Genomic DNA, 72,089 nt, shown 5'->3' with positions numbered 1-72,089 from the left:
AAGGAACATGAATACTGACTGAAGAAAATGCAGCGTACTCTAGGTGGGAGGGTGTTGAGTGCGAGGATCTCTCGATTGTTTTCTGTAAGGAAAAATCAAATAGTTCTCCAACTTTTATTATGCTAGGGAGGCTCTGCCCTTATTTTCAGTGCTCAAGGTTAGTGCCTCAACTTCTCTGGAGAAAGAAGGCAGACTGAAACATAACTAGTCAATAGTAATCACGGTAATACTTAGAATTTATTGTGTAACCACCATGTGCATGGGCCCTTTATGTCTATGCATATAGTGAGTACTCATTTCAGGCTTTGCAAATAATACAGCTTGTTATGACTGGACTTCACTTCTATTTCAGTTTCTGTTTAGTGCTCCCATTCCGAAGAATTGTAGAAACTTAATCTTAGTCACTTTGGCGGCGAGGGGGCTGGTGGCGGGGGTGTGGTGGTTATCACCTGTCAGCACTGGCGTGCTTTTGTGCATCCTCATTCCACCTGGCCTCCAGTCAATGATTTGTGTAACACCGCCGCTTCATCTTCCTCCTTCTGATGAGGCCCTTTAGGTCTGGCTCCCCCCCAGCCACCCATTTGCCTTTCTTGGGAGCACTGAAGATGTCCACGTGTGCTGGCACAGCTCCTGTCCTCCTTGATATGCCACCTAGCAATTTCTGCCCTACTGCCTACCATGCTCAAGGGACTGTGAGGTCGTACGGACTTCAAAGGTTTAACACGTGTCCTTGGGTCTTTAAAGCTAGTGGGGTTTCTATGGCTCATCTTGGTTCAGGGAGGTTGGTGATTGCCTCTCCTTAACATAACAAAAGGAAAAAAACCAATTAGGTAAAACAGTTGAATGCTTCCAAACTCACCCCTGAGTTTCTTGGGGCAACTAGTCGGTGACAGAACCACACTGCAATGACAACCTCTCTTGATTTGTATCAGTTTCTCTCTCCTCTCTACCTTTGGGCTTTTGTCTAGGTTCAGATGGGCTGAACTGACTTCAGAGAATCTTCCCAAATGTATTGTTTGGGGCATAATTTTATGCTCTGATTCCTTTACTTCACTGCAGGTAGAGAAGTTGCTTTTGAGGCAGATGGAGGCTCTTCCCAAAGTTGACCAAGTTAGCAAGTGAGGAAAGGAGGATTGGGTGGGTTCAAAAGTTGCCACTCCCTCCACTTGCTAAACTGGCTCTACAGAGAAAAGAAAAATTTAAGCAAAAAAGGCAAAATGGGGATTGCAGGGGATTGGAATTTGCCACCCCAAGATATGTCTCTTTGGCATGAGGATTATTTTGGGCTGGTTACTTTTAAAAACTGCAGACAGGAGAGAAACTCTGAGAAGTAGAAGATACTCTTTGTAAGAGATATTTACATTTATAAAGGAAATCTCCATCTGCAAAGGTGTCTCCCTCTCCGTACCAGGAAGAAGTAGGGATGACCTTATCTTTAGAAACTCTTAATCAATGCCAAAGGTAAGGACATAAGTCTGCATAATAATCTCACTCTTGTTTACTGTGCTTTTCTGTTGATCTCCCATAACTGACTCTCCTGACCCCCAAAATCCTCCTGTGTCTTTGGCTAAGGATGGTATTTAAGGTGAGAGCTTCGCCATTTTGAAGAGTCGTTCACTTTTCCTAAGCCTCTTCCATGTATACATGTTATAAAGCTTTGTTTAATTTTCCCCTGTTATTCTGTCTCATGTGAATTTAATTTGTTTTCTGGCCAGAAGGACCCAGAGTGGGTAGAGGAAATGTCTTCCTCTCCTGCAGGATCTTCTGGCATCTCAGCTCCAGTATGAAGATTGCAATGACTTGTGTGGGACCAAATCAAACAGCATTTCTAACTCTGGATCTTCTTTTGAGTGGTGGGAGACGGCCTCAGTTTTGGGGGCAGAATGGGGATGAGCATTTTCACCTCTTGCTTTTAAGTCTACAGAACACAATCCAGATGGAGAGGGTCTGGGGCAAGACTTCCCCCCTCCTAGAACGGGATCCACAGGGTCTAAGACAGGTGTAAGTCACACCGAACTCAACGACTGCTGAGGTTTGGGGTTTGGAAAACAGGCGTTAGTCTGTGTGCCAAGAGAATGTGCTTATGCAGGCACGACTCCTCTCACTTTGGGAGAAGACCTAGGAACTGTAGACAGCCATTCCATCTTCACTGATGTCTCCTGCAATGGTGCTTCTTCCACCTCTAGACTTTTTACTCCATTGCTGAGCACTGGGAAATAAACTTTTGTGACTTGTAATGTTCACACACACACATATACACACGCACACACTGATTGTCTACACAAATGATTGACTTGGTCAAGACATCCAATTCTATTTATTCTCTGTTAGAACCACATACTTTCCTTCTCTCTCACTCTTGGTTTCTTTCTCACATGTCATGCATTGTGTTATGTCCAAAATATTATTCTTGCAAGATATTATCACCGGCGCTGGCCCCGTGGATGAGTGGTTAAGTTCGTGTGCTCCGCTTCAGCAGCCCAGGGTTTCACCCATTTGGATCCTGGGTGCGGACATGGTGCCTCTTGTCACACTAAGGCGGTGCCCCACATGGCACAACCAGAGGCACTCACAACTAGAACATACAACTATGTACTGGGGGCTTTGGAGAGAAGAAGGAAAAAAAAAAAAAAAAAGACTGGCAATAGATGAAAAAAAAGATATTATCACCAAGGAACAGGGAAAAGGAAATGAGACAAATTTTCTTCTTTGTGTAACTCTTTGCCTTTTCCAGCCTCTACACGTTTTGAAAGAAGTTGGAAGTTAGAGCACTCCCTGAGCATGACTGATAGCTTGCTACCTAGCTTCTCCGAACCTCATAAAATGGGAATAAGAGGAACACTGACTGCGGTTGCCAAGGGGGACCCAAGGTGCATATGTGGCATATCACACTTGCGTTAAAATATATACATAAAAAACTTGCTGGAAGAAAATATACCAGTTGTTGCCGGTGATTATCTCTGGGTTGTGAGATTTTAGGCAAATTTGAATTTCTTCTTTAGATCACCTAGCTTGATCTCTCCTCTTTCTCACTAAAGTTGCTTCCAAATGACTTTTTCAGTTTCAAAAATCACATTCATTCTTGGAAAACAGAGATTTGCCATCTTTAATAATATTTTTTAAATGTACGGTAGGCTTTGATGGAAATCATTAAAAAGACTTTCAGTGCAGCTTTGAGCAGGGGCAATTCCTTGGAATAAGTGGATTTGGCCACTGATTTGAAGGAAGAGCCTTCATTTTGTTATATAATTTCTGGCATATCACAAAATCAGTCATGGTGCTTTAGTAGTTATGACCACAGACGAGAAGAAAAGCTAGCTTATTCTATTGTTCAATTTTTTTTTTCAACTCCAGATCAATGTACCATGTGAATGTAGTAACTCGACTAGTCATCTGGAAAGTTCCCGTATATGAAAAGGAAATATGTACCTTAAAAGAAACCAGTTCATTGAATGCTTTAATATAAAACAAGTCTTTCTGCTTACAGAAATAAAAAGAGGAACTATGCTGTGTTTGAAACTGAATTGTGAAAAGAAAATGTGATTCTGAAGAATTGTCTCTGTTCTCAAATATAGAATATGAAAATCAAAGATTATTGTCTCTCATACACAAAAGTATGTTTTATTAATACAAATGAAACACATAGAGCTGTCAAACTGGGAGTGAATATTTACTTTTCACAAGATTTTACTTCATAGGTATTTTAAATAGGTGACTTTGGTAGCTCACTTATTTTTATTAATATATTTTGGGTGGGAAAGGGAAATTTTTATATTCAATATCTTGTGGAATTGATAATTATCTTTATTAAAAGAAAGCATAGCACATGAAATTGAATGTGAATAGATGAGAAATATCTGATTGACAGCTTGGTTATATTTGCCTTTCCAATGGACGTTTCATAAATATTTGAATGCCTCCTATGGCCACTGTGTTCATAGCCTTATGCTGGCCCCCACGAATACAATGATGATGTGTTTCCAGCCCAAAATCGGAAGTCTTATTCTGACAAGTATAGGGGATAGTGGTACAGAGTCTCTGTAATTAAGAGAGTTTTATTTCCCATACTATACTCATATGGTCCCTGTTCTCAATGACTTCACAGTCTTATTGATAAGGTCTTAAATATGCAATTATTAAATAATATATCAGCTGAGTTCAAGAAAGTGTTACACTAAATATAAATAAGTGCTAAAATATAGGACACATGCACAAAAGGTTTGAGTGGGCAAGTTGTAGAGGGACTGAAACAACCAGGGGAGTATTTATGAAAGAGGTGGCCTCGAACGGTATACCACACAAGGATCAGGCAGTAAGGAACCTGGCTACAGTTTGGAGTAGATCTTACTTTGGTGATAATGTTGTACAGCAAATAACCTCCCGAATCTCAGTGGCTTATGTCAGAGACATTTATTTTTCTTGTTCACAGGCTTGTGGGTTAGCTGAGATGCAGCTGGTGTCCCTACCACCTGGGCCTAGACACTGTCAGTGGGCCAACTGTGGAGGATGGAGCCCTGAGCAGAGGAAGGCAGGCGCACCCTCCCACCTCCCCGACCTCTCCCATAGGTCCTACTGTCTCTCACCTCTCTGGGAGCCCTGCACCCTTGGGTTCGACCCGTCGGTCCAACTGCACATGGCCCACACTGGGTGGCTCCAAATTACAGATCCACTTACAGCCTGCTTCCTGTGTGTCATTCTGGGTCTGGCACTATCTGGGGCGTGGTCTTCTCGTGGTGATGGCGGAACCACAGGAAGCCAATTCAAATCATGCAAGTGCATTTAAAGCCTCTTTTACGTTATTTTCACTAACATTCTGTTGTCCAAAGCAAGTCACATGGCCAAGCCAAATATCCATGGGATGAGGAGACATGCTGCACTAATACTAATAAGGGATACGACCAAGTCACAGCGCAAAGGTCACGGATATATAATTCTATCACAGGGAAAGAATGCAGAAAGGGAAACTGGAATTCAATCTAGCACAGTCACATATTTGAAAAAACAGTGGAAAAATTGCCAACAGTCCAGATGAGAACCCCTCACAGTACAGTGAGGAACACAGTATATACAGATCATGGTGCTCGGTGGGCCCGAGATGAAAAGACTCATAGTCACACTCTCTAAGATTTTGAAAGTGTGTGATAGGACTAATGCTGACCTGTTCATCTTCCTGGATGAGAAAATAATACTAGACTGAAATTAAATAAGAAGTTGAGTTGGAAGAAAATCTTCTCTATTTGGGAGCTAAAATGCCGCAGAACGTGCTCAAGCAGGTGGAAGATCCATTTCAGGCGCTTCCGGGAGAGAGAGCTGCATCTGTCTGATTGAGGGGCCTGGACGTGATGCACACTCAAGTCTTTTTCAGTTCTGTGTTTCTGTGATGTCAGTGTGACTTCCCCTCCTAAAACCCCCAGCGGTGACCGAGTGTCAGACCGCCCCATGACAAGACCCATGACGGCTTCTGCGAGTTCTTCTTTTGGTTTCTCGGACGAGAGGCTGATGGGGCAGGAGTGAAAAGCTGGAGGTCGGCTTTGGGGTTGTGGTCTCGGGACCACCCCTGGAAGCCTGGCTGCCAACCACCGGCAGCATCCCCAAAGAGTGCTGTGTGGGGAACTACAGACACACGAATTGTGTGGACGGGACTTCAAATAAAGGCTCCATCCTACTTTCAAAGTTTTCCTACAAATCACAGGACCCTCAGAAGGAATCCAGGTGTAACTGAAGTGTCATTGAACCTCCCTCAGAATCAGGATCCTTGATGTGCACTGGGGGTGATACCAGCTACCCCTTGGGGTTGTTGTGCAGATTAAACAGAAAATACACGTAAAGGTTGCAGCAGTGTCCAGAACCTAGTAAGTTTTTCATAATGGAAGATTTTTAATTTTTTTAAACACAACACTAAAAGTATCCTATGATTTGGAAGCAATCAGAAGATTTTTTTTTTTTCTCCTTTCTAAAATTCAGTTTGGTGTTATATAGACACTGCTAGCCTCAGGCAGTGCTGTCAATCGCAGGCTGAGGCCCGGGTAAAGAATTCCTAAGATGCTTCCTGCTAGGGAAGTCTGGTTAAAAAATCCTTACAAAGAAATGTCTATGAGTAGGCCACATTAGCTGGCCTTGAGCCCGGCTGCAGAAGTGTAGCTGGGAATTTTGGCAGACCCCTCCTTGTCCCCACCGGCTTCCTGACCCCACCAGACACACATTTGACTCGACTGGCCTGTAACTTACTCCTGGGCGAAGGCAGTGTCTTATCCATCGTCGTGGGCTCTATAGTGTTAAGCATAATGTGCTGTAAACTCTATGTGCTTAGTCAATGAATGTTTGTTGAATGAATAAATGAATGAACACATCCAAAGTTAGCCTATATCCTCAGCACATATCTACCATCCACATCAGCTCAGGTGCTTCATTAATTTTCAAATCATGGGCTAAAAATTAACATAGGTGTATGATTCTCCCTTATAGTATGGGAGGTGTTCCATCTTGTCAGACTTTCACATCAGCTGAGTTTGAGAACCAGGACTTCGTACTGACTGAGTTGCGTCACGAACAACATTGGCTGGCTCACCTGCGGAGGGAGTCTGGTTGAAACTTAATTGAGCTTTGATAGACCTCTTGCCAAACTTACTGAGAACTTTTATTTCCTCTGTCAAAGCATAAAACTAGATTCAGACAAACTTCCTCATAAGTCCGTTAAGACCAAACTTGGCCTTTTGTGGGTTCCACATGGGAACTCACCAGAATGTCACCCAGCTTTCGTAAACTTCCACCTGGTTTCCTGTTGCTCAGCCAACTGTACCTGTTCACATCACCAGGAGACCAGGCTCCGGCCTGGACTTGGACCATCAGTGTCACTAGCTTCCCTCCCCTGCACTCAGAAGCTGGGTTTTTGCCTCTGACCTTGTTTCGCTCTGTCCTTGATCCTGTTCCTGCCTTGACCTGCCTCCTCCCCACCCCCGTGCCCAGTCCTTCTTCAAAGCTCACCACTGGTCCACCTGCCAATCACTTGGTTATCAGGGTAAATATCCCAGGTTTGATATCTCAACCAACAGAATTTGAGTCGTAATTCTCATTTCCTCTCTTTCATCTATGAACTTTATGCGGCAATTTGCATTCATTGTTGTGTCTGTCGGCTCAGATGCGCCCTGGAGCCAAGCAGATCCTGTCATGAGGGAAGCTGGTGGGCAGCATAGGAAGTGGGGGCGGGAAGGACAGGAGCTGCTCAGCTAATCCTTTGCTTGCCCACTTTGGAGACACACGGTGCAGAGCAATAGTCCTCTGCTGTGTGACAACGGCAGTGTGAGATGCCACATGATCGCCGGCTCAGCTGCGGTGGGGGTGGTGGGTGATGGGGACTGGAAGGCACATTAGCCTCTTATGCCTGGACAAAGGGAGCATATATGTTGCAGTCCTAGCTGGCATGCCCGAGGCTGCTTTGTTTATTTTCAAGAGAAGGCAGACATCTGGATTTTTATGTGAAATATCCAATCTTTAAACACTGGCTGGCTTATTTAAAAAACTCTGTGCTGGCCAGTTAAAACAGCCTGTGTGTGGCGTTCAGGCCTGTGGGCTACTAGTTGGAGGACTGTGACTCTCAGAGGCCTCTCAGAAGCCTCAGTTCTTTGATTCCTCGAGGCGATATGATCTCCTCCTTTCACGTCCACAGGAGGGAGTGGAAGAGCCAGGATCCGAACCCATGTCTTCCAGCTCCAAGCCCACAGGTCTTGCTGCCACAGTGACTGATTTCCCAGTTGCTGAGTTTTCTCAGCGCTATCCTGATGTGCCTGGGATCCCAGAATCTTCTTTCCACTCTCATGAACACACATTCTACTAGATCCCAAATGTCTGTCTCGGCTGGGAAGTCTTAGCACTCTCCAGTGAAGTTCATCCCACCAGAGCTGGAGCCTTAGTGGCCACATATGATGGCCTTGGAGCATTTCCTGTTTCCACCCAAAAGTGTGCGGTGGTCTCTGATCAAATCTACTGCCTGTGAGCAGCCGGGGGCAGGGTGACCTGCACTGCAAAGGCGTCTGGGACACATTAGGCCGTGCGTGGGAGGAGGAAGCCGAGCTTTCTTCCTTTCACCTTCTCGTCCACCTTGGATGTACCCTCTTCACCAGTTTCTCCCTTAGGTGAGCTTGGGGTGAAGGCCATCTACCACACTGACTCAGTAATCTGAACTTGGAGCCAGAGGGTCTCAGTGTTGGTGCCACCTTTGCTATCACCTTCCAGCATGATTTTGGAGCTCTCTCTTCACCTCATAGTCTTAGATTCCACTTCTATGAAATGAGACACTTGAACTAACGTATCAGGTGAGACTCTAAATGCATGGGACAGAAAGCCCGACTCAAGAAGTGGGAAAAGGCAATGGCTTGAAATAATTGGTTCATGTAATTAAATAAAAATAGCAGGGACTTGAACAAATTTCCGTAAGTTGGTCTCTTAGATCTCTCAGCTCTGCTCTCCACCATTTTGACTTCATTTCAAGTCTCCACGTGGTGGCAAGAGGGCTGCTGGTTACTCTAGGTCTGCAGCTTTCCAGATTCAGGCCCAGTGAAAAGGAAGAAGGTGGCAGCTAAAGGCTTGTAGCATGTCTCTGGCTCAGTTTGTATTTGGTGTCCAGACCTGGGCCAGTCCCTACGGCCAGAGAAATGCGGTAGGCAGAACTGTGTCACATGCCCACCTCACTGGAAACACCCATAGGTGAGCATGTGGCAGGAGTGGTTCCCCAAGGAAAATCGGGGTGTGGCCACCCCAAGAAGGGTGAAGGGGTACTGGGTGTTAAACTTCATTATCAATTTAATATTAGTTTTTGATATGTGGAACATTGAAATGCTACCAAAAGTCAAAACTATACAGAAAGGTAGGCTCAGAGAAGCCTCACTCTTTGCCATATTTCCTTCACCCCATTCCCCACACTCCTTGTAGGAAACTAACTACAGTATTTTTTGGTTTGTTCTTCCTGTGCTTCTTTCTGTAAAGAGAAGCAGAGATATGCAAGTCTCATTATTTGCCTTCTTTCTACACAAAAGATAGCAGAGTACATATGCTCTTTTATATTTTGCCTTTCCACTTAACAGTACCTCCTGGAAATCGTTCCATGTCAATTCACAGAGCACTTCCTCGCACTTTTTTATATCTCGGTACCTCATTGCTTGTGTGTACTGTATTTTATTCAACCAATCTCCTACGCTTGGGTATTTAGGTAGTTTCCAATATTTTGCAGTTATTTGCAATAATTGCAATGAAGGACCTTGAACATCTATATTTTTATATCATTAGAAGTATATACTCAGGGTAAATTTCTACAAGTGGACTTGCTGGGTGGGAGGTGAAATGCACACACAGCTTTATCAGATATTGCTGAGATCCCCTGGGGTGGGGGTGGGGGGGACACCATATCACATTCCCTCCAGCAATAGATCTGAGCACCTGTTTCTTTAGCCTCACCAGCAAAGGGGATCGTTAAGCTTTTGAAATTTTTTTGCTAATCTGATGGGTGAAAAATACTATTCATTGTGGATTTAATTTGCATTTTTATTACGAGTGAAATTGATGATATTTTCACATGTTTTAGGACCAATTTTCTATCGCTTTTAATGAATTGTTCATCTTGCTTGGCCACTTTTCTATTGGATTTTAGTCTTTTTCCTCAACTTTTAGAAGTTTTAAAAATATTAGATATTGGTCCTTTATGATCTACCCTGTAAATATTTTCTGTCAGTGTTCATTTGTGTTTTGACTATGCCATAGCCTTTTTTTTCTTTTTTCTTTTGTAGTCAAATGTACCAATCTCTCATTGTAGCATGTGAATTTTTATTCAAATTGAAAAAGCTTTTCTTATCCAGGTTATGTGGAAGTTTGTCCATCTTTTCTTCTAGTACTTAAGCAATTTCACTTTGCATCTAGACCTCTAATTCATTTGGCAATTATTCTTGTGTATAGTGTAAGAAATAAATCTAATTTTTTCAAATGACTATCCAGTTAGCCCAACACCAGTGAGCCCTAGTGAGCCGGGGCTACCATCTTTATCATAACCTAGATTTCCATAAGTTTTTGGACCTTCCTCTTGACTTCCTGTTTTATTCCATTGGTCTGACTGTCCTAGGTGTTGGTATTACACTGTTTTGCTTATAGAGGCTTTGTAGGATGCATTAATATCATAGGACCACTCCTCTTTCATAGAAGATTTTTTTTTAAAAAAGAGGAATTGTCTCAGAATATTTTTAGGCTGAAGGGAATAACCAAGTAGAGAGTTGGGCCAGGAGAGAGGGGACAAGTGTCATGTCCTTGAATAGGCAGAAGTAGAGAAGTCTTGGAAAGGAGTCAGAGAATACAGATTCAGGAAGTTGGTAGATTTGTTAGTGAGAAGAATTCTCTTCTGATTTTGTTTTCCAGTGAAATAAGAACAAAGGTCATCAGCAGAGAGTGGGAAAAGATGAGAAAGAGTCATCTCGTAGAGGGGGATTGCAGAGTGACTAGGGAGCTACTCAGACGATACTGAGGGCCTACGTGAGGTTTGTGGTCATTAACATAAGGCAGGACTCGTCAGAATAATTCCCTGTTTTCCTCTACCTTCATCCCATGGCTTGGGTTTGGGAGCAGAGTAGGCAAGGAGCTGAGTTTAAACAGTGCTGAGATTTAGCCAAACTAGTGTAACAAATGGAGACAGGGTTAAGTAGTGGAGGGAGCATGGATGCAAGTGAGCAGAAGGATGGGCCAGGGATTCAAGATTCAAGGGAATCTAAGGATGGAAGTGAGGACAGTGGGTGACGGGAGTGGATGTGAAGAAGATGGTAGTGTCAGTGGATTAGAGATCCTGAAGGGATCTAAGAAATGTTGGAGGTAGTTATCCTGGGGAACGATCTAGGGAATGACCTTGCGAGTGGGTGGATAAGGTGGGATAGAAGAAATGATGTCAACAAGGATATAAAATGACTGAACGGCCAGAACATAGGGTAGGCTGTTTTTGTGGTTGTGATGGTGGTGACTGAGAGACAGTGAGACATCTTAACATCTTCATGAATCAGGGGCAGCAGCTGGGAGGTTGTAGATGGCTGCAGTGAGAGGGGGTAGCAGGCGGTATCTCAGTGAATCCTTCCTCAAGGACCTGCAGAATTGCAGCACTAGGAAGCCCTGGTTCCCGTCACCCCCTCGAAATCTCCTCATGCCTTTCTTCAGTCTGTTCTCCTGACAACCTTCCAGAGTTGGATTTAGCTGTGAAATCTGAGTCCAACTTGATAAACTTCCAAAGTTGGATTACCTGTGAAATCTGAGTCTAACTTGCCTAAGAGATTTGTCTTTAAGTTTGTAGAGCCTGCCATTTCTCAAAACTCAGAGGCAACTAGAGAGCCTTGAGCAAGATCATCGAGAGCCAAGTGGGACACTTTCTGAAGAGTTTGGGTGAGTTCCACCACAGGAAAGATCCTGGGATTCCTCTGCAGTGTAGACCAGGTGAATGGAGAGGAGACTTGTTATCACCAGGGACTCAAGGGGGTGAGTCTAGATCCTCGAAGGGTCAAATAGACAACACCCTGTTGAAACCATGTGGAGCCCTGCCCACATGAGGAGGCACTGTGCTCCCCTGGACAGCCTATCCTGGCCCCAAAATCAAAGCCTTTGCTCTTTCTCCAAGAGCTCCTGAGTGTTGAAAACCGTCCTCCCACGTCAAGCTTCCTTTCCCATCCTGACGTCCCCAAACGTCAGATGTCAGCCTGGAAGACCACGTGTCAGCCAGGTGAACTGGACCTGGGCCATCTTCAGAAGACCAAAGCTTTAAAGAGCCCTGGTTGAATTTGTGACCCCTGTGTGGCTTTGGCCATGAAGCTGAGGCTGACCATTCTTGAGGCTTGTCAATGGGAAAGTCCCCAGATCTTCCTGAGGGAAAAATGGATAGCATCCAGACAATCCTTGGAGGGAGCAGGAGTAATTAATGGACTTAGGATGGGGTCCATGTGTGAAGTGACAAATGGGACAAGTGGAATGTCAGACCTGGTCTTTGTTAAGAATGAAAGGTTATGGTCTATGGCCAGATAAGATGTTAGAAATAAAATTCAGGTCAATGTATTTTTCAGTTGTAGCTGTATGGTAATTTGGAAGTTAGCGTAGAAGTAGGAGAAAAGCGCACACTGAGCGTGGGGCCTGCTGACTCATGCTCTCATGGGCTGGAGAGGACAGGTAAGGGAAACCCATCTCCATTTCCATGCCATGCCTCAGGAGATCCTTGTGTGGAGGAGAGGATGGTCCTATCAGCTCTTACTCTCAGGCTGTAATTTGTCAATGGGATTGGGCTCCAAGGTTGACAGGCAGGGCCTGGATTGGGGTGGGAGAAGGGAGGGGTGCGGGGGAGAGTTCAGACACCTCCACCCTCACCCATTCCTGTGGGCTCCTTTGCTCAGAAAGAAGTGGTGCTTGGGGATTACCAGCCCTGAATCCCCATCTGAAAGAGGTGACTCAGATCTTGTAGAAAGACACGCATACCCATCCCCGTATAGGCGTATCCTCGAATCCACAAACCCAGAGTTGTAGTTTTTCTCACTCAGACACAAGCAGCAGCTGAGGAACCTCCACTTGCTCAGTTACCTGAAGCCTGGGGGAGAGAGAAGAGCCTTACTATATGGAGAGAATGTTTTGAACCCCAAACACCAGAGTTTGTTAAAAAACGCAGATCAGTGGAGACGCCATTTGATAAATAAAGGCTCCCCAAATCTTGTGCCTCCCACAGCTTTTGGAGAGTTATGTGCCTATTTACAACACTCAGCTCCAGGCTCAGCACCCAGGGGGCTTGGGGAGTGAGTCTGAGGGCCCCGGGTGGGGAGCTCTGCTCAGCTGGGCTGGTCTTGGTCATGCCTAACTTTAGCCTAGTTACCCAGAGTCCTCAGGGCCAAGGGTCTGGCCTTGTTCTGCAGCCTGACTTTCCTGTCCCAAACCCCCGTCTTGGCCCCTGGCACACACTGTCATATCACCTGATGCCAATCATCTGCTTTCCTGACCACCGGCCCCCAACACACACACATACACACACACACACATACTCTCTATCTGCCTGTTCCGGCTTGGACCAACTTACTATACTTCAGATTGTGTTAAGATCTTGGCTTCTGCTCCCCAAATATCTTGCCTCCTTTTTTCCTGGTTGGCTGACCTCCTTTTACAGAGATACCTTCTGGTCTCAGGTCCCTACACAAGCCTGTCTGTGGAATGGTAGACAGTTGACTGTCCTGCCATGTTTAGATCTTTAGGTAAGGTCTCTTCTGTCAGCCATGAGATGTAAGAATGAGAGATTTTAATTTAGTGACGTCTCAGTATTTTACTCTCGTGTTAGCTACCGCATGTGTGTTCTTGAGGAACTTTCTTTAGCTTGTTTGCTCCATTACGTAAGTGACCACAGAAAAATTTGAATTCTCTCTTCTCTTTTGGCTTGACTCTCACTCATGTTACCTAGAGGGCATTTATAGGATAAGTTCTGTGGGGCACTAAAGAAGCATGGTGTCCCTGGGCTCCTCACTGGCCAGACAACAGAGTGAGTGCAGATTCTGAAGTCCCAGCTGGGGAAGAAGATTTAACTGTGGAACAGAGTATTCAAATTCTGGAAAGTTCAAGACATTTTGTCACCTACTAGTTACCCCAAGGAGCTCAAGGGTGGTTTTGGATATGTTAACTGTTTTTCCAAATTGTTCTTTTCCCTCTTGTTATGTTAAGGAGATGCAATCACCAACCACCTTGAACCAGACCAAGCCTCACAAGAGCTATGCCTCTGACCTCTGCCTTATTTTTAATGCTAAGATCTCTCCAGGTTACCATAACCTGCAGTGTATGTGGAAGCATGTTTTCCAAGCAAATACCCTCCGCTCCCTTTTGAATATTCATTCCTCCATCCCAAATAAATGTTCCTGCCTCCCTTTGTTTGGGGGACGCCGCGACTCTGAAAATGATTCCTCCTGTTCTCCTATTTGCCTCAAATATACCTTGCTTTGTGAGACAACTACTTCTGGTGTAGTGTCTGATTTAACTCGCCAGGAGGGAACTCACTTTGGTTTCGATAACAACATGATTACGGTATCTAACAGTGGTCTCTTGGGTCAGGCTAGCCGCACATCAATTCCCTCAGGTATAGAAGTAGACATTTTAATAGCACCTATCGGAATCATCAAAACAATTACGCGGTGTGATGTGTGGGGTGAGTACCACTCCGTAGTTGTTCCTTTCTTTTCTCTTTCTGCTCCTAGTGGAATTTGCTATCCATGGCACTGTTGATACGTATTCCTGAAAACAAAAGCCTTAAGACATCTTAGATGATTTTGTGCACGAAGCACCCTCGCCGCCACTACAATCAGAGATGAAAGCTCCGCCATCTTGGCTCTTCCTCTGGCAGCTGTTCCCAGGTCTGTCCGGGTGGGGGAGAGCTTTCCTGGCCTTCCTCAGAACCATCATTTGTGCAGTGTCCCCAGGGCTGCGAACAGCAAGGAGATGAGGGAAAGCAAGCAACATCTGGTGCTAAACAAATACCATCATCTTACAAACGACTCGTCTCTGGGATAATGATTCTTGCATATGTAGAACAGAGGGAAGTGAATGCCAGGACCCGGTACTCAAGAATAAACACCTGAAAGGCACTCAGAGGCCTTCCTGACAGCTCTACTGTGTCTACAGCTAAATTCCATTCTGTAAAAAAGAGGAAGTGCTGGTGTTCATAGCTCTCAGTCACACCACACAGAAAGCCCATCTCTTGCTCTCTCTTTTGCAAAGCAGAATTCAGCAAACAGAGAAGCATGATAATGGGCCAGTGTTTGGGGTGCTGCGTAGTGGAGGGTGAGCTTGAATGAACCCCATGAGCATCTCCTGCCTCGCTCCCTCGCCCCTAGCCGAGATCATTTCTGTTGTGCCGTTGCTGGTGCAGTTGGGAGCTCCTGAGATGTTCTGAAGCATCAAACAGAGAGTGATGTATGTAAATGACTAAGACACATGCTTTGTGCCCTGCCTGGTTATTCTGGGTGTTATACCCCCAAAGAAGAAAAATGTTAATGAAGCATTCAACTATAACATTTGAGTGACTCCAATTAAGCTGCGATGGGAATGGCCTTGGGCCAAATGGTGATGGAGAACTCTGTTTTTGGAATCCACTTGTTATATCCTCTCTCCTCTTCACATGCTTTTTTCTCTTTCAACTGAAATCCATCACCCAGCCACATGTGAGGCACCTGGTCGCCTCGTGCTGCCCCAGACCATCAGGGATCCTCTCTGTAAGGTCCCAGACAAGCCTGCTGCCACCATGACACAAATAAAAGGGTGCACACTGACAGCCATAGATGTGTTTGGCTTGTCTTGCATAGCGTTTTGAGAAAAAATCAATCATTTGCAGCATTTAAGAGATTTCATATAAATATCTAAATTCTCAGCTTCTCTGAAAAGAAAACAAAAACAAACCTGAAAGATTTGGCAACACTGGGTTAATATTTTTACTTTAGCAATAGTTGGCTGGAGTTGAGCAGTGGCTGCTCTTTTTATGCCTTTTTTTTTTTTGGTGAGGAAGATTGGCCCTAAGCTAACATCTGTTGCCAATCTTCCTCTTTTTTTCTCCCCAAAGCCCCAGTACGTAGTTGTATATCTCAGTTGTAAGTCCTTCTAGTTCTTCTATGTGGAGTGCTGCCACAGCATGGCCTGATGAGTGGTGTGTAGGTCCGTGCCCAGGATCCGAACCAGTGAACCCCGGGCCGCTGAAGCAGAGCCCATGAACTTAACCACTTTGCCACCAGGCCAGCCCCCTGGACAGACTTCATGAAATGAAAGAGAAATTTGAGCTAGGATTCAGGGCAAGAAGGTTCTAGAAGGATGGACAAGCAAACCCAAAGACACAGGGAGGAGCATGTGAACATGGCACTTTAGCATTAATGTCATCATAAGACAAGGAATTCATCTATGGAAGGCTTTCTTCCTGTGGTCCTCGGAGGACTGTGATGTGCCTGTGAGGGACCTGGGCAAGGGAGAAGGCTTTCCTCCAACGTGACTAACATCAAGCCTGAGGCCAAGCTCTCTGTGCTTGGTTTTTGTGCAATTGGTTACGTGGTTTCTTCTTCATGGTCAACATGGGAATCATTTCACTTATCTCCTTCCTCCCTCACAGAACATGAGCGGTGTCTCTAAATGCTTCTAGTTTCTCAGAAGAGGGGGAAAAAAAGAAAACAAGAAAAGTACAAGAATAAGAGTTATTTCTATTTATTTTGTTCATTAAGTGAACAAATGAACACACAGCTGGAAAGTCCTGGGTGACTAAGAAGTAGCCCAAAGGGAAAAACCTAATGGGGAAATTTTATTAAAAAACATGATTTACATAGCCACGCTTTGGGCTTCCCTCTCAGCCTCCCCGTGGTTCTCAAGCCCCATGAGTGAGCAGGCAGTGATGCTGGGGGAGCATGAGTGGTGGAGGGTGTATACAAAGATCCTATCGGCTTCCCACCAAGCTTAGCTCTTGACAGGGCTCAACAGCGGGGAGCTGTGGTGGTAGATTTGTTGGCAGGACTAATTCAAGTGCATTCTTTTCTCTCAAGAACTCTTCTCTGGAAAAGAGGCCCAGAAGGCACCCTTGGGACAAAGGGGAACCCCGCCTTCCCCTTTTTAGGACTTCCCCATCCGTCAGGTCAGTCAACCCAAGAGGCGAGGGGCTGGGTGGAGAGACGAGTGCACAGGGCAGTACCACGGTTTTGTCCCCCATCCACCAACAGCAGTCACCAGGTGACCCATTCCTACTCACTCATGAGCACCTTTGCTCATCTCATTTGTGACGGGCTCAGCATTTGATAGGTGTCTGAAGACGATACCAAAAAATGTGTTCACTGGCCTCTCCTGCGGGACTTTTCCTTAAATGGCATGCCTCACTCTCATTTCCTTTTTCTCCCTATCCAGTCTCTGCCGTCCCTGAATGCTCTTCTTGCTGATTCCTTCCCTCCTGTAACAAAACTGCCCCCGCCTCTGTATGCCACACCCCTTCCCAGCCTCAGAGCTTCGGAGGGAAACGTGTAGAACTGAGAGACAGAACAAGGCGCATTTCAAGGAACCAGAGTCCTCCATGTAAACCTCTTGAGAACACTTTCTTCCTGTGCACAACTTGCACGCTGCTTAGCGAATGGTTAAGACTGAACTCAAACTTCCTTCTCTCCACGTCCATCCCCGCCGTGGCCTTGCCCTGAGAGGGGTAGGCAAGGAGAACTAATGTAACGTTCTAGAGCTTTCTCCTCCCCTGGACTCCAGACTCTGGCCTGGTTCTCAAATGTCTGAGTTCTAAATGTTGTGGCTTGCTCCACCAGCACGATCTCTGTGAGAAATACAACAACAAAGCCACAGTCCCGACCTAAGGCAGAAGAAGCAGGGAGGGGCTGAGGGGCAGCAGAAGCTGCGAGGGCGGCGCTTATCTGTGTGTCTTGCCCAAGGTTGTTGAATGCCCGCTATTGGCAGTGAGAATGTGGAACCACAGTGTTTCCTAATGATGTAGGGTTTTTCTCTTTTTAAAGTAACAGAGCAGAAAGATGTGAACTGACAGCTAGTGGTTTCAGAAAGGCAATAAACACTTCCTTTGTATTCATTTTTCTTTCTTGCTTTCTTTTTTTCTTTTTTTGGTGAGGAAGACTGGGCCTGAGCTAACATCTGTGCCAATCTTCCTCTATTTTGTATGTGGGACGCCCCCACAGCGTGGTATGATGAGCGGTGCATAGGTCCGTGCCGGGGATCCAAACCTGCAAACCCTGTGCTGCCGAAGTGGAGTGCAAACTTAACCACTATGCCACTGGGCTGGCCCCTTGTATTTCTTTTTCTTTCCCTTTTGCAGTGAAAGTGAAGATCAGTCTATCTGTAACCCCCTCTCACTTGTTCAAGGAGGCCCCCAAGGTAGTACCTGGAGCTGTGGCTCTCCCCCGTCCACGGCCACTTCAGCTCCAGGCTGTGAAGTTTTTTTATAGTAAAAAAACTGTGGCCTGTGGTTAACCTGAGAATGTTTCATAAGGAATGGCCTTCTCAGAAATACGCTCATATCTCAGTACGAGGGAGTATTGAGAAGATGAGCAAGAATATGGTAAGGGTGACAATATGCTTGGGTACTTCAGTGGGTTATGAAGAAGTTGCTGTGAAGTTGTATTATTAGGCTATTAAACAACAGATTGGCTACTTCTATTTTCAGCATTATGGTTTGCTCTGTAATACAAAAAAACACCTTTTACAAATTTCTAGAAATGACAATTAAAGTCTAACAGATGTCTAGCTGTACCTGCAAAGAGTCAGAGCAATCTGGAGGATCAAAAGAAAGAAAGAGCTGTGAACCAGCGCGAGCTGACCCTGGAGCTGGGGGCGGGGGCAGGGGCAGGGCGGGGCCACAGGGTGCTCCTCTGGAAGAGCAGTTTCCTGGGCTTGGGGATCAGCTGGGGAATCAAGGGGTTTAGGTTCCAACAACCAGCAGGCACACAAGAGGACGCCTGGGCCCCAGGAGAGCAGAAATGTGGAACTGAGACCCTCAGTGTGAGGATGAACTAAAAACAATTGTCGACTCACACAGCAGGGTGACAAGGAAGCTTGTTTTTTTTTTTTTTTTCACAAACAAAAGCCTCTCCTTAAAATTCATAATCACGGCGGTGCCCTCAGATGGATATGATATTTAAGTTTACATTACTGGTGTGGTCTAGCACACACCCTACCAAGACATTAACATGAAATGCTGTCACAGGCTGGTAGTACTTTTGGGGCACCTGGTTGAAACAACACAAAACCTCTCTGGGAGGCTACACCCTCAGCCCAGACCCTCCAGGAGTTCGCCCCCACGTGACGCCCCAACTGAAGATTAATTTGCAATGAAAAATTACAAAACACTTGAAAAAACAATCCATCAAAAACAAGACTTGGTAAACAAAACAAAACAAAACAAAAATCAATATTAAAACCCTAAGAACTTCAGATAACATAATTATCAGGAGATTATAAAATAAACATTTAAAATTATGTCAGGGGCTGGCTCCGTGGCCGAGTGGTTAAGTTCGCATGCTCCACTGCGGTGGCCCAGGGTTCGGATCCTGGGCGTGGACATGGCACCGCTCGTCAGGCCACGTTGAGGCGGCATCCCACATCCCACAACTAGAAGGACCTGAAACTAAGATATACAACTGTGTACGGGGGAGTTTGGGGAGATAAAGCAGAAAAAATAAATAAAATAAAATAAAATTATGTCATAAGAGAAGTAATGAAGAGAAGTAATAAAGAACATAATAAAAGGAAAAGACACCATCAAAGACGACCAGACTGAGTGAAATAAAAATCAAATATAACTTCAGAAATTTAAAACATTACAATTTAAAACTTAATGTGATAATCTGAAGATGAAATATCTCTGCATAAGTAACTATTGAATGGAGAGAGAAATCTGAGGAATATTCCATGAAGAGAGAGAACACGTGGAAGAGGGCCTCACCGACATGGAGTGTGGACCGGGAGGGGCCAACACACATCTACCAGGTGTTCCAGAAGGAAACAACAGAGAGAATGGAGGTCTGGCAACATTCCAAGAGGTAATAAATGAGAATTTTCCAGAACTAACGAAAGCTATGAACCCCAGCAGGCTAAATAATACAAAATTCTCTACCAGACATGACCTCGTATAACTAAAACAGCACCAAGTACAAGGCAAGATCTTATACACACTCATAGATAAAAGACCAGCGGCCTACAAAGGAATGAGCATCAGATTGTCCAGAACTTTCAAAAGCAACAGTAGAAGCCAGAAGACAATCGAATAATCAAAGTGCTAAGAGAAAATAACCATCAACTTATGTTACAGCTAAATTATCACTTAAGAACATGGGCAAATGAACATCTGCAGACAAATGAAAAAGAACATTTATCACCAACAGATCTTTGCTGAAACAATGACTTAAGCATATGGTTCAGAAGAAAGTGACCTGAAAAGAAGCAATGAGATGTATGATATTACATAATTTGAACTAATATTTAATATATACAAAAGGACTAATTGATGAGTATGAACCAAGACGGAATGAAAGTCCTGGTCACAATAGTAGGTAAGTTGGGCAGGGGATGAGCAGAGGTCAGGCATTTCAGGGAGAAAGGTGGCAATATGATTACATTTAGACTTCATTAAATCAACTGTGCTTATGAAAGTTATCTAAAGGTACTCACTTAAGATGAGAAAGTGTATGTATAACTTTCAAACCAGCAAAGAGAACACTACTGAATATAAAAAATTTGGTCAATGTTAAATTGATGCAAGAAAGGAGAAAAAGAAACACAGAAAAATTAGGTTAAATATAAAGCATGAAACAAAATAACTGAAATAAACTCAAACAGGGCATAATTCAGAAAAAAAGAAAAACTAAATTCTTAATAAGAAAGACAGATTGCCAGTTGTATTGGACTAGAAAAATCTAACTATATGCTTTAAAAAAGACACAGAACTTAGGGACATAGAAATGTTGAATGTAAAAGTAGAGAAACTATCAGCAAAATACTAGCCCAAAGAAAGTGATGTGGCTATAGTCAGAGTAGACAAGGTTGTCTTTGAAGCAAGAAAGGAATATTACCGGAAAAAAGGGTCACTCAATAAGGATAAAAAGAAACAATTCACTGGGAAGAGATAATTATAACTTACAGTCACCTAAAATGTAGCATCAAGTTATATGAGGCAAGAAATTGATAACATTTCAAAGATAATTGGACAATTTCATAGTCACCGGGGGATTTCAACATATCTCTTTTAGTAATTGATAGTTTAAGATGACAAAAAGTTAGCAAGGCTGTAGACCTAAGAGCACAATGAGCAAGCTTGATCAAAGAGACCACGTGGGGAATGCGTATTCTTTCCAAGAACTCGCGACACGTTTACCAAAAGGTCACGCATTAGGCTACAAAGCATTTCTCGATAAGCCGCAAAGAATCATCAAGCCCGTCCTTGAGCATACTCGACTGCCAGACACCGGCAGCAACAATGAAAACGAGACCTCCTGTTTAGAATTCTAGGGGGAAAAAGCCTCTAATTCATAACTATAAAAGTGTCTTAATAGAGAATCTAAGAACAAATTGTTAACATTAATAAGAAAGTTCAGCAAGGGTTGCTGGCTACACAAAAGTAAATTTTTATTTACTGGCAATGAGCAACTAGAAAATATATATGTGGAAACAGCCACCAAAAATATAAAGGTACTAGGAATAAATCTACCAAAAGATGTAGAAAACATTTGTGTATGAAATTTTAGTAATTCTTGAAGATGTAAATAAATGGAAAGATAATATTGATGGATTTGAAGAATCAATTTCTAAAGATGTTAATTTTCTGCAATTTATATATTGAATGTGTTCCTATTAAAATTCAAATGAGATTTTTGAGTTCACAAGTTGATTCTAATATGTATAAGATAGAGCAAAGAACCGGAGAACGCCAGGACAATTTCGAAGAGGAACATCAACATATGAGAGTTCACTGACTCCACCACATAGCAGGACTTATCTATGGTTTCATTAAGTAATGAGCAGGTGTGAGATTATCACAGGGAGCGACAGAACAGAGTCTAGAAACAGGCCCACACACATATGGAAATTTGTATATAACAGAGATGCTATTGCAAGTCAGTGGGGAAATATGGACTTTTCGCAAGCAGCATTGGAACTGGTTGTCCATATGGAAAAAATAAGTTGGAGCCTCCATGAAACCATATTTAAATGGATTAAAGACCTACATGTGAAAAAGCATGACTTTAAAAGTTTTGGAAGAAAATGAAGGAGAATGATTTTATAATCTCAGGGTAGGAGAAGATTTCTTAAACACAACACCAGAAGCACAAACCATAAACAAAAAGACCAATATATTTGACTACATTAAAGTATTTTTTAAAAGTCCTTTTGTACATGAAAGATATCGTAAACAAAGTGAAAAATACAAACCTTCGCCTTGGAGAAGATATTTGGCAAGCACATAACCAAGAAAGGATTTGGCCCAGAATTTATAAACGGCGCCAATGGAAAAGGCCAAATGATAGGAACAGGCAATCCTAGGACCAGGACATCCTCTAGCCTTGAGACATATGAAAAGACATCCTCTCCGAGTATTCAATGTCCATTAAACAAAAAGGAATTCATATTTCACACTCATTACATGGGTAAAAATGAAAAAAAAATCTGACGATGCTGAGGAGTGTAAACGGGCACACACATTTTGGAGGACAAGATGGCACTATCTAAAAATGGGCCATGATTGCTGGGCCAGAGGATTTGAACATCCCCAGCTTCACGCAACATTGTTTATAACCGTGAAAAATTGGAAGAAAGTTTAAATGCCCAGGTATGGAATCTAGCAAGGGACACACGTGCTATTACGAATATATTGCATACAGATGTGTTTGATTCCTTTATTTTCTATACATATTTTTGTAGGTCTAAAAATGTCCTAATCAAAAAATTAGCATGTGAGTGTTTATGGGGAAAAGGCACTTACACGTGGCTGGTGAGGCTGTCAATTGACACAACCACTTCCAAGGGTAAATTACAACGTCACCGCGATGCCATTCTTTCTAACCCCTTGAACGCACAAAGGTGGAAGTTCCATAATTCCTGTTGGCAAAGTGCTGGGAGACAGGCACCCTCGTACGCTGCAGGCGGGCATACAGATTGAGGATACCTCAGTGGAGGTAATTTTGGCATTATTTAACAAAATTGTAAATTCTCTTTGACCCAGCACAATTTCCTCTAGGTGTTTATTCCAAGAAAAGAACCACTATCAGAGCAAACGTTTATTTACATGGAAGTTCATCGTAGCAATCACAGCACTGTTTGCAGTATTAATCATTAAAGAAACAATCTAACATTAACACTGTCCAGACTGGTAACACTAGACCAATAATGTCTGATGTTAATTCATTCTAATTTACGGTACCACTGTCTCGTGGAATATTATGCAGCCACCAAAATGATACTGTTGAAACTTTTTAATAATGTAGAAACTCTATGCTCTGAAGCAAAGACACCAAAATGTTAATTGATGTTACCTCTGGATGGATAAGAGGTCATTACTATTTTCTTTTGATTTTTTTTTGTCTTTCCCCAAAATTCTGTGTGTGTGTGTGTAATTTTTACTTTAATAGGAGAGGTTTTCCTAGGCTGAAGGAAGTTAGACTGATAACGCCAGAGAGCAGCGAGCCAACTATTCCAGACTGGCCCCGTTCCTTTGGAAGTCTAATGAGTTTTGATAATCACAGACTCTGGAGGAGAGTGAGGACCTGGGTTCACCAGTGACGTCACCACGGACAGGCTGGGCGACTGGGGAAGCGGCTCACCCTCTCTGAATCTGGTTTCGCCTCCATAAAAGGGGCCTAAGAGCTTGGGCTGGCCCGGCTCCCGGCTTTGTTTCGGGGGACAGCGGGACGCTGTCCCGCATGCCAGCGCTGTTTGCAAAGCCTCCAGCGCGGGGCGTTCCGCGGGGATGGTTGTCGCCGCGGCCCGGCAGCCGCCGCAGCGCCGCTGGGGGCGGGGACGCGCAGGCGGGGGCGGGGACGGGGGCGCCCCGGCCGCGGCTGGCGGGGGGGCAGGGCCCGGCGCCCGCTTCCGCCGCCCGCGGGGAGTCCCCTGGGCCGGCGCCCGGGGAAGTCCCTGCGCGCGGGTACAAGAGGGCGGCGCGGCGGGAGCGCGCCACCGGCCCGCAGCCCCAGCCATGTCGCGCGGCCTCCAGCTCCTGCTCCTCAGCTGCGGTAGGGCCCCAGATCGCCTGTCGCCCCCCGCCTCCCCGCGGCGCCCCCTTTTCTCGCTCGCTCACGCCTCTCTCCCTCTCCTTGTAGCCTGCAGCCTGGCGCCCGCGGCGCAGGAGGTGAAGGTGGCTTGTTCCGAGGATGTGGACTTGCCCTGCACTGCCCCCTGGGACCCGCAGGTCCCCTACACGGTCTCCTGGGCCAAGGTAAGCGCGGCGATGCTGGCGGGCTAGGGTTTGGTGGGCTCAGTCGGAGGCTGGCGACCCTTTGCGGCCGGGAGTCGGCGCGTCTCGCGCTGCCGAACTTGAGGTACCCAGGCTGCCGACTTGCCTCCCCCACCCCGCCCAGCCCCATCCGCCTCCAGGTACAAGGCAGACTTAGATTTTGTTCCCGAGCCCCTTCATCCTCTTCTTGCCCCTAGAGATGGTCTGAGATGAACGATCCAAAATAAGACGGTTTGGGAGAACAGAGAATCTCTTATTTGGATTAATTCTGGAGGCCACCTGTGCTTGTGGCCAGCAGGCCGGGAAGAAAGCAGCTAGTGTAGATTTGCACATTGGACAAGAGGGATGTCCCTGGATTTCTGGCTTCTGGTGTTTTGTGACTGTGATCCCCATAAATTTGGGGAGGGGGGAGCGGGCAATCTGAGCGGAAGGACTAAGAGAAGTGATTTAGGCTTGTTTCTTGAGTGGTAGTTATCTGTCGGTCATCCTCTTTCTGGGATACCCCGGCCCCCTCCCTGACCCCTTGCGGCTCCGCCCACTGGGCATGGTGAGAGGTCCAGCAAGAAAGGCGTCTGTGAGGCACGAGCCGTGTCCACGCGTGTGAGAACAGGCCGCGCGGTCCCTGCTGTAGGAGGATTGAGTCTCACTGGGGCTTTTTAAAGGATTCTTCTCAACTGCAGCATTTTCAGATTCCAAGATTGCGGTTCTGGTGGTGGTGCAAAACCAGGCAGCCACTGTGTGCTGTCACTTTGCCCACCTCCTTTAATCGGGTTACTGCCACAACAGCACCTCCAGTTTAAGCCAAATAAATATGACAACCCAGCCTTACTCTGCATCTCTCCCTGATTTGGCATCTTACCTTGGAGGAAACCTCTGTGCCTTTGTAGCTTTCCATAAAATGCTGGATTTTCTTCTGTCCACCGTAAGAGATGCTATAAGAACCTGCACATGTATCCAGCGATTTAACAAGGCAGCAAAGGACAGTTACCTGTGTGTGCGTGTGTGTCTCCTCTCCTGACCATACTGTCAGTTCCCCCAGCACTGCTTTTGTGTATTCTGCACAGCACCAGCTGTTTGCCCTGTTAATTGCGAAGCTGCTCAGTGACTTCAGGCTGGCGCTTCGTGAGTTGCAGTGGAAATGGTGCTGCTGCCTCCAGGCACTGGATTGTGTGTGGAAGTAGGTTTGCTATACTGCTACTTCATTTCCACCTTATTCACTGTGGGATCAGAGAACACAGTTCCAAACTTGTTCTCGTCTTAAAAACAGTAGTGTTTAAACAAAAATATTGTCAAACCAGTATTATTTGAGTGCTCACCATCTGCGAAGCTCTGGGGTAAATATTTACATACATTAGTTGTTTCGATCCTTCCAATGGACTTAAGAGCTCAGTAGTATTGCTGTTCCTACTTTGCAGATGAGAAAACTGAGGCTTAGGGGTGAAATAAATTGCGCACGGTTACACAGCTGGCTAAGTGGTGGAGTTGGGATTTGAAGCAACAATCTGATTCCACAGCCTGAGTTCTTAGAGGTGTGTCTTGATAGTTCTGTTTTCTACCTTGATGACTTATGGTAAAGAAAATAAAAATGTCCCTGGGCTAGCTAGGCAGGGACTGAGTTATCATAAAGGAGGGGGAAACATGAAACCACCATCCCTTCCAGAGAGTAATTAAAAAAAGAAAACAATATTAAAATCCCTAGGGGAGTAATTAAAAAGTACTCATGAAACAAGTAGATGAAATTTCAGACTGTAAAGTTCAAAGGGTTGTCAAGTTACATCTTGTACAAGGTCATTTGGAATGATGCAGTAAACCATAGCAATTAACCTTTGGCTTCTGCTTGGATGTCAACTGATGATGTAACTCTATAATGTATATGCTTGTTTATTGAACACAGTTCTTGCATGATTTACTCTGAAGGTCTTTCAAAACTCTGTTAAAAAAAAAAAAAACCACAGGAGTCTCTTGGCATTCTCTTTTTTCTGTTGGTCCATGGAATAGGGTCATTAAAAAATCATGTCATTGTTATTTTTTTAAGAAGTAAACTGTGATTGAATAGTGGTGGGTAGGAGAGCTATGCTAGGCCAAGAAACTAATCAGATACCTTGAAAGGGGTATGTATTGTTCCTCCAAGTACTTTTTAACAGGTCCTAGCGTATTCTGTACATATTTGTTACTTCCAACCCAGTAATTATACTTTTGCATCGATTGTGCTTGTACGGCAAAAATGGGTAGAGTGTTCTGGAAATAAGGCCAGTGGTGAAAAATACTGAAATACTTGGTTTTACAGAAGATTAAGCATCTCGTCACTCTCCCCACAACTTTCTTGTAGAATGTTGCAGTGAAGTGGAGAATTTAAACCTGGTCACCATGGCCAGCCTAGATCATGTCACCTCGTTGCATCATTGTTAGTGTGGTTTGTAAAACTTCTTTGCACAGTTGTGGGTTGCGTGCTGGACAAGTCAAGCAGAGAGTCTGTTGGAGTTTTGGTTTTCACCATCTGCCAGATTGAAACACGTTCTTGCAGGCTTTCTACATAGCACAATTATGGTTATAATGACTCACAATTTAAAATTCCATTTACCACTCAGTTCTCCAGCACCATAGAGCATCCTGCCACTGTCCACTTGGCACTGATTACTTGTGCTTAACAAGAGGATCCATGTAAACCATGTGTTTCTTATCATGTGCCTTTTACCAAGACTCGAAGCAGACGGTGTCCAATTAGTGTTTATAACATTAGGGTGAGTTGGGAAAGAATAGTGTCCATTTTATTCTCTCTGTTTCAAAGGTACAGTGAGAGGGTGCCAGAGGGGGCATAAAATAGACATACACAGGGCGTCAAATGTGGAGCCAAGAGTGGACAGAGATGGCCCAATTCCTGTTAACCCAACTCTTCTTTCCTGTGGACTGATGTCCTCCTAACTGGGAGCCAACGAGTCCTCTTCTCATCTCTTCTGATGTTGTACCTTTTAAAGCAGAGTGAATGATGGAGAAGAAATGGAACAGTTGAGAGTGTATATCCATTAAATTTAGCTTTTAAAGTTGTGAATGGATTGTGGTTGTTTAGGGAGGTATTTTAAGAAAATATGCAAATAGACTTTGATCTGGCACTCTTCTCCATTGGCTGTGACCTTGGGTTAGCTTCTAGGATGAGAGGGCACAGTCCCGTGTATGCCAGGAGTGAGAACATCCATTAAAGGGCTACATTGTGCTTCAGCTGAGCATCAGTGGGTTCTCACTGTCTTTAATGAAGCCGTACTATCTTTGGTGGGAGAGATTTTGCTGGATGGAGGGTTTGGGCATGGTTGATGTTTGAAACTAATGGTAATGAGTGGTAATTTATCAAAGAAATATAGTACCATCTTGTATCATGCTAGGAGCCCTGATAACCTTGTTGATGTATAACGAAAGGGGATATATAGTATCATCTCATGGTGACTGCGGGGGTGGGGGCAGAGATGCGTCACGAGACAAGTGCCCTTTTTAGCTGACTTCCAAAGGAAGGGAGAAAGGAGAAGTAAGACTATGATTTCAGAGAATAGAGCAGACTTGCAGCTTTTGATATTTAGAAGAACCCCAGCTGTGGTGAGCATGGCCTGTCCCGTGGACTAAGGGAACTGTTGGAGAGCAGGGTAATGGCTTGCATGAGATTACTTCAGAAGTTCAAAGATAGTCAGCACGCAGATATTGCTTGTCTTTGATTCCTTATGAAGCTGTCTTGGATGTATGTTGCTAATCTCCTATTCAGCAGGATTATATTTTCAGTCTGTAACATCTTGTGTAATAATGAGTCACAAAGCAAGGGGGTGCTAAGGAGAGCAGAGTGCCTTAGGAGGGGCTAGCATTGATGAATGGGCTGGGCAGATGTCATCTGTACAGCTGCAAACCCTGACGGACCCTTGCAGGAGCCAGTGTGCCACTCACTGCACTTCCTTGATTCTAGAATGCCATTCCTTGTAAGATAGATTTAAGAACATGCTTTTGGGAGAAAAGGGAAACATTTATACATTAAATATAGAAGCGCTGAACATTGAAATGTGAAAGCAATGTATGTGTTAGCATCAAAGAAAAATCGTAATGTCCCCATTGGCACGTATACTACTTGACCTGGTTGAATAACTTTTAGGTCAAACTATGAAAGACCTAAAGTTGGTTTTCAGATGTCTCTCATAGTTATACTTTTATTATTTAGTAAATATTTCTAAGTCCCAAATGTGTGCCCAGTCCTGGGCCTGACATTGGCTATCCCAAGGTCAACATGGAACTTTTGCCAGAGGCCCATCTTGAGGAAAGGCTTGGACCCAGGAATCCACAGGCATTTTGGGGAACCAGTGGATAATAGTGACCTAGAAGGGAGAATTATACAGCAGAGGGCTGAGAGATAATGTTGAAAAGTAGACTGGGAACAGATTGTGAAGAGCCTTGAATGTAAATTATAAGGGCTGGAAATTTCTCCTTTTGGCAGCAAGGAGCCATTGAAAGTTTTTAAGCAGAGAGGATGACATAATGAAAAATATGTCAAAAGAAAAACAAATTTCTTGTGTGAGGGACAGAATATGATTTATCCTAGAAAATGAGTCTCAGAGAGAGGCTTCATTCTTTCACAACGGGGAAACTTCCATCGGGTTCACTCAGTAAGACTTGAACACATTCGTGGAATTTACCTTTCCTTCTGTGTTGGTCACCAGTCCTGTCCATGTGGCTCTGAGGAAGAGTGGGCAAGGCAGAATGTGGCTGCCTCAGAGTCGGGCATAGAAGTTTCAGCCAGATGAGAATGGTGGATCCCTGAGATTTTGGGGGCAATGATGAGACAGAGCAAAGTTGCTAAAATCTGTCAGCTTGGAAGAGGGTAGGGAGGAAGTTAAATAGAAAAAAAGACCAAACACTTGTTTTCCATGAATAAAAGGGGGAACCTGGATCATATGAGGCCTGGACTATTTTATGTCACAATGCAAAGAAGAGGAAGTTAGGAGAAGGTCTCAGTGACGCGAGGGAAGGTTTGGTGTAGGGCAGGACTGAAAAAAGATTCATTGCCTAAAAAAGGGTTCCTTCTTCTAAAACTGTTTCCATGATCCTTTTCTGGCTACTTCTGTGATAGGCCCAAATTTTCTACCAACAGTCCTTAACTCAAACCAGAACTAGACCGAAGTACTTCCCTGAGATTTCTTTATCCCCATAAGAGTATGTTTGATTTTTGTTTTTACACTGGGGTATATTTGGGTAAAACCCTGTCTGTAGTAGTACTGGTGTGCTTAACAGCTCAAGACTTTTTTATATTGCTTGATATTTTCCTGGAGCATCAACTAGACTACTATGTATTCTTGTCCCAGTTCTCCAAGAAAGGATAGATCCCAGAAGAGCTGGTAGTTGTCTAGGATTATGGGTTCAGATGGGGAAGACCTATAGGAAAAGAAGGGTGCTAGTTGCCCTAAATAATTCATGTTCGCCTTGGACCAGTTTCCAGTTCTGGAGAGCCAAGGTTCTGAGTCAGATGAGGCCCGGGTGTCTCATTGTCTGAAAAGTGGGAGGCCTGTGAGTCTCAGGGACAAAGCAGGACTGGCCTGGAGGTTTGAGCCGAGTGGAGTTAGCCCCCTGTGTGCCACATTTATTTATGGGGTGGTGCAAGGTGTCCCTATCAGTGAGGAATCTTCCAATTTTGAAAGATTGTAATCCAGTCAAAACTGGCTTAAAGAAAAAGGAATATATTGGCTTATATGATTGAACTGGAAAAAAAAGTAAAAATCAAAATACAGGTCCTTCTTCAGTTATGGCTGGTATTGTGGGTTGAATTGTGTCCCACAAAAAGATGTGTCTCAGTCCTAATCCATGCTATTTGTGAATGTGACCTTAGTTGGAAACAGGGTCTTTGCAGATGTAATCAAGTTAAAGTGAGGTCACGCTTGGTTAAGGTTGTTCGTAATCCAATGACTGATGTCCTTAGAAGAAGAGAAAACAGAGACACTGACATAGGCACACAGGGAGAACACCATGTGAAGATGGAGGCAGAGATCGGAGTGATGTGTCTACAAGCCCAGGAATGCCCAGGATTTCCAGCAACACCAGAAGCTGGGAGCGAGGCGTGAAACAGATTCTGCCCTAGAGTCTTCAGGGAGAGCTGGCCCTGCCAATTCCTTGATTTTGGACGTTTGGCTTCCAGAACTGTGGGAGAATAAGTTTTTCTTGTTTTAAGCCACTCAGTTTGTGGTACTTTGTTATGGCAGCTTTAGGAAATGAATGCAGCTCAATTTAGAGGTTCAGGAATATCCTCAGGGCTTGATGTCTTTCTGTCTCTGACCTCTTCCTTCCTTCATTTTGGTTTACCAGCTTCCACATGGCAGTGAGATAGTAGCTGCTAACTGTAGACATCTATCTCCTCCGAGGATCAAGTGCAAATGGAAAGATTGTGCCTCTCTTCTAACATCTCAACAAATATCTGATTATAATTAAGTGCCTTGATTGGGTCATGTGTCCAACAAAGGCTGTCTCTCTGGTCACGATGGCAGGCCTGAGTTAAGTGTGTCTCCTCTAGAACCAGATGTAGTGCCCCTGAAGGACGTGAACTCAGAACTCAGAACAGTGCCCCTTCCAGGTCCAGCAGGACCCGCAAGATGCTGATGGAAGGAGGATGGTTGGCATGAGCAACGAGTGGTCTAATTTTGCCTTCAAATCCCAGTTCGAAAGTTTTTTGTCATGTTATGATGGTGCTTTTGAAAATTCAGAATGTTCTGGATATTTTGGAGAGCTTCTGGGTAGAAAGATAATTTCTATGTAGAGCAGAGATTGGGACTTCTAGAACAACGTTGCCAGACAGGAGGCTGGAAGTATCAGCAGTAAGAAGTGACTGAATGGGTGGATGGAGGGGAAAGCTGTCAGATATAACAGCAATTTCTGTTACCACTATTACCAATTATAAGGCACTACTATGTGTTTTCTCATTTGATTCTGAAAATAACCCTCGAGGTGGTAAGGTAGTTACAGATGAGAAAATGAGACTCAGAGCTGAAGTGATTTACTGCGGATGACCCGGCTAACCGATGGAGAAGCTAGGACTTGACTTCGGGTCTTTGATCCCAAAGCCAGTGCCCTTGTAACTTCCTCATTGTTCCTGAAATTCGCTCCTTCCTCCAGCAAATACTTTTTGAGCGTTTGCTATGTGCAGGGAACTATTCAGAATGCTGAATGAAATGGCTGTGAAAATAAGAGAGAGGACGCTATGCTATACTATCCACCTACATCATCATCGGTATCTTCACTCCAACTTTGTGAGATGTAATTACGCCCTGATCTCAGGGGAGCAAACCCAGCCTGAGAGCTGTTTAGTCAGTTGGCCAAGAACAGAACTAGCCGTGGTCGGGCGGGGGTTTGGTTCCAGGTCTGCCCAGCTCCAAAGCCTGTGCTCTTAATTACGTTGCCTCTGCCATGCTCATAACTCTGTTAACAGCCATAAATCCAGCTCTGTCTGTTAGACCCAGTAAGTTTCAAAGTGGAAAATCATTTTTCCAATAAAACTACACTTAGAAAAAAACGATGTTAACGCTCATACATTCTACCCTCATTATGACATCAGCCTCCGAGCCAAACTGTTTTGCACGTTATAAAGAGCTGTTTTTATGATGAATGGGGATTATATTGGCACTTTAATTGAGTTAGAAACCAAGGTATGTGAATGTTAGTGCACGAGAAATGCAATAAAAAAAAGCTGTTCAATGTGATTGGAATATATCAGATTAATTTAATACCACTTTTAACTACTTACAGTCCATACTTTTAAATATGTTCAATCAATTCTTGGATTAAATATTTATATGCATATGTATGTGCACACATTTTGCCCCTCAAAAAAAAAATCTTTTTCTTACAGTTAGTTTCCTATCACATTCTTAGCAGATCTCATGTATGAAAAATTTGGATTTCAAGTTTGTGATCAAAATTCTTTCTTTGTCATAGGAATGCAACTATTATCCTCTTATATTCAAGTGTGGTAATCTAGGAAGTTAGCACATATTTGGATAAAATTATGTAAACTTTTGAAAAGTCACTTTCCACAGTAGGGTTTTTGACTGAAACACCGGTTCAGTTTCAGCCATATTTAATTATTTATTTGATTTCTTTCATTCTAGTTCAAATCTGTCCATCGTTTAAAAAAAAAAACTCAATTCACAAGCCCTTAAAATTAGTGCTTAGGGGCCAGCAGTTAAGTTTTCATGTTCTGCTTTGGCGGCCCAGGGTTTGCCGGTTCGGATCCCAGGTGTGGACCTACGCACCACTTGGCAAGCCATGCTGTGGTAGGCGTCCCACATATAAAGTAGAGGAAGATGGGCATGGATTTTAGCTCAGGGCCAGTCTTCCTCAGCAAACATAAGAGGAGGATTGGTGGCAGATGTTAGCTCAGAGCTAATCTTCCACAAAAAAAAAAGGAAAAAAAATTAGTACTTGTATTTGCTTGATTTAATATTCAACAAATTAAAGAGAGTTTATTTTAATTTAGGGCTGTGTTTACCTTAAGACCAAATCTTCATTTTAGAGAAAGAAAGTGGTGTTTAAATTATTTAGTTAAATTGGAGGCCTTGAGACAAGTCAAAATCTGTAGGCTTTCAGAAAATGAGATGTCCTATAACTTGCCCTTTTCTAATTCAATCAAAAAAATAGAATTGTCAGCCTAAGAGTTAATGCATAGAGTGTGGATTTTTTAAAACATAATTGGGACAAGTGTTTTGAGGAATTAATTTGCCCAAATCGTGTTGTGGTTTAGCACACTATGATATTAGCGTTGTAAAGCGTGTATTGAATAGTTTCCATCATTTAGGCTTGGCTGTGAATGAATCCGAGGGTTCCTTTTGTTATAAATTACTATTTCCTAAAATGCTTTTGCAGAGAGGCAATGAAACACTTTTAGATTTGGAATGTTTAAAGAGCTGTTCGTGCCAGTGGTTGATTTTGAGCCAGCTCAAATGTTTATAAGAATTCATAAAACAAAGCGAAGTTGAGGATGGCCCGTTTGCTGTTACCTCATTTTCCTCCCACTGAACTTCTCCCTTGCTTCTTGGATGATGCTGCTGCAGCCACCGCTGCCTCACCTGATCCTGCAGTGTGATGGCTGCTTGGCCACAGAGCTGAAGATAAGGATTTGAACTTTTGCATAAAAAGTCTCTTGGTACCGCTAGAGCCCCACTCCGGTCTTGAGTCTTGAGCAGCATTAACATAAGAATGACAACTGTTTTTTCAGATGTAGGTAAATCCCACATTCCCCAGTTGGAGTCACGTGAGAAGGGATATCTTAAAATAGCAAAAAGAAGGGGGAATAGCCATTGTATATGCTTACAGCTTGAGGCAAGAGGGAGGGTTATGAAATATTTCCAGGTGCATAGTGTGAATGTACAGACTGTTCCTTTGGCTATGGTTGGTCACCAGGCAGGGAGAGCTGTGCATTGCTGTGGCAAGAGTTCCTGGCTTGAGCCAGTAGTTTTCTTAGTTCTCTAGGTCTTTCAGGAAGACTCAGGAAGGGGCCATTGGAAGATGACCCCATGAGAATTGAGATATTTTGCCGTGATACCATTGATGGCTATGGCCGTTCAGTAAATCCAGATTCTGCAGCTTCCTCTTCCCTCCTTCTTTCCATCCTAATGATCTCACCCTGCCTGTGTTGGGCCGTTTGAAAATAACTCGAGGCCCGCTGGAGGTTTGCCAGAGAACCATGAAAATCTGACCATCACATTAACTACCTTTTATTGTCGTTACTGCCGATTTTTAAAGTGAATTCTCTTCTGCAAATAGGCAGAAGGCCGCTGCCCGCCAGTTCTGAGCATCAGCACACACGTGCTTCAGCAGTTCCCAGCATGATAATGGGAGCATCTTTGTGTAAATAAGCATGAGAGTTTATATTTCCACCAGCTCCAGAAGGGGTCGGAGTTTTGATCTTGACTTTCAGCTGGGCCTTTCTGAGTTGAGGAGGAGGGGGGTCATTGGATGGGAGAGGAGGCCCTCAAGGAGAAAACCAGAGGAAGGTAGTCTCCACATGGTTGTTGCCGCCCAGTTTCCATCTTTTCAGTTGCAGGGGTTTCTATCAGAACAGAGTTCCGGTGAAATCTATTAGAAAGAAATCTGAGTTGAACTCATTTGGAGGTTAATTTAGAATAGAAAAGCAGGATGAGACATCATCGCAGAGACTGCCGAGACTAGGCTGAGTTAATTAGTTCACATTGGTCTTGGCGGGGGTGGTGTTGGGGACTTGGAAACAGATTGACCCCGGACCATCCTGGGCGCTGGGCCCATCAAAAGCTGGTGGGGGGGGGGCGCACCTCTGCCAGGCAGTGGACGGGAGAGGTGTGAGCACATGATAAGGCTGCAGTTGTGGTTTAATTAGGCTTGAAAAGAGAAAAATTGGGCTAAATTAGATGTGTTCTAGAAGCAGTTGGATGCTTTTAATTTTCTCTAAGTTTCCTTGCCCCCACCTCCTTTTTTTTGTTTGTTTTTTGGCTTTATTTTTGAAGATCTGAAGGCCTCAGTTGGTAGATCCTTGATTATTTAGGAAGGAATCTTTCAACACAAGAAGAACCGTCAAGAAATAGGATCTATGTTCATAGACTCAGCCTGAGAAAAAGCCATTCGTCTCGGTGCCGCGCTCGGAGCGGATAGAGCCGGGCTTCTTGCAGGAGCGATAAATCTGCCACCAGATGTCTCTGTAGCCCACTCCACAGGAATGTTAGCAAGAGCCCAAGGCTGTGGAAGCTGGAACCTGAGCTTTCTGTGGACCTCATGGTGCATTCCCTAACTTAATAAATTAAGCAGAAACCACTGAGTCTGTGCGTGTGTGTGCGCATGTGTGTATTTTCTTTCCTGAGCTGTCTCTGCCTGATAGGGTGTTCCCTTAGCGCTTTGGTAATTTATTTCCCTGCCCTGATTCCCTTTGAAATGCAGGCGAGGAGTAGTAGTGTGCTTTCAGAAAAAGAGATTAAACATTGGCAGGTGCAGCAGACAGTGGCAGTGAAGCCTGGTAATCGTGTCTCTTTCTAAGCTGGCTCTCTGGTGCTGTTATGATGCCAGGGACAGGTAGGGCAGGCCACTGAATCCTGGGCTCCCTGCGGGGTCTCCAGCCACCCAGCAAAGGGCCGCCCATGACCGCTAAAAACAGTGATTCGCCTTACTGTTTGTGTGAATCAGTTTTAGAAGTATTACAGCATTTCAATGGAGAACCAATGGGCAAGTTAATTAGGGAAATTAAAAACATGTCTGGGAAAGAGAGAATTGATGGTGAGCGTGGTATATGCTTAATCTTTGAAGCAGGAGATGATGAAAACAGCCCACCAATTTCATCACAAGGTAGTTCAGGGAAAGAAAACCAGCCAGATGAGTTGTTTGGTTAATTGTGGCACTTACCCGAGTCAGGCTGGTCTGTCCTGGGTGCGATGATGTAAGCTGTTACTGCCCTTCCTCGTGTTTCTTGCTATGACTACCTAGTGATCTAACACATAAAGTCTCCACATGGCACGCTTCCCCGCTGTCTTCCCACCTGAGCAAAGAGAGTGAGTGTGGTGCATCCTGTGACGTCATGGATGACCACACACATACGCAGACTTTGAGGAACAAGGTGACCACCCACAGGAGGCATGCGTCGTCGGCATCTCTGGGTTTTTGTCGAGCTGTCTGGCAATAATCTTAACAGAGCCTAACGTTTTATTTGGAACGTTTCCAAATAAAAGACTGGGATGCGAAAATAAGAATCGGTCAATGGGTGAGTTGATATTTGAAGAAAAGAAGAGAACATGTAATATAAAACAACCAGCAAAGAAATATGATTCAACGTGATTCACACACTTCATCACATAATCGTCGGCAACACATCCTTGTTGTCAGTGGCAACACTTTCGTTTATATAGGGTGGAAGTTGGGATACAAAGCATCATAAAATGCAGTCCTGATCTTATTCAAAAAATGGTGCAGCTTTTAAGAATTTTCAGAGTCTCTCCTCCTCCCGCAAAGGTCTCACATACACACAATATCCTGTTTTTAAAAAAATTAGTTGAGGATAGATTTTGTGAAAACAAGAGGGAGAACCTTGGTGTGGAGACCCGGTGCTGGTAGGTTCTGTCAGTAGAGCAGGATGTGATGATGTGATATGATTCTCTTTTGACAGCTTACAGCGGGCGGTGAAGAGAGGCTGGAGCTACCCCAGGAAGATCTGCGCCTCGGTGGGCAGCGCTATCAGCAGAAGGAGCAGACGGGCTCTGTGGAGGCTCCCAGTGAAAGGCTATATTCCCTGAAGATCAGAAACACTACCAGCTGCAGCTCGGGCACATACAGGTGCACTCTGGAGGACCCGGAAGGGCAGAGAAACCTAAGTGGCACCGTGATCTTGAAGGTGACAGGTGAGGTGATCTGCTGCACCTGCCTCCTTCTTGCAAAACGCATGTGCGCTTTCTGTAGGTCCTAAAATCATCCTCTCAGTCAAACTCTAACTCAGAAGCTTTGGATCACCTCTGTGGCTAAAAGCTAAATTCTACTGCAAGAATGTCATCACTTTCTCTGTCTTTTTTTTTTTTTTTTAAATAAGGACAGATCTTACCCCAGCCTAACTGGAGTGGATGTCAGATGTAGCCAAACAACTAATATGGCTGTTGTTTTTACATATAAGCATCCTTTGAAGCAAATAGGAAGTATCAAAGCCTAATTTTTGGAAGATGGAGAAACTGTTGTCCTGAATACATCATATAACTGGATAGTATTGTACTCTCTGCTCATTTTAGTTTTCTAACCCAGCCTAAGGGAGCTGCTTCATGTCTCCACCTTTTTAACATGGGAATGGCATTTCCCTCCCACTTTATAGTGCTTGAAATTCCCAATACCTCAATTCAGGCCAAAGAAAAATACAAAGAGTACAGCAAGAAAATAGTGTTCCAATGTCAGAACACACTTTTTTGCTCCATGTAGTAATACCAAGAATTGAGCATCAAGGCAAGGTCATCTCCCTGGATTTTTTTTTTTCATAACTTTTCTTTATGTAGCTTGAAACATACCTTGCACTTGACTTCTGCCAACTCTTATTAGTGGCTGAGGCTTGAAATGACACACATGCTGTTGTCAGAGTCCCTGATTTTGTACAATAGCTGCTTTCTCCTCCTGTCAGGTGTCTGAAAGGAGTCTGACTCAAGATAATATCCTTCTACTCGCAGGAACACAATCGCTGTGTAGGTGCCAGTGTTTGGGTTTCGGTCTCTGTTATACACACATGCACGCACACACGTGCACACGCCACTTAGACCTTCTCAGTCTCTGGCCCTTTACACTGTTTTGCTCGCCTTCACAGCACTTACTACACCTGACATGATACACTCTCTGGTTTGTTCTCTGCTGTCTCCTGGCACACAGTAGGCCCTCAGTGACTATTATTCACGCGAATGAGAAATGAGAGCAACCCAGCAGGGAAGAGCAGAGAAGGGAGGTGGTTCCTGCGGGGAGCGGAGAGGAACAGAGAGCAGCTGATTTTCTTTTCTTTCCTCTTCCAAGGCAATATTGCCTCCAAATCAGATACTCAGACTCTCACGTCACTTATCCGGTTCAAATATTGGCTCTGCTGCTCGTTAGCAGGTGACCTTGGGCTAATCACTGACTGACTCTAAGCTTCAGTTCTCTCGTCTCTGAAATGGGGATAATAATATCTACAATGGGGCTGGTTGTGAAGGTTAAAGGAGATGTTGCAGTAAGATGCTCGGTACAGTGCCCAAGACTGAGCGCTCAATGACTATTAGGAAACATTAGGACGATGGCTCCTCCCCTTCTTTTCTTGAGTCACAGACTCCTGTGAAATCTGTCCCTAGACTATTGCATGAAAGTTTGAATCCAGGCTCAGGGTCGACAGCTCTCTGGAGGTCCATCCATGGCCCCAGGGGAGAAACCCCCTTTGATCATCTGTAATCCATCTGCTCCTGCCTGGGCCTTTACGCAGACTCGGTTCACAACCTTGCTACCCCAGACAGCACGCTAGGTGTCGTGCTTGAGTGGGGAGAGGCCATCCCCGCCATGTCCCTCACCCCTCCTGCCCTTGCCCTCCCTGGGGGCTGCAGCCACAGCCTTTAAAGCTCCTTAGGGAGCAGCTCTGAGGCCTGCCTTTGCTGCCAGCCTTGGTGGAGGAGCTTCAACAGTTTTTCAAAAATATGTCGACTTCTTCCGTAACAGCAGGGCAGCTCTCCTGCCCTGTTCACAGTCCCACAATCCTCCTGAGGTGGATTCTACACAACATTCTATGCCACACTGATGAAGTTAGATAGTGTACAGATTAGCAAATGATGGTTCCTTTGGGGAAGTCAAAGTAAAAGCCAGAAAATGCCCAACATCTGAAATGGACACAGATGGGCAGCAGGATTAGTTTGGACCAGACTCTTGGCTGTGCCACCTGCCTGAGTCCCTCAGCCTTGGAGCTGTGACAACTTCATCTATAAAATGGGGATCCTCAGACCTGACTCCGAAGGTTCAGTGAGATGCTACGTGTCGATCCCAGTGCACACAGCCGGGCACAGAGTGAGCCTGAGCGCTAGCTGCTGCCACCGCGTAACTGCTGTCATTACCGTGGTTCTTCCCGACAGCACAGAGGGAGGGTAGGAATGAGAGACAAGTAGGACTTAAAAAGGCAGGAGCAAAGCGTTCTTAGCTTTTTATTGTGGTAGAAAACTTAAATGGTTTCATATTTTACTTTTTTTTTTTTTTTTAAGGATGCCCTAAGGAACCCAAAGGAGAGACTTTTAAGAAATACAGAGCTGAGATTGTACTGCTGTTGGTTCTGGTCGTTTTCTACTTAACACTCATCATTTTCACTTGTGTAAGTATCTTTTTAAAACATCTATTATTATTAAAAGATCATCAGAGGCCCCACTCCTAATATGTTTTGTAGATAGCGTGAATCGTTTAATAATGGTGAGAGAGACTGTTCTCTGAACCCTGCCCCTGTGGGGCCCCCCCCGCACTGTGAGAATCACCACAGGAGGCTCCCGGCTCGTTTTTCATCTAGTGGTTCTGCTCAGAGCACTGTGAAGAGAGAACGAAGTACGACTTGTGAAGGGAGTTTGAGATGCCAAAAGGATCCTGCTAGAGCACCAGGGGGCCTTGTAGTTACAGGGGTAGAAAGTGCAACCCTGACCGGCCACCAGTGGGGGCAGAGGCACCGTTCTTCCTGTAGGCAAGAGAGCAAGCCCAGCCGCCCTGCTGACAGGCCAGTCTCCTTTGCTTGCCCGTGGCCTGTTTTCCCTTAGAGGTTCTCCCCTTATATTTTTGGTACCTCCACCTACTTCTTAAGAATTAGCCCTGAGAAGCCAGAGCAGTGGGGTACACAGGGAGTGTCCTGGGGTGAAGGATGGCTGGGCAGTGCTTAGGTGTCCTTGACATGCCCTTGAGCTCTTAGTAGCAGGCTCCAGCTTAAAGCCCCTGAGCCTCTTTGTGTATGGCTTCTCACCTGGGTTGATGGTGGTCATGGGGGAGCAGGGCCCACAGGGGGTCTGACCCACTAGGACGTGGTCTGTCCCATGCCTCTCAATACCATCAGGAAGGGCTGGCCATGTAGGGACCAGGACACATCTCACCCAGGAGCTGTCTCACACTGGTTCTCGTCATCCCTGGACCCCTCTATTCACTTACTTGCCTCTCTGGCTGAGCACTTATCTCCCTGGTGGTTCTTTCAGATATCAGTCAATCAAAAGACTCCAGTGAGCACCTTTGTTTACAAGTCATCATGCCAGGCACTGTGGGGCATATAAAAAGGTGTAAGACATAGTTCCTGCCCTCCAGGAACTTACAGTTTGGTCATTAGAGTTATTTGTACATAAGAAGATAATTAGAATTCCTGAGCAGTAAATTTAAAAAATGAGTGACTTTGCTTTCTTGTTGGCAAATGCCTGTTTCTCTGGACACTGATTTTCCATACAGATAACTAACAGTAGGGGCTTGAAATGGCTCCTGTCTGTAATCAGTGCATCTCCTGGTCAAAGCTTGGAGATACCAGTGAAGTAGTACAAGCCCACTGTGGAGGGAGTGAGGTAGCCAGTATAACGAGGGCTTCAAGAATGAGCCATGTCTTGGTGAATGAACTTTAACTTGAGGTGTCAACTGATGAAGTTTTTCAATTAATCACTTTTCAACTTACCTCTTTATTTGATTTTCTTTCTCAGAAGTTTGCACGACAACAGAGTATTTTTCCAGATTTTTCTAAACTTGGCATGGAACGAGCTTTTCTCCCAGTCACCTCTCCGAATAAGCACATGGAGCCAGTGACTCTTCACAAGACGGAACTGGTGTGAGCAGGATTGCTGTGGGTTGTTTTCTCTAAAGTCAAAGGCTCCGTGGTGTGTGTGTGTGTCACACTGGACAAGAGAAGAATGAGCTGCACACCGAAGATGACATCCTTCCTGTGAAGTCCTTCACGGAAACATCTGAAAGTGGATCCCAGCCCACTTCTGGGGAGCAGGATCTTGAGAACCATTACATGACCTCATAGCGTGGGGACTACGGGCAGGGTGCCCTCTAGAGCTGGATGTCCGCGGCTGCTTCTTACCATTTTATTCAGCTATCTGGTCAACCTCTTGGAAACTTTTTCAGTCGTATGAAAGCTATGGGGAGATGCAGTTGGAAAAGGATCTGGGGAAATATGAATGCCCAGAGCTGGCCCTGTGACAGACTCTTGAGGACAGCTTTCCTCTTCCACATCTGGGAAACATCTCTTTGAGTTTGCTGTGTTTTCTTGCACTAGCCCAGATGTTTTATGTCTGGGAGAAATTGACAGGCCAAGCTGTGAGACAGTGGGAAATATTTAGCAAATAATTTCCTGGTGTGAAGGCCCTGATATTACTAAGGAGTATTATGTGTACATAGAAATAACAGGTCGATGAACTGTTCCCCAAGAGGGCCTTTTCATCTGGGAAAGACATCCATAAAGAAGCAATAAAGAAGAGTGCCACATTTATTTTTATATCTATATATACTTGTCACAGAAGGATTTGTGTTTTTTCTCCTTTTGAAATCTATGTCTACAGTTAGCTATTATTGCTAACTGACAAGCAACCTGAATATGGCGAGTGAGAAGAAGTTGGAGAAGGTGACAACAGGACAGAGAGCTATTTAGTGACCTGATGGAAATGCTGGACCAGTCATGCAATCTGGTTGCTAGCCACCGTTGTCCCACTACCTAGCTGTGTGATCTTGGGCAAGATCCTTATGGTTTCTACATTCTCAGTTGTAAACCAAAAGTTTGTTGCATGAGTTGATTGAAATAATGTATGTGAAAAGTCTTTGAAAAAGTATAAAGCACTATACACATTCTAAACTCCATTGGGTCACTATCTTTATTACTACAGTAGCCTGGGCATGCGAGAATGCCTTTCGTTTTTTCATGTTTTCAGCCGTTCTGGACAAAGAAGGCTATGAAGACGATTTTCCCACAGTCTTTGGGATGAATTCCTTTGGGGAAGTGAGGAGGCCACTTCAGTGGTCTGTTCTTGAAGTGCCAGCCAAAAGTCCTTCAAGATATGGACACACAGGAGCCGGTGGGCCATGGGGAGAAGGGAGTTCCCCCAAAATGTTACATTGACATTTTGGCAATTGTTGGGTTTCTCTTATCAAACTTGGCCCTTTCCATACTTATTTTCCAAAAAGAACGTGGCCTACACTAATATTAGTAAAAGGGATGCCGAGTTGATTGAGTGTTTTTGCTTCTTTGTCATGGATTTCGTGTTATTAAATGTATGCATGTGAATAGGGAGTGTTTTTCTTTTATATTTAAAACTACTCATAAGACTTTGGGATGAGTGCTAGGATGTCTATAAACTAGATTGAGAACCAGAACCCAAGATGAAATTCTAGAGAAGAAAGATTGGCTGATTCCTTCCCCTGAGAGGGAAGGCATTTATGGCAGGTAGACCTCTATGAAACAGCACTTTCTCCTTCCCAAAGATGCCCGTGAATCCATCCTCAAGTTGCCTTGCCACCAAGTAGTGCGGCATCAGCTTGACCACATGTGTGACCACAGGTGGGAGGGATGGAAAAGAAGGAGGGTTTCCACTTCAGAAGGATGTGTGAAGTCAGGGTCTCTGTACGTGGGATTCATGGGGTTTCACTCAAGATCCTTAGTGGGTTCGTTACCCCAAAAATGATAAGAACAGTTTAGTACAAGTGGTTATAATAGTTGCAGAAGCGTCATAGGTGAATCCACTTTGGAGAATGGCTCTTTGTAAAGATGAATGCCCATAAAATGTCTGTAAAAGCTATTGATTCCCTTTCAGTGAAATCAACCCCATGCTCAAATGCTTTACCAAAAGTGCTGGGGAGACCAGTTGGCATGGAAACTAAGAGCTCAGAGAATTCTTACTCAGCCGAGTTTGAAGCTCATCCTACCCACCCTCATCACGTAGAAGTTCTACCACCTCGGCTGGGGACTTGCTTCTCTAAGCCTCAATTAGCAGATTTAAAAAAAAAAAAATTTATTTGTTTGTTCCTTCAAATTTTTTGGTGTTTTGCTTTTTTTTTTTGGCGAGGAAGATTTGCCCTGAGCTAACCTCTGTTGCCAGCCTTCCCCTTTTTGCTTGAGGAAGATTGTTGCTGAACTAACATTTGTGCCAATCTTCCTTATGTTTTTGTGTTAGATGCTGCCACAGCGTGGCTTGATGAACAGCATGTAGGTCTGTGCCTGGGATCTGAACCTGCCAAAATAGAGTACACGAACTTAACCATTATGCCATAGTATCTGCCTAATAGGTTTGTTGTGAGGATTGAACGAGATAATACATCTAAGAGCTTAGACCAGTGTCTGGCAAATAGTAAGCCCTAGAATAACATTAGAATCAGAAAGAAGAAAAAGGCAGCAGAGAAAGTGACAGTGACCATGAATCTTTGACAAAGCGGTTTTGTTAAAAGGAAGAATTGACTTGGTGGGGGAGGCATATTGCTTTCAGAGGATGGCTATACAATGAAACTAAATGCTCCATGGCCATTAGAATGACAGTACCTGAGAAACGAGGGGCGAGGGCTGCCCTTCGTCAGTTTGGACCAACTTCAGCTAAAAACGTGATGGAAATTTGAGATCAGGTGGGACTCAACATTTCACACCTAGTCTTTGGTATAAGAGAAGTTGTGTGTGTGCGTGCGTGTGTGTGTGTGTGTGTGTGTTTGTGGGAGGGACGGGGGTGGGTAAGAGTGAGCAGGGCAGAACTTATCAAGGAGAGTGAACTGGTTTTCCACTGCCTTTACTGGGGCTCATCGTTATTTCAGAGGAAGGCAGAGGATTGTGGACCATATTTATTCTGTCTCCACTGCCAGGGAAAGCTTTGTTCTCAGGGCCCTCCTTTGTCTCTGCAATTAGATCTACAGTTATAATAATTTCACCTTGGGATGTCCCAAGACACAAATACAGACATGAATATCAGCTCCACTTCGTTCCAAAGGAAGGCCTGTGGTTTTTGTTTTCATAATAATTCTTAGCAGGTTTCATCACAGAAAGTACTAAGCTGCACGCACTGGGCTCCGCAGAGCCCGATTATTTGCTGGGGCTGCAGAAGAGCTCTGACAGCAGCCTGTGGATGTAGGGAGAGTACGTGAGGCTCCTGTGTTTGACCCCTACGGCTCAGTAAGAATTGGGAGTCTCAGGATGATTCAGTCTGGTTCCCAGCTCTTTCCTCATTGGCAACTTTATTGGGCTGCATTAACTGGAAAATTGTTTATTACTCCATCCTTCCTCTGTCAAAATAACCAAAGGCCTGAAAATCTTAGGATAGGTGTTGTTTGCTTAATTCAACGGCAATTGTCCCTCATAGTTTTGCGACCGATTGTTTGCAGAGCCAGATTTGAGCTAATTGATTGGTAAGATACAATCAATCAGTTCTTTGATGGGAGTCTATTATTGCTATTTATTGTCTTCTCAAAACTAGATGTGTTTATTTTCCAATTTTCACCATTAAATTGCATGGGAAGTTAAAATTCTACAACTGCCTTTTGGTAGTGTGTGTGTGTGTGTGTTGAATGGGTGAAATTGTACATAAGTACATTTGCTGAGCATTTACTCCGGACACAATACTCTTGTAGGTGCTCCATGTAGTACTCCAGAAAAGCAAGACACAATCCTTCCCTTCCAGGAGCTCACAGTCCAGTGGAGAGAGAAATGAGCTCAGAGCTGTAAGCACCAGTACTTGTTTTGCTTACCATTAGCAAGTAGACAAAGAATAGTGGGAACACAGGAAAAGGACCGTGGGAGGTTCTGAATTCATATGGGAGCACCTTAGACCACTTTAAAGAACTGATTCCACTTGGACTTGAAAGACAAGCAGGATTTTGAACAGTAATCGTGGGAGAGGGTGATGGGAAAGGCAAAGGCAGGGTCTCTGGGGCAAAAAAGTAGAGAGCACCCTTGAACAGAGAAATCTATGAGAGTTTTTGTAGGCGCAGGGTACCCACAGCCCAGGCCAAATAGGGAGGAGGCAATAATGGAAGATAGACACGTTCTTGTAGAGACTTTGTACGGTGGGGCAGTAACGAAGGATTCTGAGTCAGGGAGCCATATAATTAGATCCATTTCTAGGCCAATTACCAGGCAAACGAAGTGGAGGATGAAATGAAAGAGCTGCAGGAGATGGGAAGCAGGAAGACTTTAGGAGGCTGATGGAAGCCCAGAGAAGCGCAGCATCAATGGAAGAGCAAAGAAGGAATGGAAACAAACTGGTTCCCTTATGTTGTCCTTTCTATTTTCAGTCCTGGGTTTTCTTATGATCCTAGCGACTGCACATACGTTTTATTTTTTACTTAGGTCTCCTTTCCTTTTTAAAAAGAAAGGAATGGAAAGAAAGAGACTATCCCTTCCATCTTGACCCCTCTACATAACAGGCAGAACTTAGTCATCTTAGACCACAGAAGAGGTCCCTGTGTGTCATGATCGTCACGGTAGCTGACAGGACTCTGGTGCTGCTAGAGTTGTAGATGCTTCATGATTAAAGGTGGTTTTATCCATCTTCGCTCCCACTCCTGCCTCAACTTTCCTGTCCTAGCAGAACATTTCTGGTTTTTCCCTTACATAATTTGATATTATTTTCGATCAATGATTGGTTAATTTGAGAAGCATCAAGTGCATCATCAGAGCTTTTTAGATTTATTTTCCCCTGTTCACAGTCACAGACCTAACATTTGCTTCTGTCATTGGTTCTGTACCTTTATACTTTTGTCCAGCTGATTATGTGTTACATAATTTCTTCCCAGTGATTTTAAAAACAAAATCTTACAGCAGTTGGCTGACTAGCAGACACTGCTAACAAAGCAGTGGATAAACCAAAAAGCACCTTCAAGGGAGCTTAATGGGTTGCAGGTAGGTAACGAGGGAAGGGTATGAAAATGTTTTAGAGAAAAGGAAAATGGTGCCATGTAACATTGTTTGTTGCCCCAGAGCTTGATAAATTACACAAGAGCCTCCTTCGTCCTTCAGAGACAAGGCATTTCACTTGCAGACATCTTTTTTCTCTTCCACTTTATTTCATTCTCCCCATGGGATCCCAGGCAAGTGCACAGTTAGGTAATGAAGAATTATCAGGAAAACATCATCTAGGCAGGGTGTATGTGTTTCCATGGTTCCTGAGAAGTTAGGGTGATGGAAGGAGGTGAAACTTGGGCACTGAAATCAAACCTTCTCTTCTCTCCTCCTTTCAAAGCATAAACACATGCAGAATACCTCTGGGCAAAGGAGACAGGCCTCACTTAGTGGTTCATTCAGATTCTGCATGAGAAGGAGATACTGTTTTATTCTTCATCATAAGAGGGCCCATTTCTTCAAATTGACCATTTTCCCCATCCCTTTTTTCCTAAGTAACCTGTTTACAATCTACCCTTGTCGATTACAGTACTTAGCAGAGACAAGCAGAGAGAAATTCAGATGTTGAAAAGCTTGAAGACATCCCACAGAGTTGGAATGCTTTTTTCAAAGGGAAAAAAATCTGCAAATGTGTATGTACTTGCCTATGTACCCGAAAGAGCCAGCTGGACAGCACATAAACGGCTCCCATTCAGGAATAACAAAAGCCCATGTCAGAAGTCAAGGGACAGGAGGCTGAGAACTAATAATAATTTTGCACTTACACAGCAGTTTTCATCCGAAGACCTCAGAGTGCTTTATAAACATTAATTAAATTGCCCCACAGCCCTGGGAGATGGCTGTGGATCAGTATTTCTAATTTGTGGGGGGGCGGAGGGAGGAGAAATGCATGCATGGAGTGAAGTTGGAACCCGGCCATGCTACAATGCATGTGGATTGCAGACTCAGAAAAAGTAGCAAGACCTTTTCCCCTTGAACCCAAGGCTGTGGTCATATGTCACTGTGCCTGCTAGGCCAAGAGGGAGATTGCCTGGTAACAGACCTATCCAGGATGACTCCCAGAAGGACCCACCTTAGAAGGCTTCCTGAACCGGGCTTGAAGGGCACCGGCACCATCTTCCCCACAAGCTCATCACCATGTGCTGGATTGCCATCATTCCAGACTCATTCCCTCATTCCCTCATTCCTTTAGTGGGACTTGTGATGGCAAATCAGTTTCACCTCAGATACTAGCTCTGATTGCTGGGAGGTACAGCCAGGACAGCTGTGTGGAGAAGGATTGAGATGTCTAGTCTTCTCCATAGAAAATCCCATGATCGATTATTGATGTCTGCCCTGCATGTGGGCAAAGTTAGTTATTGTGGTTTGAATTGTGTCCCCCCCAAAAGATATGTTGAAGTCCTAACCCCTGGTACCTGTGACTGTGACGTTATTTGCAGAGAGAGTCTTCACAGATGTAATCAAGACGAGAGAATGCTGGAGTAGAGTGGGCCCTAAATCCGAGGACTGGTGTCCTTATAAGAAAAGGGAAATCTGGACACAGACACAGAAGAGAACAAACACCATGTGAAGATGGAGGCAGAGACGGGGGTAATATGTCTATAAACCAAGGAATGAGTCCAATTGCTGGCAACCACCAAAGCTAGAAGCAGCAATGGGAGGAGTCTTTCCTAGAGCCTTCAGAGGGGGCATGGCGCCGCCGGCACCTTAGTTCAGACTTCTTACCTCCAGAACTCTGAGAGAACGCATTTCTGTTCTTTTAAGCCACCCAGCTTGTGACACTTTGTTGCAGCAGCCCTAGGAAATTAATACGATAGTCTAAATATTGGAAGCTTCTAAACGCAGGACCATTAAATGATAATCTATGCAAAAACGTATCCCACCATTGTATTTTTGATAAACGAGGGAAGATTTCCCGGAGGGATTGGGCTGTGACAATGGAGAGGAGGACAAGGTGGGCACATCATAACGGTGGTGACGGTAACATCACCGTGGTCCTCTGGCATGGCACACACTGATGGTTCTCAGCCACTGAGATGTTTTGGTGGGTAACTTCTGTTGTGCAGTGTTGATTTGCAATCGTGAAAATGCATCTAACACGTTCCATTTCTTAATCCCTCTAACGAAATAGAAAGAATATCAAGGAATGCTTCCGGAAACCAGATCAAGTGAAGCAAGAAGGAAAAATAATCTACAGGAATTAAGATCTAAACTCCGGGAATATTAATCTGGTATGGGTGAGGTTGCCAACCTTTGGAGCAAGAGATCTTTGTGTCCATTCTTAGTCTTTCCCTTTCCAGGCTCTTTCTTTCAAAATACAAACAGTCCTGGGAGAGGTAACACATAAAGCAATATTATAATGTCAGGGAACATGCTGTCTGAAAAGAAAATGGTCTTTGGAGTCAGACAGATGTGAATTGGAATCCAGGCTCTGTCATTTAGTAGTTCTATGGCATCAGGCACATCGCTTGACCTTTCGGTACCTCAATTTACTCATCTGCTAGGTGGGTGTAATGAGATTCTCGTAGGCTTGTTGTGAGAACTAAATGAATTGATATTTGTTTAAAAACTGCTCTGGAGTGTAGTATTAGTAGCATTTGCTTCTGCTCAATAAGTGGCTTTCCTTCCCATGGAGAGTGGATGAAATGGGAAAGCCAAGCTGGAGAAGGGGCAGAGGGTGAGGCCAACATAAAGATTCTGCGTAATTCAGTCTGCCACTGGACTGTGGTTTGAAGAGAAGTTGCTTCCTTCTCCACTTGGCATCAGGGTAGCTCTGCTCCCAAGACTCTCCTTTCCTCCTTGCCCAGGGTTCCCCAGAGCTGCTGGGAGTGAGAGCAGCAGCCGCCCATAGTGGGCCAGCCACGGGCAATGGAGCTGCTTCTTTCCGTGTCTTTGCTCTCCGAGGCAGGGCCCACAGCCGAGGACCTGGAGCTGAGGAGCCAGTGGGGGCAGCTCCAGCTGTCAACGGAATCCTCTGCGCAGGTTGGGGGCCAACCGACGCAAAGAACAGAAGTAGAAGTTGCTCCTATCAGACTGGGCCAAGGGAGAAACCAGCAAGCTTACCTTCTTTGAGAGTGATCTCTGAACCCCAATTAAATGTGTCAACTCTAATTTACCCAAACAGAAACAGTCTTTGCCAAATGGCTCATTATCTTTTATTTTTTTTACGAATGCTAACAAGTTTTGAGTTTAACTTTTTGCTTCCCCAAGCTCTATATAACCAAGGGAATGAGTAACAGCCTTGATAAAAATAAAAATATCTTTAATGTTGAATTCCCCACCAAAGATGACTGGTATCCCAAACACAGGCCCAACTCCTGTGGCTCCTGAGTGGCTCACCTTTGCCCTTGGCCACCATCGTGTTTTCTCCTTGGGACTGCCACGCTGCTCTCCCTCTGCCACCTGGTGGACTGGTCCAGCGGCTGCATCCCACATTCCTGGGGCTTAGGAAGCATGAGGCTGACGTTGGTATGTGTTGCTGTTCCTGTTGCGACTGCGAGGCCCATGAAAATTGGAAAGGCCTCTCTCAACAATAAAAGCTCCCTAAATAAGAGGTTTGACTACTTGACGTTTCTTTTAGTTCCTGGAATTGGGGCAGTTTCCACCACCTCCGTGCTGCCTTCAGAAACATCTTGTCCACCTACAATCAGCCAAAACCCGCGGCCGGGCCCCATCACTTGAAAAAGACTCTCTTCTTTAGCCAAACTTTAACCAGGCTCCTTGGAGTCCTCTGCTGGCCTGACCTCTCTGTCCTTGTAGGATACAGTTGAGTAGGAATTCTAAGTTGATGTAGTGAAAATCCCACGTCCCCGGGATCTGACCACCTCCGTGTCTTATCGCGCTGGCCTGCCATCAGCAAGAATTCTACTGAGTCGGCCTAGCATGAATCCCCCTTACCCCTCATGTTTCCTCTTAGTAGTTTTCCATCCCTTGACACCCACCCTGCTCCTTCACTACAAACCCCACTTGTCCTTGCTGGAGTCAGAGTTGAGTCCCATCTTTCTCCCCTACTACAAGATCCTATTGTGGTGGCCCCCGCTGCATAAAGTCTGCCTTACCATCTTTAACAAGGGTCATGAATCATTTTTTTTCTTTTACACACTTCAGCCGTCTCTGCAGGCGGCATGCCCTGCCCACATGGGGCATCACAGGTTGGCACAGACTTTCTCATCTCTGAGGCTCTTAAACCCAGGAAGGGCCTGACCCACCAGATTTCAGGTTCTCAATAATCTCTCCCAGGAGGGCTCCTGAGGTGGCGGCCAAAAATCTTAGATTTGGGAGGGCATCTGTAGTTTCTCACTGCTGGAAAATGAGTCCTGAATGTTTTGTTTAAGAAAAGTCTCGCTATGTTTTCTGCTCGGGTATGCCAGGGCTCCTGATCCTCCCAGCTAGGGGCGATGTTTACATTCCCTCCTCCTGGGAGGATGTGGGACCCAACGTCCGGAGCCTGCATCTCCTTTATGACCCTCCCCACAGTGAGCTCAGGATCACAGCTGACTGACTGCAGTGCGACTGGCTAGGCTTCTTTCTTGGTTTCCCAGATCCTGGGGACTAGACAGGAGCACAGGAGGAGAAGGGAGAGGAAGAGATGCTCCTTGTTCTCCTTTCTCCTCCCCGCCTCCCTGCCCATCATCATGCTGCTTGGGAGTGCGATGCACTAATCTGGGTACCTTTTTCTCATGAAAATCCAGTCCTATCATCCCAATGCCATATGCTTGGTAAAGAGAGGGTTAGGCCAAGCTTTGAACATGATGACAGGAAGCGAAAGCAGCCTGGAGATTCTGGGCATAAACAAGGGCCAATTTAAGAAACAGCGAGAAAAGAGAACTATGTGGCAATTCTTGCTGAGAACGGGGCTGGAATACCCACGTGAGGAGCGCAGGCTTGGCGCCAGGCGCTTTACATCCATTAGCTTTTCCCCACTTTATGGATTAGGTAACCGAACCTTGGTGAGGTTAAATAATGTCCCAAGGTCCCACAGCTCATGAATGGAGCCAGGATTCAGACTCAAGTCTGCAGATCTATTTGACTTCCATGCCCTGGCTCTTTCCATGAAACCCTATTCCTCCCACTGGGAAAAAAAGTGTGCGCTCCTGAGACCAGGTAAGCACTTCTCACACGTCTTCCGTAGGAAAGGCCTGGCTGCCTTTGTTCTCCTGCCCCTCTGTGCCTCAGACCTTGTTACCATTCATGCGGTTTCAATAAAATTTTCATAATAATCTCCGAGGTGACAGAAATGGCACCAGTCTGCCAACATCTGGAAGGGCTCAGGGCTGCCGTCACTGACACAGGCGCCAGGCTCAGCCTGGACCCCCTGTTTGCTGCAGATGGGCTGAATCAGATACCCGGGCCGGGAAGGGCAGGAACAAAATGGTAACCGGGCCTGGGAGGTTTCCGTGAGATAGAGCCGTGAGTTATGGCCCTTCGGTAAGGCCCATCTGTGCAGCAAGCCCTTGCGGAGCAGATAACCCAGTCTGACAAGTGACCTTGACAGAATTACAGCAGTCATATTTTCAGTCGGTTGAGCCAGTCTTGGCCAATTTCTCTAGAGCATTAGGTGCAAACATAAGTCTCCGTTTCCACATTGCACATGCACGTGTCTGCCTCTCCCCTTCACTGTTTAAAGTATTTATCTGTGGCTTGTACAAGCGACATCTTTTTCCTCCCTCGTGGGGAAAGGCTGGGAGTGAGTCTCCAGGCAGCCCTCCTCCCTGGGCTGAGTGTGCAGTGAAGCAGTGCGGACAAGGATCTTGTTCCAAGCCCATTGAGCAGGGCTAGCATTTAGTGACCTTCTGCACCAGTAATCCCGTCCCGCGGGGATTGAAATTGATTTGCCTCCTTTCTGTGTGTGAGCACGACCCGAGGGTACAGCTCTGCCGCAAACGTTGATCTCAGGTGTGTATTTAAAGGTGAACAGCGACACTCTTGAAAAGATAAATGAGAAAAGTTGTTTTAAGAACGCTCTGAATAACCTCTACAAATGAACAGGATGCGTGCTTTCATTTCCAAAGAGTAGCTTCTAATTTCTCCACGCTATTGTGTGTGTGTGCGCGTGTGTGTGTTGGGGTGGGGGTGGGGTGTCTGAAGCTGTGAGAGAACACGTGTAAAACGCCAAATTCCTGCCCACGCGGCCGGGCCGAGAGCAAGGTAAACAAGGCACTTGCCTCTGGTGTAAGGTTTAAGGAGGCCTCCCAAAAGTCAAGACTCAAGATGCAATGTCTTAATATGATATATTTTAAAAAATTAAAATGAATGCAAAAAACCCCACAATGAGCAAAATATCACAATTTTAAATAAACAACAGACGTTACTGCTTTTTCCTTTTGCCTCAGACTCCGATAGAACCCAGCATGGTACTTCTTTATAAACTTTTATTTTTCTCATCGTGGATTTCTTACATTTATTTTGATTTTTAAAATATTGCATGAAGATGTTATTTATCTTGATTACTGAGTTTTCTAGCATCCGCTTCAGTTTTACACCCCAGGTGAATCTCCTCACCCTGGTCCCAGCCCCCTTCAGGCATGTCCTGAATCAGGGGCAGTATCTTTAGAGATTGGCTAAAGACACTAGCTGGCACTTATTTTCAGCCTCCAAAGTGAAAATGAGTTGTTGAACAACTCCTCTAGTTAATAACAGTTTAAGCCAGAATGGCATTCAGGTGTTGTCTTTTGCTTGGTCACAGCTAAAGTCATCTTGAGCGTCAAGTAGGAGGGAAGCAGAATTGGTTGTCTTGGGGATAAGTGTCAGTTCTGTATATACCATGGACAGTCCAAGGACAGTCGAGGCCACGGGAAGGTACAGTGAGGGTCCAGGCCCTGGGAGGCCACGATGGGGGTCTTGGTGGATGCCCAAGTTTAATTTCAATGCTCAGTCCTTGCTGACGATGTCTGTAGAGGAGCCTCAACTTCTCCCACGCTGCCCAGCTCATTGAACGTGCTCAGCTGTGCGCCCAGAAGCACTTCCCATCCCCACCTCACTGTCCCTGGTGTGCTCACTGGTGACAGGCTGAGCAGGTATCATTTCAGTAGCCACCCTTTAAGGCTATGGCCTGATGGCTTCCGGTGCGTCTGGAAAAGCCAGCTGTTTCATAATTGTAAAATTGACCTCTGTTCCACAGTCCCACTATACACTGGAGTATTTCCTGGTGAATCCATCTAACCCCAAATTAAATGACATTTCCTGGTGAGAGATGGGCCAGTGGTTGAAAATAGCACAGCAGTCACTCGGCTCAACTTGTAATATTCCTTTCCCTTCACTATCTCAGGTCATTCCTGGTCTATTAACTAGCGAGGTTAAGGGGTGACACGGTGAGCTTGGAGTCCTGCCATTTGGAATAAGAGGTCAGCAGGAGGCTGTCTGACTCTGGGTTTTAGTTTTAACTTTTTTAGCGTCTTCTTTCCCTTCTCAAACCTGCCCTTCCTCCTTCTGTATGCCTTCTTTCAGGAGTTGACATCATCGTCTATACTCAACCCAGCATTTCCACTTTTACTTCCTTAACCTTTTAGATTCCACTCTGCTGCCAGAGTGATCTTGTTAAAATGCTGATGTGACTGAGTCATTCTACTTTTTAGATCCCTCTACAAGTCCTTCTAGCCTAGAAGGTGAGGTTCAATTTCCCTATTTTGGCTCTGCTCACCTCACTGTACTCACGGCTCACTGTTCTTCCCATTCTGACCACTTGCAGCACTATCTCAAACCCAGGGCCTTTGCACATATCCTTCCCTCCTTTTCTGCTCCAGTTTCCTCTCTGGGAGCAACTACATGGCTGCCAGGATAAACTGGCAAATTAATGTATGTTTGTTTTTAGATTAAAGTAAAAGATTGATTGGAGATATGAAACTTTTCATGATTCCCCATTTTAGTAGACTTTTTGATCAATTGATTAACCATGATAGTACGTTGGATAGAAGGGTTTGTGAAAGGAAACCACCAGGGATGCATGCTGGGGAAGACCTGAAGGACCTACTTAGAGAGGCGTGAGTGATGTCACCCTCTGGCTGGGGAAGGAACCACGTTACCTGTGTCCCCTCTGTGACTTGGTGGGTAATGGCATAAGGTTTAGGGACAGATGTTATTGGACCAATTAAACAGTTGAGAGCCCTTAAAAAAGACCAAGTTTTCATTATGCTTTCCAAGAGTGGGCCATAATTTTTATTTAAGTACACACAAGCCACAGAAGTCTGAAACACATTACTACTCAATGTATGTAACTGTTGCTGGGCGTAGGGGGGATCGCTCTGAATTGCTACTTGGGGAGCCATGTGCGGTCACTGCTGGCAGCAGCCAGTCACTGGGGCAGTGCTTTCCTGGCAAGTGAGGACGGGATCTTAGAGCCGCGATTATTTTGGAAAGGAAAATGAGCAGATGTGCCCTGTGCCTGACTCCGTGGCCTGCCTAGGGACTCATTCGCACATTCTATGGGGCTCTGTTACCCTAAGGCACGTCGTCGCTCTTGGTTAATTGTTATTACCACGCGTAAGAAGAACTCTGGGTGAAATTGCCAAGTCTTTCGCTTGGGCCAGAAAAGGAAAAATCTTTCCAACAGAAAATGAAATTTAGTTTGGCATCCTAATAGATCATTAGCCTCAAAAGGTGCACTTGGCCTTGCTGGAAGGTTTGAGGAAAGGAATCGTAACTATCTAGTTTATGCATTCTGCCCAGTGAGGCCAGCCACCTGTCCCATGGGCCCCATAGTGTCCCAGGTCTGGCTGAATCTCTGCTTCAGACAGGGCGCTCCTGCCCTATCTCCTTGCCGTTAGGGGAAGGGATGGTCCACCCCAGAGTCTCATTTGCCCGGCATGAGCATTTGGCTCGGTTGGAGATTACACTTGGTCTTTTCAAATCTTACTGCTTCCCAGGGCTATGCCAGCTCCGTCTAACAGCCCTGGATCCCCTACATGACTCGACTTCATTTCTGCCTCCTGCTCCCCCTACATGGAATGCACCAGGAAGTTCAAAATGGACGCTGCTGTGATTTCTTCTTATGCTGGGTCCCTTCTTGACAAGCCTGGTTTTTGTCTGGTTTTGTTTGATCTGTTGTACAGCTCCCACATATGCAGTTTACTCAATTTCCAACGTCCCTGAATGTCAGCCTATGTGGAAAGAAATGTACCAATCTTTGGACATTCACAGCTGGTCTGGAAGCTAGTTCATATCACGGATGATGTGTGGGTTACGCAGATTTACGTGACAGGCTTGTCTGGTAAGCCACACTATCAGGGCCACAAACCTCTGTCCTTTCCAAACTGTAACCAAAGGTTATCAGCATCTCAAAGTGTTCTTTGAGTGGAGGTCATAGACTCAAATAAGGGCTGGTGCCAAAATGAAAACAAAACCTTCAGTCACGAGTTGACTCTATGTGAGGCGGGTGGCGGGGAGCAGAGAAGGGTAGAGGGTGAGATGTTGAGGTCTTGGGGGTAGAGGGGGTGAAGCTGACAACTTGAATGATAAAGGGAGAATTCCAAGGAAATGAAACAGGCTGTTCAAACATTGATTGCTGGGACTTCACGCTGGCAGAGCTCATAGAGGAACTGAAAAAGGTGGACTGGGGCTGGGCATGCCTTTAGGGCCAAATATGTGGAGTCTGAGCCCTGACTGTGCTTACTTGCTTTGAGGCTTGACTCTGTGCCTCAGTTTCTTCCGTGGTTGACACCATCGAGAATAAACAATCAATCCTCGTGATTGCTTGCTGGAACTTTTAGAAGTCTGACTCAAAGTGTGGAGTGGGGCGTAATTGTGAGATCACACAGTCACAAAGACCAGGATTGTGTCCAGCATTCAGTGAGCTCTCCAAGATACCTGGAGGTCAGGTGCTAGACCTGGGGGAGGTGCAGGAGGAAAGGGACCATTCCTTCATGGACCAGAACATGGGCAAGCAAGATAAGAGAAAATACCTCAGGAAACAATCCAAATCAATTAGGCAGGCCATCCTAAGGGGCAGAGTTTGTTGTGTTTACTGTACTTTCAAAATGCAGCCCCAGAAACCCATAGATTGTACAACACCAAGAATGGACCCTCATGTAAGCTGTGGACATTGGGTGATTATGACGTCAATGTAAGTTCATCCATAGTAACAAATGTACCACTCTGGTGGGGGATACTGGTAACGGGGGAGGCTATGCATGTGCAGAGGCAGGTAGTATGTGGGACATCTTTGTACCTTTCCTCGATTTTGCTGAGAGCCTAAAACTGTCCCAGAAGAGTAAAGTTTTAATAAAAAAATTTTTAAAAATGTGGTCATAGCCAGTGGTCACTAGAAGTAGATACTGTGAGGAACAGGCCACCACAGTTGGATCTGAGCATTGAAACCCTTTATTAATACAAAGAGTTTTTCCTGTTTTCTTTGCTTTTAGCAATTACCTTGTACTGGTGGCTCAGATTGGCTAGAGATTATTTGGAGCCACATGTGCACATATGGTTAGGTCACTTCCTCCTGATGTTGTAGTTGTGTGTTTGATTTTAATAATTCTCAGTATACTATTTTACATTCAGTCCCACCAAATCTAATCTTCTTTGATTTGGCCTATTATTCCAACTTTGCCAAAAACTTTTTGAGACTGAGGTCTGTTTTCCATTTTGTCATACATTATCCCCAGCTTTCTGATAAATGCAAAGTTGAAATTCATGTTTGATATTCTTTTATTGACAGAAAGTGTTGAAAAGATAAAGTGAGGAACAATTTCTGTAGAACTCCATTACAGATCTCTTTCCAGCTTAATATTAATCCAATCTCTTCGGGTAATTTCAATCAGCCAGCTCTTATCACCTAAGCCAATGTGCCAGACACAGAGTCTATTCCTCCTTAATGGGTAATGGTCATGCTGCCTCGGCCAAGCCTTTACCTTCCATCCCGTCTACACTACATCCCTTCTAAGGGAAACCTTCTCCCTGACCTCCTACTTAGGCAGCCTTGCTTTACCTCTGGTCACCATTCCCCTTGCTAGCTCCTCCTGACTTAAGAACAGCAATCCTATCACCTTTGGCTTGATGCAAAAAAGCTGGACCAGTCATATTCTATAACTTTAAAATCTGAACGAAGGAAAATGAAAAGAATTTTATAATTTGCAGTAGTGAAAGATTGTCATGAGTTGGAGTTGAGGCAGGTTAAATCTTGCCTCTTTCCGTGCAGGGAAAGGTGATGATGAAGTGTGAAAGCTTCATTTGTCTCTTAGATCACTCTGAGAAGCTAATGAAAGCTGCAGACTCTCCCCAGAGAAATGCACAGATGAGTATATATATGACATTTTGCTTACAGTTTCAAGACATTTATAGACATTCTCAATCTTGGGGTTGTTAGTCCTAGAGAAGAGGTAATAAGTCTGGTTGGTACTGAGACAATGAAGAGGATGTACAGAAAGAAATAGGGCTGGAGAGAGACAGAGACCCCCAGACCCACCTCATGTCCTGAGGTTTCCAGGTCTGATTCCAGTCCACCTGACCTTTCCAGTAAACCCCACTTTTCTTGAGATGAATTAAGTGAATCCCTGTTCCTGCAACTAAAGGGGCTTGGCAAATAATCAGATCATCATCCACCCAGTCATGCAAGCTAGAAGCCCTAGATCACATCTCTAACTCCAAACCTCACTGTCCGAGGGCTTCATGCTTTACCCTTCTTACTGTGCTGATATTCCAGGGCCAACCCATCCCTTCTCTGCCACTTGTTTGCCTGTATCCTAATGATCGCTATGCCTCTAGCCCAGACTGCTTCTCAAACTAGACAGGTATCCAACCACCTGCTGAACATCTCTGCTTGATTGTCCCATTAATGCTGCAAGTGCAACATCTTCAAAACTGAACTCTCAGCTTTCTGACCACGAAAGAGAAACAGCAGAAATAAAAACAAGGCATACACAACGGCTCTTCTCTGAATATGCTTTGTCTTTTTTTTGTTGTTGTTGACCTTATCTGTTCTGAGAAGCCTAAGAAACATCCGACACCCTTCTCTCTCTTGACCACAACCAAGTCAATCACTACATCTTGCTGACTTTATCCTCTGAAGAGTTCTCACAATTGTATGTTGCTCGATCCTTATCTGCCGTCCTCATCCATCACCTGGATGAGGTTTGTTGGAAAATAAAATGCTAATCTGTCTCCCTGGCTCCAATCTTGACCCTGCCAATCTGTCCTCCAGCTACAGCCACACGAGCAGTCTAAATTACAAATCTAAGACATTCCCGCTTAAAACGCTTCAGTGGCTCCACACAATCTACAATAAAGTCCACCCGTCCTACAGGGCACAGTGACCCCCATGATGTCTCCTGTTTATTGTCCTTCTAGTCCCGTCTCCTGCTCCTTCCTCCCATCACTTCATGCTCCAGCCAACTGACCTTCCTACACTTCCGGCCGGTACCGTCCTGTTTCTTAGCCCAAGGCTCTGCTGAGGATCCCCTTCTCCAGTTGAAGGCTTTTCACAGGCTCCTCTTCAGCTCAATTCCTTTGGGGGGATCTGAAAAAAATAAACGTGTATTTGGAAAATTACTGATACTTTCATACAGAAATTGAGAAGAATTGTACATCATACACCCCATGGCCAAACACCATAAAATTCCATTTAGAGACATTTAACAAATTGAGGATATCTAATGTTTTCGATCTAAGGTCCCCAGCATTCCTATTTGATGATCTCTTCATGGCCCCTTTCTGCCCTAGTGTCATTTACCCTGCCACTTCTCCAGCTGTGTTCGCTCCAGCCTTTGTCTCCTCTTGTATTTCTACTCATCCACCCTAGTTTCCATTTTTTTTTAATGGAGACCAATATAATTCTCATTTAGATTTTCCAACTTGTGTCATTCAGCCTAGCACTCCATCAGTAGATGCAACATCTTTCTAGGAATTGGCTTTTCATTTTAGAGTGAATCTTAAATATGTGAATTTTAACTAATATGTGAATTTTAAAGAACGAGTTTTAAGTAAGTTTTAAAATAATACTTTTTTTCTGGTTACAAAAATAATTTCTGCTCGTGGAGGAAAGATTAGAAATTGCAAAGGAACATAAAGAAGGCCGTAACAACTTCCACATTGCTAACTACCACAGATGTAATATACTTTTCTCTCTCTCTCGGTCTGGTTTGGCTAGAATCCCCACCAGAAACCGGGAAGAATCTCTCCTAGGACCTCTTGGAAGGCTGGAATCAGGCCTAACTTGCAAAAAAATCTGAAGAAAGTTGAAAAGAAAAGTTTTAATAAAATCAAACTGCTACAACCTGGCAACCCATAGGTATTCACTTTCTTAAAAAAAAGATTGATTTACTTGAATAGGTAGTACATTCACAGGGTTCAGAATTCTAGGAGTATAAAAACTTAGTGTGGTTTTTAAATATGACTGTAAATTCTTTGCCACTCCTCCCATCAAAAGATAGAATTTAATTCTTCTCTCCTTGAATATAAACTCTCCTGAGTGATCCAGTTTCTTGGGTATCCATCCAGAGATTTTTATGCACTTGAAAAAAATATAAATATATATTCATTCGCTTCCTTTTTACACATTATTTCATATCTTGATTTTTTTTCTTTTACCCATCAATACGTTTGGGAGACCAGTTCTTCTTAACAGTTAAATAATGCTGCCTTGTCTGGTTCCCTTTATAATGGTCATTTAGGTAGTTTCCAATCTTGCCCTCTTGCAACGTTGCAGCAAATCATCTTGTGCATACTTCACTTTGCGTATATGTATGTATCACTCTAAGACAAAGGCCTTAAAATGGACTTGCTGGGTCAAAGGGTAGGCACAGTTGTAATTTTAGTAGATATTGCCATATTGACCTTTGCAACCCTCCAATTTATTTCCCCTCCAGTGATAAATGGGCTCCCTTTACGTCGAGCCCGACCAACCCAGTATGTTGTCAGACTTTTGGATCTTTGCCAATCGAAGAGGCCAAAAATTGGTATCTTAGAAGACTTTTGATTTGTATTTTTCAGTCAAGTGATGTTGAACATATCTCATACTTTTAAGAGTTTTTTTCATATTTACTTTTCTGTGAACTGTTTATGTCTTTTGCCCATTTTTGAATGGATTGATGGTCTTTTGAAAAATTAATTTGAACATATGTGTTGAAAATTAGGCCTTTGTCTGTGATGAAAGTAGTAAATTTTTTCCTGATTTGTTGTTTGTCTTTTTGACTTTGCTTGTAATATTTACTGCATGGAGAATTTTTATTTTAATTTTCCGTGGTAGAATTTTGTCAGTTTTTTCTTTTATGGCTTCTGAATCTTATGTCACAGGTGGAAAAGTCTTCACCATTCTAAAGTTACTAAATAATCCCCTTATGCTTTCTTCTAGTAATTTGGGGTTTTAATTTTTTACATTCGAAATTTATCCGGGTATAAGGTGTGAGGTACGGATCTAACTTTATTTCTTCAAGATGGCTTCTGCATTGACCCAATACCGCTGATCAAATAATCCACTTTCTCCTCACTCATTTGAGATGTCGTTTATGTCATGTACTACATTCCTAGATGTGTTTTGGTTTATTTCTAGACTACATTTTGTTCTGTTAATTTGTCTGTCTATTCTGAGGCAGTACCATGCTTTTTAATTGTTGATATTTTAGAATATGTTTTAATATCTGGTATACATATTTCTCATTCATTGCTCATTTTATTCTTAGCTTTCCAGACAAAATTTGTTTATTTGTCCCTATGAAATTTTGAATCACTACATCTGCATCTGTAGAAGTGCATATCTGAAGTGCATATCTACTAATACTCTTAAAACTTTGGTGATATGGCCACTTCCTTTCAAGGCTCTTATCTCTTTCACACTCAATCCTAAATGATTCTTACTTTTTGGCCAGAGGCAACTCTAAGGGGCACCACTTCCACTACCTCCTGAAAATGAAATTATTAGCAAGATTAAGACAAAGAAACTGTGACTGGTGTACTCGATATTTAGCACATGTTTGGTGAGTTTAAATCTGTCCCCAGAAGAGGGCAGATCTTAGGAAAGTGTCAATAATATCCTCTATCTGGCAGAGTGGTCTGTAGCATGGGCTCAGGCTCTCCATCCACACACTCTGCATCGTGCTTTTCCCTTCGTATGCAGGATTTCCATTCTCATTTATTCATCAGCGATTTGGGGGGAACCCATTAGGTACTAGGCACTGTTGTAGACAATGGTGATGCAATAGTGAACAAAACAAGATTAAAAAATCCCTGCCCTTGTGGATTGTGGAGCTTGCTTTCTAGAAAGCTGATGGATTTACACACACACACACACACACACATTTTTAATAAAACTACACTCTTCTGTTCCACGTCCAGTCAAGAGCTCCTGACCAATGCCATGGGCATCTGTTGTTCTTGGCTGCCCAAGCTTCCTGACCTCTTCTTGACAGCAACCCTCTGGCTTTCCTTTGGGGACCGATTCTTCCCACTTCTGGCTCTACAGGATCCAGTGAGAGTCCTTCAAATCCTTGCCCTTTGTGATTGATTCAGGGATAAGTAACATATTAAGAATGAGAACCCAGGGCTTTTTCTGGAACAACTGAGCAACAGGAGTTCTTTACCCTGGGTTTACTAATCTGATAGAAAGTAAACTGTACTTTCTACTGCTATCTCAATCATCCCTCAAGTGTGGAAAGTTTTTAAAGAATGAAGACAATACAAAAGAAAGCAAGACCAGGACATTTCACGTCTATTTTACTGACATTGTTTGAGATTCTTGATCCTCCTGCATTTAGAACTAGGTCTGCCCTTGGACTTCTTAGTTCTGTGGGTCACCGATTCAAGGTTGAACCCATGAGATCACATTTATTTCCTATTCTTAGAATTTAGCTTTATTACTCATACTCTGAGAACCTGCATATGAACTGTGAAGCTGTAAGCATTGTTTTAAACCCTCTTCCCCATTGTTCTTTCCTGAGAGTGACTGGGTACCTCCCTTGCTACTGTTTATTCATTCTATGTCATGTCTGTTTTGGCCCTGCCACCGAAACTGAACCAAGATTGGGAGAGGACTGTCTGGAAAGACTGCTCAAGTGTGGGTGTTTCCAGGGCTAAGTTGGGCAAAATGGGTGTCACAAAATGATCTGTCTGGGTTGTCATGATGAAGGAACTGTACAAAAACAGTAGCCAGGAAACCAAGGTATGGTTGGGGCCTGGAGGTTGGCTGCTCAGTGGATGAAAGTAGAAGAGAGAGCCAGAAGGTGAAATGAAGAGCAGGCAAGGTTGAAACGAGGCATTCAAGGCCTGGAAGAGGGCATAAGTGAGTGAGATGGACTGAAGTATGCAAACTCTGAACACCCAGTAGGTGTTCTGTAATGGAGCGAGCATTTGAAGGGAGCCAACTGGGTAAGCATTGACACAGTGCATGTTTGAGTTCTCTATTCCACACTTGAATATCATTCCAAGTTGCCTCGAGCACGTTATCAAGTCTTGCTAAGTATGTGAGTTCAATATTTACCAGATAAACTCTATCTTTTCTCAAAAACTTATCATTTTACTAGAGTATACTATGGTCCAGAAGACTAAACTGAGTTCTTTGAAAGAATCCAGTATTGCTCAATTGGATAATACTCCCCAGGAGGGCAGTTGGAATTGTGTTGGGCATTTTTTGGTTGTCACTATGACCGGGGCCTGTTAACTGGCAATAGATGGGCAAGAAGCAATATTGGCCTACCAAATAGAATAACATCCCTTTCAAAATAAAAACAATGCCCACCTCAGAAGAAAAACTCTGACTGTACTCTAGACAGTTAACTTCCATAGTTTTCTTCCTAAAGTCTCCTTTGCTTTCGAAGTCATGAATATTAATGGCGGAGGACGTCAAAACTCTGCCTCTGTCCCAGCTCAAGTGTGTTTCTCATGTGGATGTTATCTATTTACTCTTGTATCAGATACACTGGGTAGCTCTCAGGAAGTCTGGGAAACTCTGGAAAGATACCTGTTATGTTTCCTTTGCTTCTCAATTGGCCATGGCAGGTGTACCCACAGCTGCCTCCAGACCCCAAGGGGAGACACCAGCCCCCATGAGTCTCTTCCTTTAGGGACAGCATGAAGCTTCATTTGCCCATGAATTATGAAATGCTTGCTGCTGTCTCCTTTTGAAGCTCCAGATCTACCTTCTATGAAAAGAGGCTATTCCTCATGTATACAGTGGATTAAACCTTTCCATTTATTCATTTAGTTTTTCATTGTTTCACTTCTTCAGTAACATGCGTGGAGTATGTATTCTGCACCTGACACCGTGCTAGGGGCCGGGTGCATTTCTTCCTCGTATCATGTGCTTCCCATTCATTAGCTTCTTGACACTCTCATTGATTCTATCTCCTTAGAGTTATTTTTCCACCTGACGCTTTCTGCAAAAATTTTGGCCACTACATCTAAGAACCCTATCCTTTTTAGTCAGCAAGAATTCAGGAGACGGTCTGCCAGACCCTTTTCTCTCTAGCAAAAAAGTTTGTGTTTATATCATACACAATCCACAGGAAGACAAATCTGCGTGTGGTTTGCAAGTCCCTAAAACAGCTCAGTCCTCAAGACATCCTACTCCTCGGTTGTGGATTGGGCTGAACCATCACTTTTAGTGGATTCCTTCTGGATCCTTGCCCTTTAAATTGCTGTGATATTGGGACTATTCGCCATACTTGTTCATCAGGTCACTTCCGGTCTTAGGGAGTTACGGGAAACTTCTATACAGAGGCAGCTGTATATCTGCCTCACACCTAAGCACAGCTCCTCAGCTAGACAATTGATATGCGATATTCGCATTGTACAACTCGTTATTTACTTAAAAAATATCCCTCTGTCTGCTGAAGGCAATCTTGCCAAGTATTCCTCTCAGTTCACTGAGCTTCTTTTTTTGTTTTTTGTTTTTTTTTAATGACGTTGACATTTTTTTTTTTTTTTTTTTGGTGAGGAGAGATTGGCCCTGAGCTAACATCTGTTGCCAATCTTCCTCATTTTTTTTTTTTCTCCCCAAAGCCCCAGTACACACTTATAAGTCCTTCTAGTTCCTCCATGTGGGATGCTGCCGCAGCACAGCTTGATGAGCCGTGCTGGGTCCACACTTGAACCAGCAAACCCTGGGCCACCAAAGCAGAGCACAAGAACTTAACCACTTGGCCATGGGGCTGGCCCTTCACTCAGCTTCTTTTTTGAGGACTGTATCTGCCTGTTCTCAACGGCTTCTGACTCCAGGATTATTAAACTTCTTTAATTGCCAGAATTGATTAAAAACCTCCTTATCAAAATAGCCTAACAATCTTTGATGGGAGAAACTTGAATTGATACAGTCACTTAGCTCCTGTCTACCTGGTCCTGAGTTTTGTTCCACATGTTCACATTTTATGTTTTGCAGAAGTGTTGAGGTTGGAGGATGAGTTGGGCTGTTGGCTTTTATGGATGCCAGAGTTAATTTAATTCCACAATGGAACTCCAGGAATTCTGCCCCTATGGGTAGAAAGTGTTCCAGCAGTGGGTCCACAGAGACCCAACCTCAACAACAAGGAATTTCACGGCTCAAAGACATAAAACTGAGCAGCAAGAATACCAGAGGGCCCCTTTGTCTATTTTATAAAACATCTGATTTATCCCAAACATACAGCCCTTGTGAGGGAAGACACAGTTATTAAAGGCATTGGCCGAGTTTTGACCTGTTTCAGTCTAACCTTCAGTGTGCTCATAAAATTGGACTCTGCTCTGACATCAAAGAATTCTGCTTCCTTCAAAGAGAATGCCCAGTGCTCCTGCTCCACTTTCAGGGCAGCCTTCTGATCGAGACTCCCAGATCTAGACTATAAACAGTGCTGTTGGTTCTCGCCCGAAGTTTCTACATGTGGAAAGAAGTGACTTCTGAAAGGCAAGTTGAAAACATCAACCCAGGGTCTCTGGAAAGAACCTGTCTCTCAAGCCCTCAGTGGGAGGTGGGGGGGGGGGGGGGCGGAATGGAGACGTGAACGAGAGGACGGAGAATTACGTGCAGGACGCAGGAGCTAAAAGCAAAGACTGATGGGGGAGGGAGGGAAGGAGAGAGGCATCCAGCTTGTGAAAAAGAAAGATGGAAAACCTTAATGAGAAGAGGAGAGAGAAGCAGCTGGAAGCTGTGACAGAGCAAGAAAATAGGGAGGAAAAAAGGAATACTAAACAATAAAAAGGAGCAGAAACTGCCTTTATTGGTGTCCCCTGAAGTACGAATCTTTGCTGTAAGCAATGTGCAGTTGGCAGGTACAAGCTGATTCTGGGGACTGCCACTATTTATTTATTTACTGCTTACTTATATTCTTTTGAAAATCTGAATTTCGAAATTCTCTTCTCAGTGTGGGCATAAGTGGCTAAACTTTGCCCTGAGATTCATAAAACAAGGTAGAGGCATTCAGTTTTCGGATTCATTTTGGTGGCCTTGAAAGCTCCTAATTCAACGCCTTGAAAGTGCTAGGTGTCTACTCATTAACTGTGTTCTGAATAATTGAGGTAGGAAAGTGATGTCAATGTCATTCCTAATGGTGATGAAAATGAAAACACCCTTGCACGCCTGCAATAATATAGCCTAGTTTAATGTTCGTTGTTGGTGTTTCTCATAAATATTGATTGTCTTGGGCACAATAGACCCACATCTTAAACTAGTTTTTGGTTTTGAGAATAATTATCTTTGGACCTATGCATATAACTGAACGTAATTTCAATAGTTGCTATTGAACCTGGGTCCCTGTTGAGCCCAAATGAACAGTGGACATATTCTTTCTCTGGACAGCCCACCATGAGAGTTGAATTTGAGTTGAGTTTCTGCTACTTGCAGAAAAAAGCATCTTCACTGGTCTTATGGATTGAACTGTGTCCCCTCCAAATTTCTGTATTGAAGCCCTAACCCACAATGTGGCTATATTTGAATATTGGACCTTTAAGGAGGTAATTAATATTCAGTGAGGTCATACAGGTAGTTCTTTGATCCAGTAGGACTGGCGGCCCTATAAGAAGAGATAGAGACCCCAGCGATGTGCACACACAGAGGAAAGCCCACATGAGGACACAGCTGAAAGGTGGCTGTCTACAAGCAAAGAAGAGAGGCCTCATGAGAAACCAACCCTGCCAGCACCTTGATCTTGGACTTCCAACCCCCAGAACTGGGAGAAAATCAATTTCTGTTTAAGCCACCTAGTCTGTGTTATTTTCTGGTGGCAGCCTTAGCAGATGTTTATGATTTTTCTGCCTCCATTGGGGCCATGAAGGCTTTAACTGAATCTTAAGCCAAGACACTAGAGGTTCAGCCTATTAATAAATTAAAAAATACAACACAGGGGAGAAAGCAGAGCCTGACCCCTGGCTAAAGCGCTGGCATCCTGTAGGTGCTCAATAACTGCTTATGGATCAAATGGAGAAGAAGCCAGTAGGAATGACTAGTGATCCTGGAGCTTCTGAAGAAGCTACCACATGCCTTGACGCAAAGAATAATGAAGAGATTCAGAGGGTCCAGCTGGGAAAAGAACCATTGAGGTCAAGACTAAAGAGGTGACAACAAGGAGGGATCTGAAGTAGGGAGTGGGCCCCTAAGTGAGGAGCAAAGGTGTCTCAGAAATAATGACAGGAGTTGGCAGGAAGTTTCAGAGATTTTTTGCTATGAGTGGATGAGCTGGTTAGGGCCTAGAAAAAAAAGAAAGGGGCTTGGGGACAAAGAATTCCAGTGGCTGGTCTACGGGGTGGAGGGGGGTTGTCCAGAGTAAAAAATCATCATCATTATGAAACTACAGACTTGTTGTGAGGGTAGTTGAGTGTGGCCTGGGGAAACAAGGGTTCCACCTACCTCAGCCAGCACAGAAGCTTCAACTTTGTCTATACAAGAACTAAAAATTACCATGCTATGTCCCTCTATGTGGCCTCCTATTTTCCCATGCGCATCTTTGGTGGTGATGCTAATAGACAGCAAGGGGGTCAGCAGAAGGCAGCAAGTGAAACATGAAGCCTGGGCAATCCAGAGTGGGCAAAACACTGGTGAAAACACTGTATTCTATGGCATCACAGCTGCTCTGCTCCTGGATCCCAGGAGGGAAAAACATTAGCATCCTACAGAGGCTTTAGTTACCAGGGGCTGTTTTCTTTCCTCGCTCTTTCTCTGGACCACTCTAAGTTATTCCATGTATGATGCCAGCCCAAGATTTCACACTTCATCTCTTACATAAAATACAACTTGTCTTTATTCTATGAAGAGTTCTCCACAACGCTTTCCTGTTCTGCTCAAATTTTCCCATTTTTTCTGTTTCAGAATCCTTCTAATTACCCCAGCCATTGTGTGTGACTGCCCCTAATGCCACATGCAGCCCTCAGGGACAGCCTGTGTTGCTCAGCTACTCTGAGAAGTTTCTGGGTAGAAGGCTGTCCAGTTGCTTCCTTCACACCAGGAGATATTCCATCTCTGAAGACATTTTTCTCCCAACACCAACTCTCTCGCCTGGCTTTTCAAACACTGGCTGCAGCAGCATAGAGATGTCATGAGCCTCATCTCATGGTCTTCCAGGTCGGCTTTTGACGGACTTTGCCTTTGACCCATTATCTGTAGAAACCTCGCGTGCCCTTGTCATTGCCACTCCATGGCTGAAAGCAATGTCTTGATATTCCAGAATATTTTGCGATTCCTACGACTCAACACAGATTAGAGTGTCTAATTCTAGCATCATGAGGAAGGATGAAAGAACATAATTTCCTAAAGAAAAATGGCTTTGTAAGAAATAAAAGCCTCTTAACACAAGAAGCACAGTCTTAAAATGGAGAAAGAGAGGTTGAGAAGGTTTTCTGAAACCACAGAATTTGCCGTAGTTTTTTTAAGATCTGAAAGAATAGCTTTAAAGAAAAATAAATGTTGGCACACTAGGGGGAAGGCTTTATGTATATAGCAGTTTTAAAATATGCATTTGTTCATACACGCAAGTATGAAACCTCTTGGGTTCCTCTTTCCACAATTGCTTTCTATTTCACTCTAACTCAACAGCTGTAAATGACTTTGGTAAATCATGCTAGTACATTTCCATTAACATGAGCAAAATTTATGTCAGATGCAGTGACAACAACTGTCAGCCTTGAAAGACCCTAATCTTCTCTTGCACAGAGAACACACATCTGTGTCACAACTACATTTTCTCATACCTCTCAGTACCGTTTGTCTGTCTCGTTTCCATTTTGCTCTCCTCTGGACTCTGAATGCTCCTTGCTCATCAATCAGCTTTGGTGTCAACGAGGTGTATTCTGAGTTGGTACAGGCTTCCCCCTATTATTTCTTCCTCTGGCACAGCTGCTTGTTTATGCCAGTGAATAAGGGTTTCCTTGCAGAGCAGCTACATTTGTGTGCTGCAAAGAGGGAAGATAAATTGGTTTCGAAACTGCACCTGTGTAACTTCAGGGTAATGTCTGTTATCCCATAAACATATTTTTTTCTATTGAAACAAATACAAGGGCTTATGATTCCCACCCATCATGAATCGTTACCTCAGGTTTAGTTTTCCTAGAAAGTCACGTGATGTGGAGAGTTCTCACGCTCACAACCTCTTCTATAGACAGACAAACCCATTTCTACCCTTCATCCAGCTGAGAACTCAACTGGGGCTTCTCTCACTATTTGTGGTGAGGGCATTTTATTTCCAATATATCATAGACTGATACTTTTAAAAAATACAAAATCAGGCACTTGGATGCTGTGGCAATGTCAAATTGCAAATAAAAGTTTTTAAGTGCTTGTTCTTATTTCTAGACTTATTGCAGATGGACGACAGTTAGTTCATGGACCAACTCAGATCTGTGGACCACACTGTGGGAGCATTCAGTCTTGGCCATGTGATGCAGGATGTACTCTCCTTTGTTTGCAGGACAGTTCTGGACCTATGAGGAAAGAAATAATTTAACTTTGCTTTTAAAAGAACAGGTGCTTAAAGTATCTGTCTATGTTGGCACCGTGAGTCTCTGTGATTAAAGCATCACGATGAACGGTGTTCCAGTGGGAAAGAGAAGACAAAGTAACATGAAAGAGCAAATAAATTCATTCAATGGCTACTCAAAGTTGGAAAAGGGACTCACAACCAAAAATACAAATGAGTTAGAAAAAGTGGAAAAAATCATTTAAAAAAGTTGATTCATTCACACTTCAGCAAATATTTGAGCACCTACTCTATGTCAGTCTGAGTGCTAGACATACAACAGTGAGTGAAACAGACAAAGGTGCTGATCTCAGGAAGCTTACATAGAAAGCCCACAGACGGAATACTAGAAGGTCAGAAAAAAAAGGGAGATAAAGATTTAAAAGCCTGCCTTTTCTCCAGAAAAGTCTTCTATATGGCTATCTACCAGAGTGGAAGAACTCATCGCACTAAAAAATGAAAGTATTGCTTGATGAAGGAGATCAAGAAAGTGTATAAAACTGAGCTTGTCAGTTACAAATCAGTATTAATTAGGAAAAAAGAATTTAAGGAGACTTTTCACTACAAGAGACCTAAAAGCGAATAGTAAAAGTTTCTGCATAAAAGGGAGGAAATCAATCACAGAACCAGAGGCGCCGCTTAATAACAATGTAACAAAAGATGACCTGGGACCAAAGAGAAGCATAGCGAGGTCTGATGAGGCCTTGGTTAGTTTTCCATATTAGAGAAATTCACAGTTCCAAATTTTCTTTTGAAGCTAATTGTTTAGAAGTGTTAGAAATAATAGTTAAAAGAGAGAATTCTGTAAACATCTACACTAAAAAAATCTGAAATGAATAACCCTCTCATCTTAACAAAATAGAAGTACAAACCAAATCTGAAGCAAGTAGGAGGAAGGAAATAATAAACATTAGAGCAGAGACAAATGAAAGAGAGAATAGAAAAACAATAGCAAAAATCAATCAAACCAAAAGTTGGTTCTTTGAAAAATCAACAAAATTGACGAACTTTTAGCTCAACCGACCCCCCAAAAAGACTAGAGAATACTGTTAAAATTGTATGCCAACAAATTATATACCTTATATTAAATGGACACATTTATTGAACATAGAAACTACCAAAACTGATTCATAAGGACATAGGAAATCTGAGTAGACTTATATGAAGTAAAGAGATTGAATCAGTAAATGAAAACTCCCAAAAAAGAAAAAGGAAAACCAGGACAAGTTTCCTTCACTGGTGAATTCTACCAAATGTTTGGAGAAGAACTAATACCAATCTTTCTAAAACTCTTCCAAAAAATAGAAGAGGAAGAAATACTTCCTAACTTATTCTATGAGAATGGTATTATCCCAATTCTAAGCCAAAGACATCACAAGAAAAAAATTATAGACCAATATCTTTTATAAATGCAAAAATCTCAAAAAAATACTAGCAAACTGAATCCAGCAGCATATTAATAGTACTAAAAATATTTAAAAATAAGATATTTAATGTTTTAATACTTGATATATAAAAATAAAAATATTTTAAAATATTAAAATTATACACCATAACCAAGTGAGATTTATCCTAGGAATGCAAGGTTGGTTCAACATATAAAAATCAACCAATGGAATATACTATATTAATACACTAAAGTGGGAAAAAACCATGATGAACACAGAGAAAACATTGAATAAAATCCAACTCTTTTACCACAAAAACACTTAGAAAACTAGGACTATAAGGGAACTTCCTCAACCTGATAAATGGCATCTGTGGGAAACCTACCACTTACATCATACTTAATGGTGAAACATTGAAAGCTTTCTCCCCGAGGTCAGGAACAAGGCAAGGCTGTCCACTCTTGCCCCTTCTAGTCAACATTGTAAGAGAAGTTCTAGTCAGGGCAATTAGGTAAGATAAAGAAAGAAAAGCCATCCACATTGGAAAGGAAAAATAAAACTACCTCTATTTGCATAAACGATCTCATATGTAGAAAACCCTAAAGAGTCCACAAAAATACTATGAAAGCTAATGAATGAGTTCTCCAAGGCTGCAGGATATAAGGTAAATGTGTAAAAATCAATTGTATTTCTTTACCAGTAATGAATAAACCCAATATGAAATTAAGAAAACAATCCCATTTACAATAGCATCGAAAATAATAAAATCCTTAGGATTCAATTTAACAGAAGAAGTGCAAGACTGATATACTGAAAATTATAAAACATTGCTGAAAGAAATTAAAAAAGAACTAAATTAGTGGAAAGAAATCTTGTATTCTTTCTTGGACAACATTGTTAAGATGGCAACACTCCCAAATCGATTTACAAATTCTATGCAATCCCTATACAAATTTCAACTGCCTTTTTTTAAGAAATGTAAGGGGCTGGCTCCGTGGCCGAGTGGTTAAGTTCGTGCGCTCTGCTTTGGCAGTCCAGGATTTCGCTGGTTTGGATCCTGAGCGTGGGCATGGCACTGCTTGTCAGGCTACAGTGAGGTGGCGTCCCACATGCCACAACTAGAAGGACCCACAACTAAAAATATACAACTGTGTACTGGGCAGATTTGGGGAGAAAAAGCAGAAAAAAAAAAAGATTGGCAACAGTAGTTAGCTCAGGTGCCAATCTTCAAAAAAAAAAAAAAAAAGAAATGTAAGAGCTGGTTCTAAAATTTAAATGAAAATACAATTGAGCAAGAATAGTCACAATCTTGAAAGAGAAAAATAAAGTTAGAGGACTCACACTTCCCAATTTCAAAAACATACTACAAAGCTACAATAATCAAAATGACATGGTACTGGCACAGAATAGATCTATAGATCAATGGAATAGTACTGAGAGTCCAGAAATAAAGCCATCCATCTATGGAATACTGTTTTTTGACAAGGGTGTCAAGAGCATTCAACGGAGGAAGAATAGTCTTTTTAAACAAATGATGCTGGGACAACTGGATAACCACATACAAAAGGATACATTTTGACCCCTATCTCTCACTGTGTATAAAAATCAACTCAACGTGGATCAAAAGTCTAAATATAAGAACTAAAACCATAAAGCTCTTGTTAAGAAATATAGGTGTAAATCTTTGTTACCTTGGATTAGGAAATTTTTTCTTAAATGTGACATTAAAAACACAAGCAATGAAAGAAAAAATAGATAAATTGGACTTCATAAAAATTAAAACTTTTGTATATCAAAGGGTACTATCAAGAGAGGGAAAAGACAGTACACAGAATGGGAGAAAATATGTACAAATCATATGTCTGATGAGGGCCTAGCATCCAGACTATATAAAATACTCTTACGACCAAAACCAAAAAGACAAACAACCCGATTCAAAGACTGCCAAAGAACTTGAATAGGTGGAAAAGTGGAAACAACCCAAAGTGGAAACAACGCAAACATCCTTCAGCTGATGACTGGGTAAACACGTATCCATACAATGAGTATTACTCAGCCATGAAAAGGAGTGAGGTACTGACGGTGCTACACCGCAGATGAACCTGGAAAACATGCCGAATGAAAGAAGGCAGAACAAAAGGCCACATGTTGTGTGACTCCTTTGATGTCCAGAACAGGCGAACCATAGAGACAGAGAGTAGATTCGTGGTCACCGGGGGTGAGGAAGGGAGGAATTCAGAGGTATGAAGCTTCTTTTTGGGGTGATGGTAATGTTCTGGAATTAGATAGCAGTGATATTTTCACAAGATTGTAGTTATACTAAAACCCACTAAATTGTATATCTTAAAATGGTTAAAATGATGAGTTTCATGTTACGTGAATTTTCTCTCCGTAATTTTTCTTTTAAAGTCACGCAAAGCCTTCAAGGGTTGTAAACAAATTTGAATATTTAGGTCGTCTGGCTGCAGCTGGAGAATGGATCGGCAAGAGTGGCTACGCAGAGACCAGGTAACCGGCACTCTGAGCGGACCAGGAGAGGGTCATGGCCACGAGCAGGTCCCACAGCCACTCGGCGCAGCAGGCACAGT

General features: G+C 43.8%; 1 protein-coding gene across 2 annotated transcripts; it reads left to right on the top strand.

Moving 5' to 3' along the window:
- Positions 1-23,588: 23,588 nt before the first annotated feature.
- Positions 23,589-41,255, top strand: CD83 (CD83 molecule). Of its 2 annotated transcripts, none has more exons than XM_046638911.1 (5): positions 23,589-23,729; positions 23,817-23,932; positions 36,084-36,315; positions 38,656-38,762; positions 40,108-41,255. In XM_046638911.1, exons 1-5 carry the CDS (start codon positions 23,693-23,695, stop codon positions 40,231-40,233), a joined length of 618 nt encoding a protein of 205 aa, XP_046494867.1. In that variant the 5' UTR covers positions 23,589-23,692; the 3' UTR covers positions 40,234-41,255. The 2 variants fall into 2 exon arrangements, with proteins under 2 accessions (XP_046494867.1, XP_046494866.1); XM_046638910.1 differs by having other exon boundaries at positions 40,105-41,255.
- Positions 41,256-72,089: the final 30,834 nt, after the last annotated feature.

The sequence above is a fragment of the Equus quagga genome, chromosome 15, assembly GCF_021613505.1.
Source record: "Equus quagga isolate Etosha38 chromosome 15, UCLA_HA_Equagga_1.0, whole genome shotgun sequence".
NCBI lineage: Eukaryota > Metazoa > Chordata > Mammalia > Perissodactyla > Equidae > Equus > Equus quagga.
The sequence above is the reverse complement of the archived record's forward strand: the minus strand, read 5'-3'. Positions and strand labels throughout refer to the sequence as shown.

Excerpts from the sequence above, each read along its gene's own strand:
- CD83 (XM_046638910.1), top strand. The coding sequence starts at position 23,693 with ATGTCGCGCGGCCTCCAGCTCCTGCTCCTCAGCTGCG. Across the intron at positions 23,730-23,816 it reads GCTCCTGCTCCTCAGCTGCG|CCTGCAGCCTGGCGCCCGCG; the intron begins GTAGGGCCCCAG and ends CTCTCCTTGTAG. Across the intron at positions 23,933-36,083 it reads ACACGGTCTCCTGGGCCAAG|CTTACAGCGGGCGGTGAAGA; the intron begins GTAAGCGCGGCG and ends CTCTTTTGACAG.